The sequence below is a fragment of the Miscanthus floridulus genome, chromosome 2 (assembly GCF_019320115.1).
Source record: "Miscanthus floridulus cultivar M001 chromosome 2, ASM1932011v1, whole genome shotgun sequence".
NCBI lineage: Eukaryota > Viridiplantae > Streptophyta > Magnoliopsida > Poales > Poaceae > Miscanthus > Miscanthus floridulus.
In genome coordinates, this window is record NC_089581.1 from 157943038 (window position 1) to 158014321 (window position 71284).

At 44.4% G+C, this 71284-nt stretch overlaps 4 protein-coding genes across 9 annotated transcripts; all 4 read left to right on the top strand.

Annotated features, from left to right (window-relative positions):
* Positions 1-28215: 28215 nt before the first annotated feature.
* LOC136540278 (pentatricopeptide repeat-containing protein At4g21065-like) lies at positions 28216-32106 on the top strand. Of its 4 annotated transcripts, none has more exons than XM_066532276.1 (3): positions 28216-30278; positions 30878-31025; positions 31123-32106. In XM_066532276.1, exon 1 carries the CDS (start codon positions 28221-28223, stop codon positions 30141-30143), a length of 1923 nt encoding a protein of 640 aa, XP_066388373.1. In that variant the 5' UTR covers positions 28216-28220; the 3' UTR covers positions 30144-30278; positions 30878-31025; positions 31123-32106. The 4 variants fall into 4 exon arrangements, with proteins under 4 accessions (XP_066388373.1, XP_066388372.1, XP_066388374.1 ...); XM_066532275.1 differs by having other exon boundaries at positions 30885-31025; XM_066532277.1 differs by having other exon boundaries at positions 30885-31025; positions 31581-32106.
* A 3532-nt stretch (positions 32107-35638) lies between these two features.
* Positions 35639-37604, top strand: LOC136540279 (IRK-interacting protein-like). The gene is made up of 2 exons (XM_066532279.1): positions 35639-36071; positions 36171-37604. The coding sequence occupies exons 1-2, from the start codon at positions 36036-36038 to the stop codon at positions 37455-37457; spliced, it is 1323 nt and encodes a 440-aa protein (XP_066388376.1). The 5' UTR covers positions 35639-36035; the 3' UTR covers positions 37458-37604.
* Positions 37605-39326: 1722 nt separating this feature from the next.
* Positions 39327-45613, top strand: LOC136540281 (uncharacterized). Of its 3 annotated transcripts, none has more exons than XR_010779917.1 (8): positions 39327-39688; positions 40927-40986; positions 41662-41744; positions 41892-41956; positions 42023-42056; positions 42130-42200; positions 44155-44320; positions 44421-45612. XR_010779917.1 is itself a non-coding variant. In XM_066532281.1 (8 exons), the coding sequence occupies exons 1-7, from the start codon at positions 39409-39411 to the stop codon at positions 44243-44245; spliced, it is 684 nt and encodes a 227-aa protein (XP_066388378.1). In that variant the 5' UTR covers positions 39327-39408; the 3' UTR covers positions 44246-44251; positions 44494-45613. The 3 variants fall into 3 exon arrangements, 2 of the variants coding, with proteins under 2 accessions (XP_066388378.1, XP_066388377.1); XM_066532281.1 differs by having other exon boundaries at positions 44155-44251; positions 44494-45613; XM_066532280.1 differs by having other exon boundaries at positions 44155-44251; positions 44421-45610.
* A 10179-nt stretch (positions 45614-55792) lies between these two features.
* Positions 55793-59577, top strand: LOC136540282 (chloride conductance regulatory protein ICln-like). Its single transcript, XM_066532282.1, has 7 exons — positions 55793-56103; positions 56181-56304; positions 57384-57498; positions 57888-57947; positions 58020-58103; positions 58182-58258; positions 59146-59577. Exons 1-7 carry the CDS (start codon positions 55943-55945, stop codon positions 59212-59214), a joined length of 690 nt encoding a protein of 229 aa, XP_066388379.1. The 5' UTR covers positions 55793-55942; the 3' UTR covers positions 59215-59577.
* Positions 59578-71284: the final 11707 nt, after the last annotated feature.

The following is a 71284-nucleotide window of genomic DNA, read 5'->3' on the forward strand; positions in this document are numbered from 1 at the left end:
GAGCTAGAACTCATGAGCTAGAATTCTATGTAGAAGATTTAGAAGAACATAATACGTATCTACATGAGGAGGTTCATAGGCTTAGCAATCTACTAAATCCGAATCATGAGCCTCAAGCTGATGCCATGGACCCCGGTGTCATCCTTGCCGATGATGATGAATTGGGAGAGGAAGAAGAAGAAGATCCTGAAGAATTAGTAATGATTGATGAAAGTGATGATGAAGGCGGTAATAATTTCGGAATGGATACCGAGCCTGAAGTTTGAAGAAATTGAGGAAAAGAGTAGAGTTGTATACTAGTAGCTTTAGTTTAAGTTATGTAGTTCAATTTTCGTACTCATGGGTTTGTTTGTACATTAGTAAACTCTATGTAATGTGTCTAGAGTAGGCTTTGGTACAATTCAATAAAGACATGTGAATAAAGTTTGGTTTGTTATGAGCAGATGCGTCATACACGGGGTTCGTTTATTCTGGGAACTTCACAAGATGAGGACGGTATTCCAGATCCGCCACCAGTTCCAACCAATTTAGCTGATGCTATAACTGCACTTGTCAATGTGACGGCTGAAAATTCTCGTTTGCTTCATGAGATGGCTCAAAGTAATCAGAATCAGATGTACGAAAACCATGGACGCCACCATAACCGATAGGAGGCTACATATGTTGATTTTACAGACACAAGACCCTCGGTGTTCACCAAGGCAGATGAACCATTGGAGGCTGATGACTGGCTTCGAACCATGGAACAGAAATTTGACCTTATTCCATGCATGGAGTATTAGAAACCTACGTTTGCCGCCCAACAACTTAGAGGAGCAGCAAGTGCTTGGTGGGCAAACTTAGTGGCTATGCAACCAGCTGGCATTCCAATAACTTGGGCTGAGTTCCATACAGCCTTCAGAGCCCATTATATTCCTGAAGGAGTGATGGCTATGAAGCTAGATGAATTCCTTGCTTTGAAACAAGGAGATCAAAGCATGATGCAGTATGTGGGAAGATTTAATCATCTATCCCAATATGCATCTGAACATGTCAATACTGATGCCAAGAAGAAGAGGTGGTTTATGAGAGGCCTGAATACCAAGTTGCAGACTATGATGACCACTTGCACCAATGTCACTTACCATGAGGCAGTAAATATTGCAATTGCTTCAGAATCAAAGTATCGGCAGCATAAGGAGCTCAAAAAGAAAAAGAGTGTGCCGTCTGGATCTTTTGGGGGAAATCCAAAGAGGCAGAGGGTGATTTATCATCCAGTATATCATAATCGTCCTCCTTATCGTCCGCCGTAGTTCCAAGCCAGGCAATAGTCAAATGTTCGTCCTGCTATAACCTATCCGAGTTCATAGTCAACCAATACTCCTGGTGGCAATGCTCCAACATCCCAGGGTCACAACTATCCGTGCTACAATTGTGGAAGGACTGGTCATTTCTCTTGGGAATGTCCATATCCTAGACAGGCTAATCAAAATTATCAGAAGGCCCTTGCTAATCAACAACAGGGTCAGGCATCAAACAAGAACCCCAATCAGAATGCTCAGAAGGGCAAAGATGAGAGGAAGATAGGACGGATGTTCTATATTCAAGCTGGAGAAATTCCGAAAGGGGAGCCAGTGATGATGCGTATGTTTCCTGTTGCCAATCACCCTGCAGTTATACTTTTTGATTCTGGCGCATCGCATTCATTCATCAATAGAACATTTGTCGTGAAGCATGAAATTTCAATTGGGGCAACAAAGGAAAGTTTCTTTATACAGTCGCCCGGGGGACGTCTATGTACTAAGGAAATGGTATACCAGGTACCCGTAAATCTGGGTGGGCATATTTTTCCCACTACCATGATTATCCTTAAGGATCAGGATATAGATGTAATCTTGGAAATAAATTGGATGTATCAGCATAAGGCTGTTATAGATATTTTGAATAGGAATTTAAGAGTAAGTTTGCCTGATAGTAATTCTCAACTTCTTATCCAACTTTCAACCCTAAGAAGATCAGTGGGCAAGATTTGCGCAATTGCTGTCAAAGAGATTAGAGATATTCCGGTAGTGTGTGAATTTTCGGATGTGTTTCCTAAAGATTTACCCGGTCTACCACCTGATAGGGATGTACAGTTCAATATAGAGTTACAACCTAGAACAGCTCCGATTTCTCGGAGAGCTTATAGGATGCCACCTAAGGAATTGGCCGAGTTGAAGACTCAGTTACAAGAATTGATTGAGAAAGGGTTTATCCAACCTAGTTCTTCACCTTGGGGATGTCTGGCAATTTTTGTGAAAAAGAAAGATGAGACTTTGAGGTTATGTGTCGACTATCGTCCATTGAATGAAGTGACCATTAAGAATAAGTATCCCTTACCTTGGATAGATCTGCTTTTTGATCAATTGGCCGGAGCTAAAGTTTTCTCCAAGATAGATTTGAGGTCAGGATATCACCAAATCAAGATAAAGCCTGAAGATATTCCCAAAACGGCATTTACCACAAGATATGGATTATATGAATACTTGGTAATATCTTTTGGTTTGACAAATGCTCCAGCTCATTTCATGTATCTAATGAACTCAGTATTCATGCCTGAGCTAGACAAGTTTGTAGTAGTGTTTATTGATGACATTTTAGTATATTCCAAGAATAAGAAAGAATATGCAGAACATCTCAGAATTGTTCTGACCCGCTTGAGAGAACATCAACTATATGCCAAGTTCAGCAAGTGTGATTTTTGGCTTAAGGAAGTACAATTTCTTGGACATGTCTTGTAAGCCGATGGAGTTGCAGTTGATCCAAGCAAAGTGAAGGATGCGCTTGATTGGAAACCGCCAACCATAGTTCATCAAGTTCGGAGTTTTCTGGGTTTGGCAGGGTATTACCGTCGGTTTATTCCAGATTTCTCAAAAATATCAAAGTCCATAACTGAATTGTTGAAGAACCAAGTTAAGTTTGTCTGGTCATCAGATTGTGAGGAGGCTTTCCAGACTTTGAAGAGACTGTTAACCACTGCACTAGTATTAGCCCAACCTGACATCGAGAAGCCGTTTGATGTTTATTGTGATGCTTTAGGTATTGGTATTGGATGTGTGTTGATGCAAGAAGGCCGAGTCATTGCTTATGCGTCCCGGCAACTTAAGCAACAAGAAGAACACTATCTGACTCATGATTTGGAGTTAGCAGCTGTGGTTCATGCTCTAAAGATTTGGCGGCATTACCTGCTTGGTAATACGTGTCATATGTATACAGACCACAAGAGCTTAAAGTATATCTTTACTCAGTCAGAGTTGAACATGCGACAAAGAAGATGGTTAGAACTGATTAAGGATTATGATTTGGAAGTACATTATCACCCCGGTAAAGCAAATATGGTTGCAGATGTCCTTAGTCACAAAAGTTATTGCAATTGTCTGACAGTAAGAACAATGAGTTTGAATTTATGTCAAGAAATGGAAAAGTTGAATGTAGAAGTAATTCAACAAGAAAGTTTGACCAACATAATTGTTGAAGCCACTATTCAAGATCAAGTTATTGCTGCTCAGAAGGAAAACAAGGGTATAGCCCATATTAAGGAAAGAGTCAAGAATGGAAAAGTAGAATGCTTTAGTATTGATAATGAAGATGTGTTGTGGTTCAAGGATCGCCTGGTGGTACCAAAAGTTCCTGAGTTGCGGCAGTCAATTCTAGATGAGGCACATGCTACTAGGTTATCAATCTATCCGGGAAGTAACAAGATGTACCATGATTTGAAGCAAAGATTCTGGTGGACTAAAATGAAAATAGAGATTGCTAGATACATAGCAAAGTGTGATACTTGTCAAAAGGTGAAAGCTATACATTTGAGGTCTGCTGGTGAGTTACAACCATTACCTATTCCATCTTGGAAGTGGGAGGACATAAGTATGGACTTTATTGTTGGTCTACCCAAGACATCAAAGGGATTTGACTCAGTATGGGTTATTGTAGATCGACTCACTAAGTCAGTACATTTTCTTCCAGTCAAGACAATATATCCTACGATCCAATATGCCAAGATGTATTTAGCAAGAATCATGAGTCTGCATGGAGTACCCAAGACTATTGTGTCAGATAGGGGTACATAGTTTGTCTCCAACTTTTGGAAACAATTGCATTCTTCATTGGGTACCAAACTTCTATATAGTACAGCTTATCATCCGTAGACTGATGGACAGACTGAAAGGGTTAATCAAGTACTTGAAGATATGTTAAGGTGTTGTGTCCTTAACTATTCCAATAAGTGGGACGAATACTTACCTTTGGCCGAGTTCTCATACAGCAATAGTTATTAGGAAAGCATTAGAATGGCTCCATTTGAAGCACTCTATGATCGTAGGTGCAGAACATCATTGAGTTGGTCTGAGCCAGGAGAGAGAAGATTCTTTGGAGTTGACCTTGTGAAAGAAACATAAGACAAGGTTAGGCAAATACAAAGTAATCTGAAGATAGCTCAGTCCTGCCAAAAGAGTTATGCGGATAGACGACGGAGACCATTGGTATTCAACAAAGGAGATTTTGTATATCTGAAAGTATCACCAATGAAGGGAGTTAACCGTTTTGGTGTTAAAGGAAAGTTGGCACCCTGATACATTGGACCATATCAAATTTTGAAGAGGTATAGAAAAGTGGCATATCGCTTGAAATTATCTAAACATCTTGCAGCTGTGCATGATGTGTTCCATGTTTCTCAATTGAAGAAGTGTCTCCGAGTGCCTGAACAGAATGTTGAAGTTGAAGGAGTGGAACTAGAACCGGAATTAACTTATTCCGAATATCCTATCCGAGTGTTAGATCAGAAAGATTGTGTTACTCGAAGACGGACAATCAAGTTCTATAAGATACAATGGAATCAACATTCAGAAGAGGAAGCTACTTGGGAATCAGAAGATTACTTGTTAGAAAAGTTTCCAGAATTTCTAGTGTCAATATAGAATAGGGTAATGTAAGTTGAGTTCGGTAGTACAAATTGTGTTTTGTAAAGGGACCTCAGCTGTTTTATGAACAGAGTTTGTATGTGTTCTCGCGACACATTTCCTTTTCCATTACTTATCCTATGGCTTTGAATCTCGGGGCGAGATTTCTTTTAGGGGGAAGGATTGTAACACCTCAGGTGTTTAAATATTAAAATCTAACATGTCATCATATGCATTGCAAAGCATTTGGCATTTGGTGAAAACTTTGAGATGCATACACTAATACAAGTTTATATTTATGTGGTATGTGTTGCAATGTATTGTTTGACTCAAGTTCAATGTTTGTTTGGATTTTGAATTTTTTCGAGAAAACCCCGCTTTTCAACATTTAAATCCTACCCTGAAAATCCATTTCAAAATCTAAGCATATTTTGGGGTTGGGCCCAAAAGCAAAAGTGTAGAGCTTGGCAAGTTATACAAAGTTTATTTTTGGAGTTTTTTAAGTTGTTTAGAAAATTTTTGAGTAATTCAAAAAGGCGTAATTCGTTAAATTTCCCTATTTTAATTCAAAAGTTCATTTCAAAATCTAGATCGAATTAGGAAATGGTTATAAAAGAAAAGTTGTAGAACTTTTTATTTTGAACAACTTTTATTTTTGGAGATTTTTGAGTTGTTATGAAAATTTGGGAGTAATTTGTGAATTTTGGCGAATGACAAACTTGTAATTTCGATGAACAGTGTTCACCGCTTGCGCTACACCGCTGGCGAGCTTCGGCTTGCTTCCAGTCGTGCGCGTGGCCGTCTGGGCGTCGCGTTGGTGCACTGAAGGCTTCATCGTGGCTTCCTTGAGCTTCCTGGCCATCCTTTTAAGCCTGAGTCGCCATCGTCGTTGCCCTTCTCCCTTGCTCTGTTTTCCCATCGCCGCTGCTCCACTCCGGCGAGCCCATGCCGTCGTTGTCGTGCTCCACCATCGCTGATAAGCTAGTCCTAGCTCCGCATTAGCCTTACGCGCTCAGCCAACCCATCAATTCAGCTTAATTTCGCTAGGAACCACCGCTCGTCGTGTTTCTTCTCCACGGCCAGCAGCCCCACCGTCAAGCCCGCGTCGCCGTGGCCAGCGCGCTACGGTGAGTCCCTACCCTTGCCGAGTCTTGTTTCGGCTTCGCTGCAATGATGTAGTGCTTTGTGACCCATTGGTTTCTCATTTTGACCACCATAGCTACCGGAGCATCGCCGTCGTTGAAGATCGCTCCGCCGTGAACCCTGTCAACGTCGACCCATGTCATCGTAGCTCATCCGGTCCCATTCTTTGCTCCAACGTGTTTGTGGTGAGCTACTGGACCTTCCCATGCCCTCTGTTTCCCCGTTTTTGGCTTCGTTTCGCCGGCGTAGCACTGCCGTGTCACCGCATCCGCCATGGCCGACGATGAGCTAGTGTAGGGCCGTAATCCGTGCTGATAGGGACGTCAATCGATGCGCCTAGACTTGGTGATCATTTTGGTACGTTGGCTGTCGCCGTTGATCTCACCGTCGGCGAGAAATCGCTGGTCAGAGCCGTCGCTGCCGTAGTCAACGTCGGAGGTTGAAGATGACATGTGGGACCCATTGTCAGTGACTCAGCGTTCAAATGGATTTTTTTTCTATTTTCAGATTTGATTAAATAGTATCTATTTTTGTTATTTTTGTATAGATTTATTTAAAGCTCCAAAAATTATGAAAATTTTTGTGTGACTTCTCTGTGATGTATAGTATTTAAGAAAAATATGAAATAATGTTTTTAAGTAATTTTTAAATGTGGTAAAAATTGCTCAATTAATTCATAAATGGATTTCCATGATTTTTCTAGGCTTATTTATTTATCCAAAAATTATGAAATTTGTTTTGCCACTTAGTTAACATGTAATGAACATGTACTAAAATTTTGAGCTCAATTAGAATAAGTTGATTTATTTCATAATTTTGAATTAAATAATTAATTCATAAAAGCAAATAGTGACCTTTAATGATTTAGGTTTTTGTTTGGACTTTTGGATTGAGTGATGACCTTGGGCCCTTAGTTGATGATGATCCTTGGCAATTGATGTATGTGTTATGAAAAAGGATTTAGTTGGTTGACTTACAACTGTACCGCGAAGGAAAGTTGTATTCAAATTATTAATTTTGCATCCATCATCGAGCATCATGTTTCATATTCCAGATCATGTTAAACATGGCATTGTTATTATGTGTAGTGAACGAAGGTGAAAACGTGGTAGTTAATCAAGCTGTTGAGGAGGTTAATCCGTCTGTTGAGGTCGGATCGAATCCTTGTGTAACGTCGCAGGAACCGGACTTTTCCATCAACGAAGGCAAGCCCCGGATGCATACAACCCTACCTTGTGTTTTACAAATTAATTTCGCTTTTGCTTTCCGTTACTGCATTAAGTGATTAGGAGTTAAGTAAGAGCCTAATTGGTGCATTACCATCCTTGTTATTCCATATTTACCATATTACCAGTTTTAAACTCGTATATGCCTAGTTTTGCTTAGCTATGCGTAGAACGATGAAAGTCGGGTGACCCTCTGCCACCTGCAAGTTTTAAATGAGACATTGGTCAATATTGTTAGCATGTGATATGGGAATGTGGAGTAATAAATCTAGACCGGGCGGACTCGGTGTGTGTGAGCCACAAGACATGGAGGTCTTGTGAGCGGGTTCTTTCCGCCTGTGTCGATTAAGGCACGTCCATTGTTGAATTGTATGAGGTGAGAATTTGTAGTACTAACCACATACTCCGGTAAGCCTGAACTTGGAAATTCTATTACGAGAATGGCTACTCGTGCACTAGGAGTGGAGAGATGGCGAGAATAGCGTGTACCCACGTGGCCATGGGCTGGAATGGTGGAGTATTGTATTCTCGGGTGGCGCAGACCCATTCTTGTTTTAGAGGATCCGAGGGTAGGTTGATATATGTGAGTCGGGGACCTGCATATGTCGTGTGGTCTGGAATCCCCAGCTGGGTTTAATCGGTTCGAATCGTCGTTGCTCCTCGGTTAAGGAGACTCAACTCACTGTTCATCATCATAGAATTAATAACCGGAACTTGAATAAGGCTTGTAAAGGTGTTGGATATGAAGTTTCATGATCTCAGTGCGGATCATGTCAGCTTTGTATATAATTCTTGAGAAGTTTTCTATATAAAGAATGTTGTTAAAAGAGCTTTTACGTAAAAGAACTTTGATCATTGTTAAAGCTATACCTTGAATCCCTGAGCCTGTATTACTGAGTTCATCAGTTAATATTTCGGTTAAGTCTTGTTGAGTACTTTTGTACTCAGGGTTTGTTGACCCCTTGTTGCAGGTGAGCTTCATGAGCAGATCTGTTTTGGATCGTGCTGCATGACTATCGTTCGTTCTGACGATGAGAAGTAAATGTGTGATCCTTGGGCAGGATGTTTATTTTGTGTGTTAAGTATATGTTCATTATGCCACTCCACTACTACTATGGTTTGTAATAATTATCGAACTTAGTTTGTAAGGTTTAAAACAACTGGTTTGTGAACTATGTTATCGTAAGACTTCCGCTATTTTTACTCTGGTTTTGATATTTGAATAAATGTTGTAATACTGCAATGACTCTGTAACATGATCCTGCTCAGAAATCGTGGATGATTCGGGGTTCCCCGAGGACACCCGACAATCTTTTTAAGTTATTGGAAACATATGCATAAATGTCAAAAGTCGTCGGACAGTGACAGGTGCATGTGGGCCCTATAACTTAGGAGGTTCTGCCACAACCAGTGCTGGGACAGGCCATGGTCTTGGTGAAGACCAAGTCAAAAATGGTCGTGGCGATGATAACGGCAATGCCAACGGGGAGAGCCATGAGGCCCCACTCTTTTGTCCTCCTCCTCCTCCACCACCACCGCCTCCGATGACCTATGTCAAGATCATGGCTGAGATGATGGCTGTTCATCGTGAGTTAGCCCATGCCCTGGAGATGCTCACGCTCCTGAGAGGCCCCGGTGGCAATGGCGGGAACAGGGGTGGTGCTCATGGTCCTAAGAGGCACTATTCCTATCAAGACTTTTTGGGGACACACCCACCCATGTTCACACCGACTGCTGAGCCTCTGGACACAGAGCATTGGCTTCATATTTTGGAGCAGAAGTTTTAGTTGCTCAATATGACTAACAAGCAGAAGGTGCATTTTGCTGTAGAGCAGCTTCTAGGATCTACCAGTTCTTGGTGGGACACTTTCAATGCCATACAACCTGTAGACCACCATGTGACTTGGTGGGAGTTTACCACTACTTTCCGTTAGTACTATATTCCTGTTGGTTTGCTGAATAGGAAGTTGTCTATGTTTCTAGAGCTAAAGCAAGGAAACATGACTATGATGGAGTATGTGAACAAGTTCAGCCATCTTGCACAATATGCTGGGACTCATGTGGATACCGATGAGAAGAAGATGGACTGTTTCAATCATGGTCTCTCTTGCATCTTGGAAGAGAAGCTATATATAGGGGGCTATCAGACCTTTGGTGCTTTGATGAATGATGCCATTGCTATGGAGGGACTTTAGCGTGACTCTCAGGCTAAGTGGAAGTGCAAGAGGGTTATCACTGGGTCTTCTAGTCACCCATAGTCTCAGAAGGTACAGTTTGTGAGGAGGGTGTCCTATCACTCTCTGGGTGGGTAGTCGTCTCGCCAAACTTAGCAGACTCATCAGACACCTCCCACTCAGTACCATGCACCTACTCAGTAGGTGCAGCAGCCTCAGGGATAGTAGGTTCTACCTCATTAGGGATAGGGGAATAAGTCGGGTGCTTGTTTCAAGTGTGGCAAGGAAGGTCACTATGCTCATGAGTGTCCCCATAGCTAGCTTACTCAGTCTTCTTAGCCTTCAGCCAACTCTCATTTGGTTAAGAGGACTATTATCAGGAAGAAGGTGCCCGTGAGCCACTCGGGACAGGTTAACTTCACTAAGGCTAAGGAGATCCAGCAGGGAGAGCCTGTGATGGCTGGTATGTTCACCATTGATTCTCACCCAGCATATGTATTATTTGATTCTGGTGCATCACATTTATTCATGAGTATGGGGTTTGCACAAAGGCACAATATATTTACTATGGTTATTCCTATTACCAATAGAATCAGAACCTTGGGTGCGCAGTTGTGCGTTAAAACTCAGACGGACACAGTAAGACTAGTGCTAGCAAGTCACTCTTATCGTCTCTAGTTCATGGTGTAGCCTAGGCAAGGCATAGATGCAATTATGGGAATGAACTGGTTGAGAACTCATGGGATGGTCCTAAACCTTAGACAGAGAATTGTTGAGTTGAAGTTTTTTTCTTCTAAGGATAGAATGTCTCTCCTTATGCCTTTAGTCCCCACCCTACCAGTTATTGCTCATACTAAAGCCTCTCTAGGCCTTGCCTCTATTCCTGTGGTCTATGAGTTTTTTGATGTTTTCCCAAAGATCTACCTGGGTTACCATCGAACCAGGATGTGGAGTTTGCCATTGAGTTCGAACCTAGTACTACTCCTATTTTACGATGTCCTTACCGCATGGCTCCAAAAGAATTGGCTGAGATGAAGAAACAGTTAGAGGAATTGTTGGAGAAGGGATTCATCCATCCAAGTTCTTCACCATGGGGTTGTCCAGCTATTTTTGTGAAGAAGAAGGACGACACTCTTTGGATGTGTATGGATTATTGCCCTCTCAACATGGTATCCATTAAGAACAAGTATCCTTTACCTCATATTGATACTTTGTTCGATCAATTGGTTGCTGCCAAGGTGTTTTCAAAGATTGATCTTCGTTCTGGGTATCACCAAATTAAGATCCAGCCATAAGATATATCAAAGACAACTTTCTCTACTAGGTATGGGCTCTATGAATACCTAGTCATGTCTTTTGGTCTCACCAATGCTCCTGCATTCTTCATGTATCTCATGAATTCTGTCATCATGCCAGAGTTAGACAAGTTTGTAGTTGTGTTTATTGATGACATATTGATATATTCTAAGAACAATAAAGAGCATGAACAACATCATCGCATAGTCCTAACCGGATTGTGGGAACATAAGCTGTATGCCAAATTCAGCAAGTGTGAGTTTTGGTTGGATCGAGTGCAATTTTTGGGACATGTCCTAGCACCGAAGGCATCTCTGTGGATCCTAGCAAGCTGTAGGAGGTGTTAAAATGGAAATCTCCAAAGTTATTGCATCAGATTCGTCAGTTCCTTGGTCTTGCTGGTTATTATTGGTGCTTCATCCCTGAGTTTTCTAAAGTAGCTCAACCGATGACCAAGTTGCTCTAGAAGGATGTCAAGTTGTATAGAGTCTGGCTTGTGAAGAAGCTATCCAAGCCTTGAAGAAGTTTCTTACCTCTACTACTATTCTTGCCCAACCAGATATTGATAGGCCGTTTGATGTGTATTGTATGCTTCTAGGACTGGACTAGGATGTGTGCTTATGCAAAATGGACGTGTGATCACTTATGCTTCACGTCAGCTGAAAAAGCATGAGTTGAATTATCCTACCCATGATTTAGAGCTGGCCGTAGTTGTGCACGCTCTAAAAATTTGGAGACATTACCAGTTGGGAAATAAAGTACACATTTTAACAGATCACAAGAGCCTCAAATATATTTTCACTCAATCCAAGTTGAATATGAGGTAATGGAGGTGGCTTGAGTTAATCAAAGATTATAACTTAGAAGTTTATTATCACCCTGGAAAAGCTAATGTGGTAGCTGATGCCTTAAGTCAGAAGTCAGATCAAGTTAAAGAAGAATCTTTGTCTCTCAACCATTCTGAGGTGTTAGCCCATATTGCTCTGGTCTCGGAATTACTTGAGCAAATTATTGTAGAGCAAAGGCAAGATCCTTTGGAAATTTCACATATCAAGAAGTTAATTGCCAAAGGTCGTGGTCCTCATTTCAGTACTAATGATTAAGGTGTCATGAAGTTCAAGAACCTATTGGTGGTTCCCTCAAGCCATGAACTATAACACCCTCAGTGTTACACTATTAATCATCTACTAAAACATGTCAAGAGCATCATACTTATGTGTTAATGCATGTGGTTAAGTGAGTAGATAATGCATTCCAGCTATAACGATCAACAAAAATGCGAAACGAAAGTTGCTCCATGATTCGTACAGTTAACAAGTAGGGGTGTAAACTAAATTTTATTGAACAAAAATGCTATAGAACATATATGTGACGCATAAATAAAGTTTGAAGTACAAACTTTGTAGATGAGAATGAAATACTTGGTATTGAAAAAGAATATTGCTAAGTAATATTTTCAGTAGCTTAGAAATACAATATGAAATTAAGATTAGCTCAAACGCTTAGAAAATTTCTAAGCTTGTGGATAGCTAGACGCTGCTATGTTCAGCAATTTGTTTGGAGAGATTGGGTTAAAAAGGGGTGTCGTGTTGTAGCTCTTGTTGATAGCCTAAGGTGCCCTATTTAGACTAGTGAAGATGGCTTTGGTTCCAAATGGAATTGTTTAGTTTTTATGGGCGCTTTAAAATTCATGCGCATACTCAGTCTCGGGCCGCCGAGCTTATGCACGTGGTCACCACACGTGGCCATTTTGTGTCCCTATGCGGCTGTGCCATGCGCGCGTGTGCGTGGCCGCACACTGACCGACCGAGGCTGCCCTTGGTCAGGCCATGGCCTAGACGTGGCTTGGCCTCTATGGCTGCACCGCTTGCAGTTAGCCGTAGGCCACCGTGCCCCGCTAGCCCTCTCTGCGCCCGACCGCCACTTCCACCACGGCTACCGCTGATGCTACTGCTGCCCTCCATGTCGCGTGTCAGATACAATCGCGGTTGCAGTCACTGCCGCTGCCGTCGTGTCACTTCCGCACTCGCGTCTGCTTGCTACATCGTGCTGCCCCCTCCCTGGCTCGGTTAGGTGTCATCCACACGCCATTTATAGCGCTACGACGCATGGGCCATGGTCGTTCATGGACGCTCACACTCATCCCCTCATACTTGGACGTAGGTCCCTCAGCCACAACAACCGCGCCCTGCCAAGGCATACGCCAGCCGAACCACTAACCGCACCCATAGCCCTTTTTCCCACTGTGCCTCTGTTTTCCACCGCCATCAAGTCGTGGTCACGGTGAGCCAGAGAGCGAGCACCTCTCATCAATTCCTCATGCCCATGTCTTTGGCTTTATGTCCTCTTGCCTACCGCCCCCTCCCCGCCTTGATTGCTACCAGGCTAAGCTCCAATTTGGGAGCTTTGCTTCCGCCACTACGCCATTAAAGCCTAGCCCGCCTCACCATGGATAGCATCCACATCGCCATCTCGAGCTAGACTGACTAGGTTGCTAGCCTCGTCTAGAACCCTTCATCGCCATGCGTACCTAAGCCGCACTCCTACCACCGTCTCCACGATGCTAATGCGGCCGCACCACCATGACCTATCGTTGAACTTGCCACGCGCACGTGGTCAGTCTTGCTTGAGGCATCTCCAGCCAAGCCATCGCCACGAGTAGGTTCGTGGTGAGTCACTAGTGCTCACCAGCTATTTCTACCACTTCCAAAAGGTCATGGCTCACCGCAACTTAGTTATCGCTGCCGTAGGGTGCCCGTCATCATGAGACGCCATTCTACTGCATCTCGACTCGTCCAACCATTGCCCGAAGTTCTGTGTCATCCTGTAGGTGAGGATCGACCACCTAGGTGTGTCAAAGGGGCTCCTGGTTGGTCGGTGTGGCAGCCGTATGCCAGCGGACGCCGCGCTGGTGAGTACGGGGGCATCGGGGACTAGCCTGATGTAAAGATGGTTAGGGCGAGGGCCTATTGGCATAAGGGACGACTATAGGAACAGGGTGCATAAGAGTTGTGCTAATACTAGAAAGTGCAAGGACGTTTTTGCAAAAGCACCACACGCGCCGCTCGCGAGTGGGCCGCGTCTGCGTGGTTGTGGGCCATGCTGGTGAATTCGTTTTTCCTTTAATTAAAAATAGAAATAGCCTTATATTTTAGTTTCTATGCTGAGTTTTGATAATTAACAACAATTCATATAGGTGTCCAAAAATCATGAAACTAATTTTGTTAGGCTCTTAAATTCTTTATATATCTGTTAGTATAATTATTTCATACATATCTATGATGAAACTGAGGTCTATTAAATCAATTAGAAATACTTAATATTATTAGGTTAATAATTGTAGGAATTTTTGTGGCAAAATAGCAATAGTTTTAGCTCTAAAATTTTTATGGTAGTTTTCTTGTATTATTATGTGCTCGTTGTAATTTTTGTAGCCTTAGAATTGTCTAAGCTTTAGGGTAGTTAGATACTCCTTGTTTTAATATATGTTAAATCGCTAGTAGAAGCAAGAATATATTTTAGTTGTTAAGTTAATAACTTAATACGTGTTAGATGAATTTGTACCTTGTTTGATGAAAATACTAGTTAGCTTAGTATCTTAGTCATTTGAGTTAGCTTAGTATGTTAGTAGATGTATTCTTATTTTAAGAGCTGATGTTGCTAAAATACTAAGTGTTGCATTATCGTTGCATGCATGTAGAGAACGAGTTGGTGGAGTTCGTGACCACCAGAGAGCAGGAGTATGAGGAGGTGATCGAGGAGTACGAGGAGAAGGTCCTCGTATAGGAGGAAGCCTCAGAGCCACTAACGACTGACATAGCTGACAATCCACCTGCCCAAGGCAAGCCTCGGTGCATAACCCTTATTTTGAATAATCACTAAATATATATATATATATATATATATTACAGGATTTATATTGAAACTACCTGCATAGATAAACTTACCTATGAGTCCTACTAGCATAGGTCGAGTAGCTGCTATGCTTAGGCTATTGGTAGCGTGAGTAACCTGCCGTTACTCACAATAGGTGATTATTATTATTACTCTCATGATAAAATGGTGAAAGGAAATAGAGACCGAGCAGGGATATGGTACGAGTATTGATGGTGTAATAGGTTGTGTCCCGCAGACAACGAGGCATAGCTTGGTTACACTATTTTTCCTGTCTGTGTCGGTTAAAGACCGTCCGTTGCTGTGGATGATAGTTAGGTCATATACTTATTATCCTGAGCACATACTTGCTTATAGGAGCGGGAAGGCTCGTTGCTCTCTTGTCGTGAATTTTGGCTCTTTCTGGACCGACTGATTGGAGGAAGGGATGGTGGAGGTCTAAGCACCACACTGAGTCCGAAACTCAGGAGTGGGGGCTTGGAGTCCAAGTTTGGACGGGGACCTAGACCCATTGATAGGAGAATGGTGGGTTGGTCTTGCTTGTGCCTAGGGTACAAGTGGAGCATGTGTTTTGGGGTACCCAGCTAGGATACATTGGTTCATGAATCACCGTGTGATATGGTATGACTTGGCTATGGTCTCGCACTGTAGTAAAAACTAGAAGATGAAAAGGGTTGAATGGATCTGATTGCTCAACTCTTGCTTGAAAGTAGAACATGTGCTTACATAGAATGGTTAGCTAATGAACTAATCTTGACTGCTAATAAAACACATACATAAGGATTCACTACTAGTAATGCTTTTCACAAAAAGGAAACCCATCAAACCATAAAGCTTATCATATCCTTTGGAGTTGGGAAATTATTCCCACAAGTTGGGTTAGTCTTGCGAGTACATTGTGTACTTATGGTTTAATTACCCTCGTTGCAGGTGCAGCTATTGTGAGGAGGATTCTTCTAGTGGGCACAGACAAATCCTTGTATCTTATCGTTAGATATTTATTTCAATTTCGCTATTTAAATTCTGTACTCTGAACTTGGTGTTATAATAATGTATTTCTAAGAACTTTTGTTGTATGAAATGGACTAAGTATTGTAAACTTGTTCTCATTATTGGATTCTGGATGAAAAACGTGGATTGTTCGAGTTCTTCCTTGGGGTGTGCTTGATAATACCGCCTGGTGTAGCTTACTTTTAGGGTGCTTAGTGTCTAGTGGAAGACAAGCGCCTTCGAAGGTGTGTTATTTTGGGCGGTTCTGCCACATGAACTTAGGAGGAAAATTTTGGATGAAGCTCACAACTCTAAATTATCCATTCATCCGGGAAGTAACAAGATGTATCATGATTTGTGTCACTTGTATCGGTGGCCAAATATGAAAAAGGATATTACCAAATACATCTCAGAATGTGACATTTGTGGAAGGGTTAAGGCGGACCATATGCGTATGCTAGGATTTCTACAGCCCTTGCCTATTCCTGTTTGGAAATGGGAGGATATTTACATGGACTTTGTTGTGGGTTTGCCCCACACAGCAAAGGGGTATGACTCTATTTGGGTCATTGTGGATTGCCTTACCAAGTTTGCTCATTTTCTCCCGGTGGATACCAGGTATTCAGCCAAGAAGTATGTCAAGTTGTATTTTGATCGGGTTGTGACCCTACATGGAGTTCCTCTTACCATTGTTTCCGATAGAGGGTCAGTCTTTGTCTCTGGTTTCTAGGAGCAACTCTAGAAATTTCTTGGTACTTGTCTCCTTAGAAGTTCAGCTTATCATCCGTAAACTGATAGTCAGATAGAAAGGGTCAATCAAGTAATTGAAGACATGTTGAGAGCTTGTGCCATTTCTTATCCTAAAAAATGGGATGAATGCTTGACTTTAGCTAAGTTTTTCTATAACAATAGTTATCAAGAGAGCATTCAAATGGCACCATTCGAAGCCCAATATGGTAAGAAATGTAGGACACCTCTTAACTGGGTTGAAGTGGGTGACTGTGGGTACTTTAGACCTGATTTTATCAAAGAAGCAAGAGAACATGTCAGTGTTATTCAGAGTCATTTGAAAGCGGCTCAGAACCATCAAAAAGCTTATGCGGACAAGAGGAGAAGACCTTTGTAGTTTGAAGTTGGTGGCTGAAAGGTCCTTGTTTGGTTTTGGTAATTGAGTGATAACTTAGGTGGACTAATTGTGTTTATATGAGATACATAGGTGATTAGTCCACAGGTACATGTGTGTGAGCAACATATGCCATGAAGGTGAAAATGGCTTGGAGATGTTGCAAAGCTCACACATGTGATGATGAAGGAGCTTAAATGCACATGAGACATGACATTGAGTCATGTGATCAAGGTGGAGAAGATCAAGACAAGACTTGGCTTGATGGATCGGTTGCAAGCGTGAAGGGCAAGTCGGAGGCTTTGGAGTGATGGACCGCGTGGCGGTGAAGCTTGAGCAAGACTTGGCGCCGATGGATGATAGCAACGGTGAATAGCAAGTAAAGTCAAGATCGATGAACCAATATGATCACGTGATGATATGAAGTGGATCATATCATTGTTGATCGTGTTGGTGCATGTGTTGCATCGACATTGGAGGAGATGGAATAGAATGCGCAAGGCAAAGGTATAACCTAGGGCATTTCATTTCACCGGTCATTGGTGTATAGAGAAGTTTATGACCGGGTTTAGGATAGATGGCCATACTATTAAGAGGGGCAAACTTGTTTGCATATCGGTCATCTAGTGCCACTCAAGTGATCTAACTTTGCATTATCGCTAGGATCAAGTGGCGTGGCAAGTTGAGTGGCTAACATCCTTTGGGAAATGATTGTGAAATGCTAACACACATACACATGGTGGTGTACACTTGGTAGTGTTGGCACATTTACAAAGGAGTTGGTGTTTGCGTGGCAAGTTGATTCGACACTTTTGGGAAAATGGAATGCCTATTTTCTATTGCACTGGATGCAAATTCTTGTGGTTGGCTCATTGGAGCAAGGGTGAAGAAGTTAGAAGTGAAAACGAGTTGATCATGAAGATGCTGGCGTCGGTCAACTGACCGGATGCTGGATCTGAATGCACCGGACGCTGGCAGGCTACGTCCAGTCTAGCTGACGTATGATGACGCAGAAGCTAGAGTGTGACCAGACGCTGGCTGTGTCCGATCAAGTTTGACCGAACACGTCCGGTCGAGGTCGGTACCTTACTAGAAATGACCGGACACTAGAGGTTCAGCGTCCGGTCAGTTGAAAGCTGCTGCGTCCGGTCAAGTCTAGTGACCATTGGAACCGGGACACGTGGCCATCTGCAGGCGACTGGACGCTGAGGACCAGCGTCCGGTCAACACGACCGGAGCGTCCGGTCAGCCCGATCATTGCCCAGTGAAGGGGTAACGGCTAGTTTAGCCCTTGGGGCTATAAATAGAAGTGGCCTTCGGCCATGGCTGGTGTGGAGCACCTTGGGGGACTTTGTGTCCATACTTGAGAGTGCCTGGGAGCCCTCCATCTCACACATACTTAATAGTGATCATTCGATTGTGTGAGTGAACAATTCTAGTGCGATTGCATCATGAGGTTGCATCGAGTGGCACTAGGTGATCGAGTTGCAAGCCGATGGTGCTTGTTACTCTTGGAGGTTGCCACCTCCTAGACGGCTTGGTGGTGGTCTCCATTGAAGCACGCAAGAAGCTTGTGCGATGCTCCAGAGAAGTGCTTGTGAGGGGCATTGTGCTCGCCTCGTGGGAGCCATGAAGAGCAACTCTAGTAAAGCGTGTCATTGAGCTACCCTCACTCAAGGGGTAGGTTCTTGCGGCGCCCGACGTGCGGGCTTAGCGGGTGATGCTAATTAGCCGCCGAACCACCAAGTGAGCGGTCAACACAACGGGGACTAGTGTGTTGGCAAACACATGAACCTCGGGAGAAAAATCATCGTTTTAACCTTGTTCTTCCTGTTGGTTTGCATCCCCATTACACAAGCTTGCAATTACTTTTATACATATTAAGCTTGTGTAGTTGCTCTTGTAATTAGATAGCTTGTGTAGCTTGCTAATTACCTTCTTGCTTGTGTAGCATAGAAGTAGCTCCCTTGCGTGGCTAATTTGGTTTTAGTAACCTTTTTAGTCACATTGCTTAGTTTGTGTAGCTAAGTATTTGCGCTCTCTAATTAGGCATTGGTTGCCTTGTTATTGAGCATTGCTAGTGAGCTTAGTTAGCTTCGTGCTTTTGCTTACTAGCATGTGTAGGAGCTCCCTTGTTGCTTAAAGTACTAGTGACATAGGTTTGTGTGACCTTGCTTCTAGAATTAATTAGGAGAGCTCTAGCTAGCCCGGCACCTTTTGTTGCTTGATTAGTATCTTTGCAAGGTGCTAGTGAACATATATAGTGGGGTATAGTCTTGGCTAGACCGATAGTTTTAATTCCGCACTTATTTCGGTTAGCCAACGTGATTAAGTTTTAAAAAGGACTATTCACCCCCTCTCTAGTCGCCATCTCGACCCTTCAGTGGCCATATGTACCTAAAGGTATCCCCTATGAGAGGTGTGCATCGGTTTGGAGTTCGTGGAAAGTTAGTTCCTCGTTATGTTGGACCTTATAAAGTTTTGGAATGGTGTGGTTCAATTGCTTACTGTCTCCAACTCCTAGATATTCTGTCAGCAGTCCATAATGTATTCCATGTTTCCCAGTTAAAGAAGTGTCTACGGGTTCCCAATGAAGTGGTGGAAATTGAAGGACTCCCTCTCCAACCTGATCTTTCTTATATTGAGCATCCTGTCAAAATCATTCGGAGGATGAAGTCACTTGGGAACAGGAGAGTTATATTCTAGAGCATTATCCCCATCTTCTCCCCAAAGTATCGATGTAAAGGTTTAAGTAAAAGTTTACTTCTTATCCCTTTTCCCATACTAGGCACACACATGAAATCTCAGGATGAGATTTTATTTAAGGGGGGTAGAGCTATAACACCCTCGGTGTTACGCCCTAAAAAAATTACTAAATCATGTCATGAGCATTATGTTTATGTGATAATGCATGTGATGGAATGTGTAGATAACATTTTTGTAACTTAAGATGATCAATAAAAATGCTAAATGAGAAGCTAATCCATAACTCATGTAATTATCAAGTAGGGTTTTAAACCAATTTTTATTGAACAAAAATACTATAGAACATCTATATGTCACTTAAATAAAGTTCAGAATACGAACTTTGTAGATGACAATGAAATCCTTGCTATGGAAAAATAACATTGCTAGCCAACATTTCTAATAGCCTAGAAATGCAACTTGGAATCAAGTTCAGCTCAAAGACTTAGAATATTTTCAAGTTTATAAACATCAAGACAATGCAATGTTTGGTGACTTATTTTGTGAAATCGAGTTAGGAGGTGGTGTCGTATTTTAGCTTGGGTTGGTAGCCTGATATGCTCTCTTAAGCATGGTGAAGATGCTTTAGGCTTAAGAGCAATCGTTTAGTTGTTATAGGCGCTTTAAATTTCATGCGCGACATGTTCTTGGGTTGGTTGGCCGGGTGGGCGCGGTCACCACATCCCGAAAGCGTGATGTCGCCTCACTGGCTCGCCCCCCACGTGCACGCGCGCTGCCACATGATATTGCTATCACCATGGCGTCGTGTTGCGCTGCTGCTGCTCACACGGCCAAGCGACGCTGCCGCCTGCCTACGGCGCTGCTGACCCACCTCGTGTCGTGACGCTGCCACCTGTCGTGCCCTATCTTTATCTCTCTATTGTCGCCGTTGGAGCCACGCCAACACGTTAGACATCGAGTGATCACCTCCATTTAATTCAGCATGTCTGCAGCTTCACCATCAAGTTCTCCAGTTGCCCAACCCCACCCAGTCATGAAGCACGCACTGCCAAGCTCCAATTTGATGCTTTTCCCACTGCCATGCCGATAAGGCCGTGTCCAATCGTGAACGAGGGCAGCCCCTCTACCGTCCACCCTGATCTAATTCACCTACACCACTAGCTTCGCCTCGCCTCCCTTTTCACCTTACGCACATCAATGGAGCCGCTACCACCTCCCTGTCACTACTGACGTGACCATGCCACCGCGGTGCACCACCACATGGCTTGGTCGCATGTGTCCACCCCTCCTTCGCCATCCTCCACCCCAATTGTCACTTCATCCTAGTCCATGGTAGCCTCCTGATGCTCGTGCGTGAGTCAGTTAGGTCCGTAGCAGCCCTAGCTCACCAGAGCGGGTGCACTGCCACTGTGGATGGCCGCACATCGCTGTAGCTCGCTCCAGCGTGTCCCGCCGCCCGCATTGCTGCTTGCTGTAGGAGGTTGGATCGTAGTTGAAGGTCATCTCGACCAATGGGCCAGCACGAGCCCTAGGTGGCCGACGCAGCCGCGCTGTGCCACCGCTCACCGTGTCGCCCTGCGCTGAGTCGCTGGGTGCACGCAGGTGAATTAGGGAAAGGTCAGGGGGTTAAGTGAGATGTCTTGTGAGAATGAGAAATAGCATTAGGACTTAGTTGTAATTCAAGAGAAGTGTGAGGTCTATTTTGTAAAAGTGCCAACGCGCGCGGGATTCCCCCACCGCGGGTTGTCTCGCGCGTGGGCCGACGTCGCGTGGGCCACTTCAGCGGGCCACTACGCTCGCTGCGTAGCACGGGCCGTGCGTTGTGGGCCACGTGGAGAATCCATTTTCTTTTTCTAGGGGATTAGTAAATAGTTTTCTAATTTAATTTTTGAGCGAATCTTTGGTAATTAATATAAAATCATATAGGTGTCTAAAAATTATGAAACAAATTTTGTTGGGTTCCTAAAATTAAGATCTATCTATTGGTGTAATTAATGTATACATATACAAGTTGATACTAGGAGCTATTAAATTATTTGAGAGTGCTCAATATTATTAGGTTAAATATTGTATGAATTTTTGTGGTAAATTAGTAATAGCTTTAGTCCTGAAATTTTTATGGTAGCTTCATTGTATTATTATGTGCTCACTGTAATTTTTGTAGCCTTAGAATAGATCAAGCATTAGGGTAGTTAAATGCTCTTTGTTTCAATATACATTAAATCATTAGTAGAAATAAAGATATGTCCTTAATTTATAAAGCTAGGTGTTTGTTAGTTGAACCCAATACTTTGCTTGGTAAAGATGATAGTTAGCTTAGTACCTTAGTCATTAGAGCTAGCTTAGTAGCTTGGTATGCGTATTCTTATTTTAAGAGTTGATATTGCCTAAATGCTAAGTGTTGCATCATCATCGCATGCATGTAGAGAACGAGTTAGTGGAGATAATGACCATAGATGATTGTGAGTTCAAAGAGATCGTCATGGAGTACGAGGAGGAGATTCTCATGCAGGAGGAGGTCCTGGAGCCACCGACGACTGACTCAGCTGACACCAGTGCATAACCCTTATTTTTTATAATCACTGAATATATATATATATATATATATATATATATATATGTGTGATGTGCATTTATGCTATAGGAATTTTATAAAAACTACATGCATAGATATATCTGTCTCATGAGTATTACTAGTGCAGGTTCGAGTAGCTGCTATGCTTAGGTTTTTGATAGCGTGAGTAACCTATCGTTGCTCATAATAGGTGATTATTATAATTACTCTCATGATAAAATGACAAAAGGAAAATGGAGGCTAGGTAGGGAAATGGTATGGGTTTTGGTGGGTGTAACAAGTTATGTCCTACGGTTAGGTATTGGGTTAGGTATCGGATGTTGGATATCCGGACTTGGATACGGATAGATCTCAACCCTTCTAAATGGATTCGGTTTCGAATACGGTTGAAAAATATCCGTACCGTTTTCATCCCTACCTACGGCCACGGGGCTTAGCTTGGTTACACTGTTTTCCCTGTCCGTGTTGATTGAGGACCGTCTGTTACTGTGGATGGTAGTCAGGTCATAGATTTATTATACTAAGCACATACTTGCTTATGGGAGCAGGAAGGCTCGTTATGCTCTTATCGTGGGTTCTGGCTCTTTCTGGACCGACTGATTAGAGGCGGAGAAAGGTGGAGGTCTAAGCACCATATTGAGATGGGGTCTCCAGTGTGGGGGCTTGGAGTCCAAGTTTGGACGGAGATCTTGACCCCATGTCGACAAAAGATGCTCGACAGTCCACCGAGAGGTTTCCCACGATCGTAGATTTGTCGTAGAGGTGAGCGAGATCAGGAGCGAGATGGTAATACAAGCACCAAGACACAAGATTTAGACATATTCGGCTGTCAGTATGACGTAATACCTACATCTTGTATTCTGATGTATTGCATTGAGATGTATCGATCTATCCACTAGGGGACCCTTGCCTCTCCTTATATACTCTGGAGGGGTAGGGTTATACGGAAAATATCCTATTTGGTACTATCAATAGCTTGCGGTGCACGCCGAGCAGCACCGTGCACGTATTGATCTTGTGGGCTGGGCCACCTCTGATGGTGCGGCACATGTCTTGTCTTGTGGATATCAGAGGCCATACCCCCACACCCCGTGACAGAAGTGGAATAGGTTGGTCTTGTTTATGCTTGGGGTACAAACGGGGCGTGTGTTTTGAGGTATCTAGTTGGGATACATTGGTTCACGAATCACCATTTCTGTGAGACGGTACGACTTGGCTATGGTCTAGCACCGTAGTAAGAACTGGAATATGAAAGATGGTAAAATGGTTATCATTGCTCAACCCTTGCTTGAAGGTAGTACATGTGCTTACCTAGAATGGCTAGCTAATGAAGTAATCATGACTGCTAATTAAACTTGATCTTAAAGACGTACTTCTAGTAATGCTTTTCGTAAACAAAAAGAAAATAGCAAACCCATATTGCCTATCATACCCCTTAAAGTCGGAAAACTATTTCCACTAGTTGGGGAAGTCCTGCGAGTACATTGTGTACTCTGTGTTTATTTTACCCTGTTGCAGGTGTAGCTTGAGGAGTAACTCTTGTGTGGAGGATTCTTCTGGTGGACACAGAAGGATCCTTGTATCATTTCCGCTAGATATTTATTTTCATTCCGTTGTTTAATTATCGCACTCTGAACCCTAGTATTGTAATAAATAATTTCAAGAACTCTTGTTGTATGAAATAGACTAAGTATTGCAAGCTCGTACTCATTATTGGATTCTAGAGGTAAACGTGGATTGATTCGAGTTCTCCCATAGGGTGTGCTCGACAGAACTGTCCGATGTAGCTAACTTTTGGGGTGCTTAGTGTCTAGTGGAAGACGAGCGTATCCGAAAGCATGTTATTTTAGGTGGTTCTACCACAGGAGGCCTAGATCTAGGCCTAGTTGGGATGTGGCTTTTTTCTTTTTTCTGTTTTTTAAATTTGATTTACTGAGACGGGCATTTCAACCACCTCGGTAAATACTTGATTTACCGTGACCTTTTGACCGTGGCGGTTGTGATGCCTGCCTCAGAAAATCAGTTTTGCCCACCTCGGTTAAGATTTCTGTAGTAGTGCACTGCGCTATGATGCGATGGGGTGGCATGGCACCCTTGTGCGTGTGGATCTAGACGGTCACGGTTTGACCAAGTGTGCAACTCTTCCGGTGCCCTTAACGATCGAGAAGAGCGACGTGCATAGAAGATTAATTGTTCCATCAGTGTATGAGATGACGCAGCAGTTGGTAGAGGTTAGCATGACAAGGAGTAGTTGGATCACGTGATGGTCAATTGATTGCTCCACTATCGGTCTTTCCAACACTTGATCCTCATAATTTCAGTATGCTTGATGTATCTTCTGTCTTGCCTCATCGTTATCGTTCTCCTACGCCCTCGATCTTAAGGCCTTCCATTCTTATAGAGTCATAGGTATATGACAATCCATTGCGCACGTGCTAATGAGACTTTAGAGGTGGAACAGGTTAGGACCTGAGACAGGGAGCCGAACGAAGTTACCTTTGCGTCCCACACAAAGACAAAATCGATGACAAAAAACATTAATTACGAAGCAAATACACGAATGTAACTCGAGCAAAAGATTTAATGAAAGCGACAAATTAGTAGGGAAGATATTTGTTCAAAACAAAGATACTCATTAAAAAAGAAATACGACCAGGTATTTTAGTATTCGAGATAAAATCATAGGTAAAAAATCCAAATGAGAGGTACACTTTAAAAAAACATAACTATGGAAAGAGAACTCGAAGAGACAGAAACTTTGCGAGAAAAGAAGGCGAAGAACATGGAAAGAAAATAAATGATGGAACAAAAAAACATACGCAAAAACAGGAAAAGAAAAGACAAACGACAATAGAAAACAAAATCAAGTGGAAAACGGAATCAGAAAGGAAAAAACTAAAAGAAACAAAAAGACATCTGACGACCGATCAAACAATGGAACGAGCGAAAACGGAAACGGACACTATTAAAAAAAGCATTTGATGTTTATTTATTAGGAAATCAGAAGGATTTATTATTTGATTAGGATTCATAATTAACTATCTGCGTTATCTCAAGGACTTGTATCCAAGCTGAACTCCACGTTCACTGTGTTAGTTAGGAAAAGACTGGAAAAAAAGGATGGAGTGAAATTTTGATATAGATATAGATTTATTAGTAGTAGTATAAATCTTTTTTACGACGTTAATAATTTATTCCTCTTCCCCTAGCATCTCCAGTGCCTTGGAACGTTGTGGCTGCATAAGCTGGTTGGACAGAGGAGAGCACGTGACTGTACATGTTGTCATTTTTTTTATCTAAAAACTAACCGAGCCGAGGAACATGTGGAAAGAAATCAAGACTTCTGTACATAGAAACCGAAAGAACATAGAAGAACAAAGAAGAAATTTGAAACGGACATGTATGGATCAGAAGACAAACCAGAATTTGAAATGGCAAATGCAGATTGTACCGAGGCACAAAACCAACGTATAAAAAGATATGGGAGGGCAGAAAAAATAATACTCTTCATTAGATTTCTAATTTCTATTCTTATATTTTTGCATTTGGATTAAGATTCCTATTTCGGTTACTTGAGTTGGAGAGATCCAATTGAATTTAGATTCCTGGTTGTCCATATTATTATATTTTACCTATTTGGATTAAGATTTCTATTTCTATTCATCCGAAATCGGAGAGACCTAATTGAATTAGGATTCCTAGTTATATAAAGAGAAGGGCTATAGGCGGTTTTCCATATTTACAAAGTTAGTTAAGGGATGGCTGGATCAAAAAATAGGTGAAGAGAAATTTTATCTTTTTATTATTAGGTATAAATAGATATTCTGACTACTAAATAATATAAATATACTCTAACATCATTTCTCCCTATATAGCAATTCTTCCATTTTAGAAATGGTGAATTGTGCCCATGTGTGATGTGTGCAACAATCCAGTAGTCTTTGAGACGTAAAGCCAATGTAAAAAAAATGGAAGGAGTAGGTATGTGTGCTTATTAGTTGGCAAATGTGAACTAATATAGATTAAAAGGTGCAGATGACTACATAATTAAGTCCTTGTTAGAAGGTCCTTATTTTTAGTTCACTTTTAATCAAGAGTTAAATGCATGAGAGGTATTTGAACTTGTCACGGGTGTCACCTAGGTAAGCAAATTTGAAAAATAATTTTTTAAATACATAAACTTGCTAAATGATTTACTGTATGTCCATACTTGGCATGTGGCAGGAAAATATGCACCCAACCCAACCCAGCACATAAACAGATCAGCCCGCGACGGAGGAGATGAAGACGCCGCTGCTGCTCATGTGCGCGCCGCCTCCCTCTGCTATGTCCTCGCCAAGGCCATCGCCGTGTTCTGCGTCGCCGGCGCAGGACTCGAGTGGCAGGGGAGGGGCCACCTCGTCGCCGTTGAGGCCATGTTCCTCATGTCGGTCAAGCTCGTCGTCGCCCACCTCGCCATCGCGTAACGCGCCTCCTGCCGCAAGCGCCGACGCCTACTCGTCTACAGAATCGACGTCAAGGGAAGAGAACATACAGCGACGCGTGCGGCGCTCTGGATCGGAAGCCCAGGGTCCCTGTCCTTGCGCTCTGCTGACCACGGTCCTGTCGCGTCGAGGCGCTGCACTCGCCTGTTGCGGCCAATGGCCTCGCTGCCCTCCACGACCGAGCGCCCTCTGCCTGTGCTGCTGCCTCGCTCCGTCCCAACGCCTTGGCACTCGACTGCCCTGCCGCGGTTTGAACCTTAACGCAATCGTGACAGCACGTCTGCACGCCATGCCCGTCGTCCACGCCGAGCACCTCTGTTCCTCGCCTCGTTCCGAGGCTGTGTGCCATCAATGCCTGCGCAAGTCGGTGCCCCAGCCACGACATAGACGCCAGCCCAAGCCCAGCCGAGCCTCTGCCTGCCCTGCCTCGCCGGCAATAAAAGCCGTGTTCCAGCTTCACGGTCGCCCTTTATTCCTCTTCCAAATTCGCCCACTATAGTGAACGTCGGCCCAATTACTTGCACCCACGGCTTCTTTAGGAAGTTAGCAAGCCATAGGACGAGACATCGATGCGAGCCATCGATGGTACAGGACAGATGGATTTCCATAACTTGCACTCTCTGCACGCCATGGCCGCAGGAGCTCAGCTCGGCCTGGTGTCGTTTCTTCCACTCCCTTCCATCCTTGCTGTGTTTTAGCACGACCAACAGCGGCGGCACGCACACGAGCAGCAGCGGTAGCTTCATCTTCTCCGTCGTGGGCTGATCTGTTTAGGGGCATATTTTTCAGGGGGTTGGGTACATATTTTCCTGCCACGTGACAAGTATGGACCTACAATGTATCATTTAACAAGTTTACGTACTCAAAAATACATTTTCTAAATTTATGGACCTAAGTGACACCCCATAACAAGTTCAAGGATCTCTCGTACATTTAACTCTTTAATCCATGCATCCAAAGGTCCAGACAACACCGGATGACCGGACTATACATTAGTCCACCTAAACTTTAGTTCTACATCTACATATTAGGCTCTGTCACACGTGTATGTTACACATCTCAATCATACGTGCATGTTACACGTCTACGCAGATCTAATTGTAAGATATCCATAGTTCTATACGCATGTATTATCTAAAGTTCTATTGAATGGTGCACGATCACTTCGGAGTTAAGGACTTTGGACATTTGTAGTAGGGTAGCAAAACCCTACGCACAAGAGATACCTGGGCACTCACAAGAGATACTCATATAGCTCATACATTAAGCAACACATCCATCTATCTATATACATAGTTATTACATACACACGGTTGACACTCAAGAGTCAAGAACTCAACCACGTGATGCTCTAGAATTCTAGATATATTGCCCATTCATCGTGTACGCGTTCTTAGTGTATTTAGCTCAACTAAATCATTTTGTCAGTGGTTACCTCATATTTTTTATTTGAAACTCAGTGGTTACCTCATATTAGTGAGATCATAAAAAACCATGCATCGGGTCATATTGAATTGAGCTTAGTTCAATATAATTCCTCGCGCGTTTTCTCTCTCAGCTGTTTTTTTTTTTACCTTTTCTGGGCCGTTAGATTTTCCATCCAACGACTAGCAACCATCCATCAAAACTAGACCCTAAAGCCCATTCTGGGACAACGTTTACACCACACGAGCGCCGTCTGCGCGGCCGGAAGATGCTGCCATCCATGCTCTCAAAATCAACAGCCTCGCCGTCTCCGGCACGCCTCTACCGCCTCCTCCCCGTCTCGTCCCTCCAAACGACCAGCCATCTCCGGCCTGCACCCAATGCCGCATCTCCTCCACCTTCACCTCCTACCCGAAGCCCAGCCTTCCTCTCCCCGTGCCCATCTCCGTACAGCCACAACAACTACGCCACCATCCTCCGATCCTGCGTCCTCTCCAGAGCCGTTCGGCCCGGTCGGCAGCTCCACGCCAGGCTCCTCGTGTCGGGCCTTGGCCTCGACGCGGTTCTCGCCACCAGGCTCGTCGATCTCTACGCGTCCTGCGGCCATGTGTCTCTCGCCCGTCGCTTGTTCGACGAAATGCCCAAACAGGGCAACGTCTTCCTGTGGAACGTGCTCATCCGTGCCTACGCTCGCGACGGTCCACGCGAGGCGGCAATAGAGCTGTACCGCGCGATGCTGGCATATGGCAGCATGGAACCAGACAACTTCACGTATCCGCCGGTTCTCAAGGCGTGCGCTGCACTCCTGGACCTGGGCGCTGGCCGGGAGGTGCACGATCGTGTCATGCGCACGAGTTGGGCCGCAGATGTGTTTGTGTGTGCAGGCCTCATCGACATGTACGCCAAGTGTGGTTGCGTGAACGAGGCTTGGGCAGTGTTTGATGGCACCACAGTTAGGGACGCCGTGGTGTGGAATTCAATGATTACAGCATGTGGGCAAAATGGGCGACCAGCAGAGGCGCTCGCTCTGTGCCGTAACATGGAGGCTGAAGGCATTGCGCCAACGATCGTCACTCTGGTGAGTGCGATATCAGCTGCAGCTGATGCGGCTGCGCTGCCTAGAGGGAGGGAGCTGCATGGGTACGGTTGGAGGAGAGGGTTTGGGTCACAGGACAAGCTGAAGACTTCCCTTCTGGACATGTATGCCAAGAGTGGTTGGGTTACGGTGGCGCATGTTCTCTTTGAGCAGCTCTTGCACAGGGACCTTATTTCTTGGAATGCCATGATCTGCGGATTTGGGATGCATGGCCATGCTGATCATGCATTTGAGCTCTTTAGCAGAATGCGGAGTGAGGCTCAAGTGATACCTGACCATATTACTTTTGTTGGGGTCCTATCTGCTTGTAACCATGGAGGAATGGTACAAGAAGCAAAAGAAGTATTTGATCTGATGGTGACTGTATATTCCATCAAGCCAACAGTGCAGCATTACACCTGCCTTGTAGATGTTCTTGGTCACTCTGGTAGGTTCAAAGAAGCTTCTGATGTTATTAAAGGAATGTTGGTGAAGCCAGATTCAGGGATATGGGGTGCACTGCTAAATGGTTGTAAGATTCACAAAAATGTTGAGCTAGCTGAACTAGCCCTGCATAAGTTGATTGAATTGGAGCCTGAAGATGCTGGTAATTATGTGCTTCTATCAAATATATATGCTCAGTCTGGGAAATGGGAAGAAGCTGCAAGGGTGAGGAAGCTGATGACCAATAGAGGCTTGAAAAAGATAATTGCTTGTAGCTGGATCGAATTGAAAGGGAAGTCCCATGGGTTTCTTGTGGGTGATGCTTCTCATCCTAGATCAGATGAAATATATGAAGAGTTGGAGCGATTGGAAGGTCTCATCAGTCAAACTGGCTATGTGCCTGACACCACGCCAGTTTTCCATAATGTGGAAGCTGATGAAAAGAGGAACATGGTATGGGGACACAGCGAGAGGCTGGCCATTGCATTTGGACTCATTAGTACACCCCCTGGGACAAAGCTGCTTGTGACAAAGAATCTTCGAGTTTGTGAGGACTGCCATGTTGTCATCAAGCTGATTTCACAGATTGAGCAGCGTGAAATTATCATAAGAGATGTTAACCGCTTCCATCACTTTGTAAATGGTGAATGCTCATGCAAAGACCATTGGTAACTTACACAAGCAAGAGGCTTGTTGAACACTATCTATTCCATGGAAGGTAAAAATGTCACAATGGTAATCTTATGTGAAACAAGACTGTTGAGCCTTGGGAACATGAACTTCAATTTTTCTCTAGGGAACAATAAGGTATATTTATCATCCTCCATAAAAGCAAGCTTTTGTGTTGAATTCATGGCAAGTTTGCAAGCATCCTTTTGGATTGCTACTTATTAGATGGCTTAGAGAAAGCTTTAGGCAATGTACATTACTTTCCCTGTGGAATTTTTAGTCTCATCTTACATACATATAAGGGCTCATGGTGGCAGACAATTGTGCTTTTCATGAATGCACCACATGATATTAAAGGTTGAGTAACCCATTTTGTTGTTAGTGTTTTTGTATTTCTTTTTCTAGTATAGGCATATATTAAACACAAAATATCGTTAAAGGACATTATAAAGGGGCCAGTTGAGAGAGATGCATTTACCGGGAGCACTGAATAATGCATTGTGAACTAAACTTTTTCTCTGTTTTGTCTGAAATCACCTTTAACTCTTTCAGTTCAATTTCTAGCTGGATCATTATAAGGGATCACAAAAATGATATAGCTTGACGCCTTCTCTTTTTACCACCTTGCCTTCATTTGTTTGTTATATCATGATATTGTTCTTAGTGATGCTGTAAACACTTTCTGGTACCAATTTATCATGTTGATGGGTTGATGTTGACATACTTCCAACTCTAAGTGTCCAGAAATCACAGAGGCAATTCGATTTGAAGAAGGCCAAAAGTCTACTGGTAGGTCAGATGTGGTAGTTCGTGTTTTCCATATCAAACTTGAAGAATACCTTGCTGATATAAAGGAAGGCCACGTTTTTGGTCCTGTTCGTGCAGGTACATAATGTCTCATTACTCTGCTATGTTATTTCGTTCAGCATTTTTTAGACTATTTATTGCGTAGTACCTGACATTTACATGTTCACATATGCAGTCGCCTATACAAATTAGTTCCAGAAACATGGGCTACCTCCTTCACACATTGTAGTTTGGCAGTGTGTTATGGATCGTGAGCCTTCCATTGCTGACGTTGATAGATATATATCTGCCGAGTTACCTGATCCTAGTGCTGATCCGTTAGGATTCTCCCTGGTTCAAGAGTTTATGGTATATGGTCCGTGTGGTTCAGCTAATCTAAATAGTCCTTGCATGAGAGATGGCAAGTGTTCAAAAACGTATCCTAAGTCATTTAGATCTGAAACAGCTTTTGATGAAGCTGGCTACCCACTATACAGGCACAGAAAAAATGGTATTGTTGCCTGGAAAGGGAATGTACAAGTAGACAATCAATGGGTTGTGCCACATAATCTGTCAATACTCAAGAAATACCAGGCACATATTAATGTCGAGGCCTGTAACCAAACCTATCTGATCAAGTATCTATTCAAATAGGTAAACAAAGGATTTGACTGTGCTTCAAGAATCGTCAGTCATCTGCTTCAGAATCTACAAAGGGTGATGGTACAGTAGATCAAGAAAAGACTAGCTCTGATGGTATGGATGAAATTGCTGAATATATCAAATCTAGATATGTTTCTTGCTGTGACGCCACATGGAGGCTGTCCGGGTTTGAAATTCATGGTAAATTTTCCCCCAGAGCGTCTTTTCGTGCATCTACCAGGATTAAACTTTGTTATAGTACAAGAGGAAACTGATCTGCAGAGTGTTGTCAATGATCCAGAGGCAATTGTATTGGAGAAAACAAGAATCTCATGAATTTTAAGGATTTGAAGAATATATTGTAAAAGACATTAATGGTTAGACATGAGAGAATTCCTTGTGAGCCATTAAAAAGATCACAATTCCATGTGAGCCACTAAAAAAGTTTGTCAGACCTCAGTGTCACTGTTCTTTTTTTTTTTTTTGCCCTACATGTCACTGCCGTCAAATTAGGCTCTAATGATGTCAAACTGTAGTTGTGAAAAGTCGAAAATACCCTTAGGTCTAAATATGTCATTAATTTTTTAAGTATCTTAACGACTTCAAATAGAAAAACTTAAAACTAGAAAGTTATAGATCTCGTTGAGATCTACAATTCTCATATAAAATTATCTTAATTTAATACCGTAAAAAAGATATGATTTTTCTATGATATATTAAATATCAAATCATATATTTTTTTAATTAAATGAAGATAATTTTTATATAAAAATTATAAATCTCGATGAGATCTATAATTTTCTAGTTTTGAGCTTTTTTATTTAAAGTCGTTAAGATGCTAAAAAAATTAATAACATATTTAGACTTAAGGGTATTTTTGACTTTTCTAACCTGCAGTTTGACACCATTAGAGCCCAATTGACGGTAGTGGCATGGAGTGCAAAAAAAAAATTAGAGCAGTGACGCTGAAGTATGCCGAACTTTTTCAGTGGTTCACAGGAAATTACAATCTTTTATAATGGCTCACAGGGAATTCCTTTCTGACACCTAAACAGTAAAATATGACAATTATTTTTTACTGGAGGATGTTTAATCTTTTGAGTGTGTGCTTTGAGAATTGTGCTGATTTAATAAAAGGGTTACCCATGCACAACTTGTTCGGCTGGGCCTGAAACGATCATATGCGATTATGGATTATTACTACTGACTGGTTTGGTATGAGAAAAAAATACTAGTCTCTCTAAAAATTTACGATAGTTTAAGACCATACGAATAGGCGGGCAGTTCTCATATTTCTTTCTCATTTTTTCCCTGACAAGATCGTACAGTTGATATTCAAGAACCGACTGTCCGACTACCTACTTGCATAGTCGATGTCACAGGATTTTCCCTGTGGACGTGCTACGGCATCTATTACATCAGGTCCGTTGTCCTAGCTTCCATGTTGGTGCAAATGTAGTGCGTGGAACTCTCTAAGGCCTTCCACAGTGTGTAGAGATGCTTCAAAATATATGAGCCTTACAATTAGAATTGAGCACCGATGTCAAATAAGCTATAGTGTGAAAAATATTTGGCACCGGAGCCATTTAGGATCGTTGGGACCCACATCGAATAAAATAGTATTCACTATTTTCTCTCTCTGGTTCAGTCGCAGGCACGCAGGCTACTGCTGCTATCCTGCTACAATAAATTAACCTATTTTATGCCCACTTGGCATCGCCTACTCCTATTTCCTCCTGTTATTTTATTGATTGGGCATCGCTTGGCATCGGTGAACGTACTTGCGCCGCTCCCCATTTTGCAGACATCACTTTGAGTTAGCTTCGCTGCTTGCAATGTGAGGAGCGAAGCCAAAATCTTTTCTTTCTTCTCTTGGCATCACTCGAGTGCAACGCTGCGAAAGGCCTAACACAAGCTTCTGCATCCATTTTCACAAGCTTCTCTTCGATGACCCTATTCCGCAGCCGCCGTTTCCATTTCCCTTTAGGGCATGTTCGGTTGCAAGGGAACGACTCCCTGGAAAGATTCCTAGCTGGATCGGTTATCTAATTTGTATAAGCTTCATGAGCCGGAATTGTTCCTGGCCTCGTTCCAGCTAAACCGAACGAGCCTTTAGGGTTTGTGTTAAAAAAAATCCCTTTAGCGTTCCCCATCTCTGCCTAACTCTGGTACTTAGCAGCCCGAAATGTGGAACATGGTCATGTTTTTTGGTAAGTTCTCACAGTAAAAAAAATATTATAAACCATTTACTTTTAGGAGCATGACTGCTCCTAAATAAAGCAGAAGAATTCTCTATTGCATCGTGGACGTGAACAAGATATGCTTAGTCGCAAGATGGCTCGCGGTCGCGGCATTCATCAGTGGGGATTGGGGAGGAGCCGAGGACCAAGGCACAAGGCAATGCCATGCCATCTTCTTCAACATTATGAAGAACTTGAATCATTTCACCTGTGTCTTGTACTCGTGTTTGTGCCACGACGTCTAGAGTGTCAAATGCACGCAATAATTGCGAAGATATCGTCGCCATGTTTGTTTGGGCTTGTTTGGCTGATAAGCCATGATTAAAAGTACTGTTGGTTGATTTGGTGTGAGAGAAAAATATTGTTTGTTGGCTGAAAAAAACACGACTTATAAACTAAACAAACCCAAATGAACAGGACGCAGATCCAGCAGTTCGGGACTCGCAAATGTCATATAGTACAAGTTTCAGAAAATTAAGAACCTTTCAATTCATATGGTGCCACAGTACTAGTAGCAGCCACTGGAACATGACTGTCTTGTTCGCTTGGCTAATAAGCTATGGTCGAAAGTACTGATAGCTAATTTGTTATAAGATAAAAATACTGTTTGTGCGCTGAAAAAGGGGCGCTGGCCGCTGGTTCATTAACTTAACTCACGGTCACAGGTACAGAACTCGAAGAAGTCGTCAGGTCATGCTGGTATAGTGGAACGTACCTAAGGTTAAGCATCACTACAATGACATTACTATCATGTACTAGTTTTTTAATATAATGAAATATATCAATTTCATCTGCTACGTCATGAGATGTACTATGCATCTGTTGATTCTCATCTGACACATCAACTATAAAATTGCCTACTCAGCGATCAGCATTGTACACTATTTTTTAATTATAAAATATTATTTTTTTCTTATAATAAATTAATATCGATAATATTTTTTTTTAGCCAGCCGAACAGGCGCTGTGGGTTGTCGTCCTTGTCGAGTGTCTCCCTGATCGAACGCTGCGGCCCCTGGCCCTCTGGCCTCTGCCGAAGTGTGAACTGTGAACTGTGCGCTTTGGCTGGTGGAATCAGCCTGCAATCAGCCTGCGTGCGCCATTCGCGGACATCGTCCCCGCGCGCTGCAAGTCTGCTGCGAGTGACAGGGGAGAGCCGGGCGGTCGGCGTCGTGCGAGTGCGACTGGCATGGCATCGCCGTCGCGAGGACGTTCGGTTGTACTATTAACACATTAAAAATATTTTCTCTCTCACAATAAACTAACGTACCGTATTTTTCAGCCGTATCCAACAGGACCAAAGGTGGCATTCACTTCGCCGCTCGGACTACGGATCGTGTCTCCACCCCACCACACTCGGCTCCGAATACATTCAAGCCAGGCGGGCGATGCCGGTCCAGATCGAGCTCCGGGCCCGGACTCCTCCTGCCAAGTGCTGGCTTCTCTTCTTCTTGTCTTGCGCTTCGTTTCGTTACTCACCGAGCCCCATAACTCGCATGATAGACATGAACAGGATCTGTAAATGCAGTAGAAGTATGTGACCGTAGCACGTATGTGCTTCGAGTACTCGTGTCTCGACAGACGCTTTGGCGTGACACGCTGCGACGGGCGGTACGAGGGAGCACCGGAACAGGAAGCGTACGTAGGACGTACGTACTAGCAACAGTTTTCTATAGTTTCGTTTGCCCCTGCCTGATGCTCTCCAAGAATGCAGGAGCTACGGAGATCCGGATTAAAGGGCAAGAGAATACTCCTAAAAACCAGATTACTGTGGCTCTACTTGGAGACAGTACTTTGAGATGCTAATAAAGATTCAGGGAGGACGAGAGGAGGGGAAGACGGGAGCAGGGCATTAACCACGCACCAACGACCCGACCTGACCGGCGTTCAAGTCCCGGCGTCCCGCGCCGCGGCCCATCCCCCTCATCCCGACCCCGTGAGCGAGAAGCCAACCCCCAAAAAACGACCTGTCCCACGCGGACGCGGGAGCACACCACCATCACCACCACAGCGAGCGCCCCACAGGCCACAGCGCTATCGCGACCTCGCCACCGCCACAAGGCACACGGGGACGACGGGACGGGCGCCCGCTCCACTACCGACCGCCGGCCTCACACAGCAGGCTACAAGTGAGAACCCCTAAAGTCAGTCAGATCCCAATCAAAAGAGGAGAGCATCGCAGAGCTGTACGTATCACGCAGGAGGTAGCGCTCCATCCGCGGTGGCCATGGTCTCGTCTCCTTCTCCACCCTTGCCCACCGCTGTAAGTATGCCTCCCTCCTCTCCTCGTCCTCTGTTACGACGGTTCTGCCGTGCCTGCCTGAGCAGCTGAGTCGTTCACTGCACAATGGTGCGCCGTCAGGCCTCGGAGCCGAAGCAGCAGCAGCAGCGAGGCGGCACCAAGGCGGCGCCGGAGAAGGCCGACAAGAAGTACGCGCAAGTCCCGACGCCGCTCCACCACGGCCACGGCGGCGCCAGCAAGAAAACACCCCGCGGGGCCAAGGGCAGCGGCGACGCGGCCGCCGACCCGGCGGCGTACGTCGCGGCGGTGTCCTGCTCCGACTGCCGCTTCAAGCAGCGCGCCCTCGCGCCGGCGTCGCCCGGCGCCGTCATCCGCTCGCTGTTCGTCTCCCTCACCCGCCGCTCCACCCCGCGCTCGTCGCCGTCGGCCACGTCGGCCTCTCCCGCCGGGGACGTCGAGCAGTGGCGCCTCGCCGCGGCCGACCTCTCCCGCCGGCTCGCCGCGGCCACGCGCACGCGGGACGAGGCGCTGGAGGAGACCACGCGCCTGAAGCACTCCCTCGCCGAGCTGGAGCTCAAGCTCGCGCGCCTCGAGTCGCGCGTGCTCCCGACCCCCGCGGCCGCCGCCGCCTTCCCCGTCGACTCCTTCCTCCACGCCGTCTCCACCGCGCGCGCCGCCGTGCGGAACCTCGCGAGCGCGCTGTCCACCCACCTTCGCAGCCCCTCCAGCCCCGGCCCGAGCCTCCAGAGCTTCCTCAACCGCGCTTTCCACGCCGACTTCGAGCTCGACACCGACGCCGACGTCCACACCCCGGACCCGGCGGGCCGGTGCCAGGCCAACCTCGCGGCGTACCACGCCATCGCGGTGCTCACGTGGGAGGAGGTCCTGCTCCACGGCACCAAGCACTACAGCGACGGGCTCAGCCGCTTCTGCGACGCCAAGATGAGCGAGGTGGTGTCCTCGCTCGGGTGGGCGCGCGCGCGGGCGTGGCCCGAGCCGCTGCTGCAGGCCTTCTTCCTTGCCGCCAAGGGCGTGTGGGGCGTTCGCCTCCTGGCGCGGTCCGTCCACCCGCCGCTCCCCGTTGTGCGCGCGGAGCGAGGAGCGCGCTTCGACCCGCGGTTCATGGAGGACGCCACGACCAGCCGGGCGGGGAGGCTGGAACCGGCCAGCGTGAAGATGATGGTGGCGCCAGGGTTCCACGTCTACCTGGCCGGCGCGGGCGTGGTGAAGTGCAGGGTCGTGTGCTTCTACAGCAGCAGTAACGGCCGCACCGGCGGCCACAGAGATGGCGGGAGCAGCGCCAACGGCAGCGTGGGGTTGGGGAGTAGCTGTAGTGACATGAATGGGAGTGCTACAGACGTGGTTGGTAGCTGTAAGAGCAGTAGGGTAGGGTTGTTGCACAGGTAGAAAGAACACGGGGATTTTACTTGTGTTCGTTAAAAACACGATGATCTGCGTTTAGCCGTTTACTGCTGCTTGTGTGAATATGGGGTTGGATTATTGGTCCTGTTCGCTTATTCTGAAATTTGACTTATGCTGATGTTTATGCTAAAATGTTGTGAGAGAAAAATACTATTCTACGTCTGAAAAGTAGCTCAAGCGAACATGGCCATTAATCACGAACAGTTTATGTTAATTTTGATTTATATGTAAGTTTGAGTCCCACCGCACATCAGATTCTTTTGTTTGGCCGAAGCTGCATTTGCGTTGCGGCATGAGATGACCAACCTTGGAAGCTTGAAACTTTCCCATCACAGATCCCAATGGAATAGGTTGATTGGACCCTCCAGCTATCATCGTACTGTTTGTTTGGGCTAGTTTGACTTATAAGCCATGACTGAAAGTACTGTTGGCTGGTTTGATGTGAGAGAAAAATAATGTTCGTTATCATGGCTTATAAGTCAAATACAACCAAGCGAACACGCTGCATAACCGTCAGGCACGTGTCTTTGGCCTTTTGGTTGTGCATTTTTCTTTAGCCATCACGCTTGCCAATTTCTTATCTTCTTAATAATTGGTTTTACAGAAGAAATTTGACATATAAGAAAATATTGTGTACATAACTTATGAAGAGACGGGAATGATATTTTTTTTAAAAAAACATATAATAAAACCTATGAGTTTAGCTATTAATTATTGGATTTTCTTGTCATGAGCTAGTGATTTGTGTTTTATGGGGAAAATGGTCTAGAGAGGTGGTAAATCACCATCAGAAAGTTCCTATTATGCGCTGAGGGATTCTCATCTATGTTGAATATAGCGGAGGTGGAAGGCAGGCTGCAGGGAATTACTATATGTGCTAATGCACACATCATTACTCACTTGCTGTTTGCAAATGATGCTTCACTTCTCTTAAAAGCAAATAGAGAGAATGCAACTTATCTGCACATGTGCTCCAAGTGTATCAGGAGTGTTCAGGTCAGATGATCAACAAAGACAAGTCATCAGTGCTTTTTAGTCAATGCGAGTCAGCATGCTGCTGTGGAAACTGTGGGATGCAAGGAACAAGTTGAATGCCGGTGAACCACCTCTGAGCACGGATATGATCTGTCAAGCTACTCTTAAGGTGGCTGGCTTGCTAAAGAAACAAGGAACTACACAGAAGCCTGCTGTCATGCCGAAGCCGAAATGGTCGAGGCCTCCCCTAGGTATTCTGAAGATCAACACTGATGGTGCTTATGTGAAAGCAACTGGGAATGGTGCTTGGGGTTTTATCATTAGAGACCATGCCGGTGATCATGTGGTGGTCGGAGCGGGGAATGCTGGGGTTGTTCTAGATGCACTGATGGCAGAAGTTGTGGGTTGTTTGAAAAGCCCTGAAGACGGCGGAAATGTTTGGCATATCTCGTGTTCAGGTGGAGGTGGACCCAAGCATCTTGAAGGAAGCGATCACGTTGGACTCCCTAGACCGAGCGCCCATCGGTATGGGTCTTTAGGGACATTCGTAGATTGCTGATCATTTTGTAAGCCCAAATGTAACTCTTATTCCATGCTGCGCACGAGATTGCGAAGTTGAGTTTAAGTTGGGACCCGAGACAGTCACATATATGGACTGGCCCCCCTCCTAGACCGTGTAAGTGTCAAAGTGACTCACGATTTGGCTGAGTCAGGCGATTGGTAATGAAAGGCCATAGAGCCAACAAAGTTTTTTAAAAAAGAAAGTAAGTTCGGCCCAATTAGTAGAAGTCCTCCAGATGGGCTAGATCTCAAGTCAGCCCAGGCAGCAAAACAAACGAAACTATAGAAAAGCCCAAGCAATTGGTTGCTGTTGCTGCCTCCTTTCGCTTCGCCTTCACCCGTTCGCCGTGCGGCCGAGCTCTCTGGTTCCGCCGCTCCGCCTTCCTCCACACGCTGACTAATGGCGACCGCCATGCGGGGCGGCAGCCTCCTGCGGTTCGGTTTCCGCCACGTTTCCTCCCTCCTGTTCCAGGCTCCTCCATGCCCTGTCCCGAGCCTGGGCCTGAACCTGGCCGTTGGCCGGACCGGGCTCGTACGCCTCCGGTGCTCGGCGGCTGGGGCCGGCGAAGACGGGGGCAAGAAGGTGTCGGCTCGGCTGGCTCTGACGCGGCAGGTGCTACGGGACGCCGAGGAGCGCGCCGCGTCGGCGGGCTCCGACCCTGCCCCCAAGATCACCCTGGGTAATTAACTACAGCTGGCCTCAATCCTCATTCTGCCTTCCAATCGGTCCCAGAACCCTTATTGATTTCAGAATGTCAATGTCACGCCCTAGCATCAAACCTGGTGTAGTCTGCAGCTTATGTACCACAGTTCATAGTCGAGAATCCGGCGTTAATACTTATTATGATCACAAGGGGCGCTGTATGCAACTGTTATAGGAGCTTTGCACTGGGTCTCCTCAGGGCTCAAGCCTGTAGAAATCCTATTTGCATAATAACTTATGGGCGTATGTGGTAAGTTCATTTGACCGAAATGGTTACCCCCAGGGAGTTGTCTGTGTGATTTAAATGTATCTGCTACTAATTCATTAATTCCATGCTAAGTTCATTTCACTTTACAAACAATCTGTGAACATGATTGGTATGATCTTTTATCAGCGTGCCGTTCTTTGATTAGAAACTGCCGGTGCTGTAGAATGCAAGTTAATGAACCTTACAAAAGCAGATGAGGGTACAAGTTACTTCATGAAACTGGCCTTTTGCCATGGTGTTTACATATTCTGTTCAATGGTGTTGAACTGTCCAGGGAGCTTGTAGCTGCTTTTGTTCTGGATGTTGTGCTCTTTAAACTGTGTTTGCATGGGTTATAGTGCTAGGCTAGTTGCTTGAATCAAGTAGGTTAGTCCTAGTACATCTGCCCGGCGCTGTTTTCTCCCTTCTTTTTCTGGTTATCAGACCGCTTGTATTTCTGTTAGTACAGTAATGGAAATGGGGTCTTTACTCACTTCCAAAAAAGGATAGAGTACAAGAGAAAACATGGAAAGCGTGGGATGGTTGAGGTGATAATGAGTTTTGGCTTGTAAATCAATGTCTCGAACTGTATTTTGTGTTCATAAGACAGTATAAACACAACATCTTCTGCGATGTTCTGGGTTAGTTGCAATTGAGAATGCATTTTCTTGTCACATATTGTTGAAGATGAAGATGTTACCTGTGCAACAGAGGACGATTGAGAGCTCTTTCTATGAACCTGAGTGGATTTGGTATGCCATCAACTGCAATATCTGTAGAACTGTAGATGGGACTGGAAGACGATAATATCCATGTAATTAGAACTTATGGTGGTTTCCTGTCTCGATAATTATATGGGTCCAACATGAAATATTTTCAGTGTTATGAAATGATTTTTGAAATTTGATGACCATGTCTAATTAGTGCTTGAATTGCCAAAATTTGTTCTAACTCCATTTTATCTGCAGATCATGTTACTGTTAATTTTGCAAGAAGTGGTGGTCCTGGTGGTCAGAATGTTAATAAAGGTTTCATCTTTTCCACATTCTTTTTTTTTTCATTGCATATAGACCATTGGTGCCAGTTTCTCATGTGTTTAATCATCGTATTGACATTTATTTACATTTGTATTCTCTTCCTCCTGTTTCTGCATTCAGAATTTAATGAGTGGCATGCTTCATTCAGATCTCAATCACTCAATAGCATGTATTTTTCTCTTTTTCTAATTTTCATTCTTATTTATTAGATTAGAATATTAGATAGTTGTTTTTTTAAAGAACATTCATTAGATAATTGTTGTTGCCCATACTTTGATGTGCTTAAACTCTTTTGGCTGATGAATATGGCAAAATAAGGGCTGACCACCCTCTAGGCGACGGCTTCTCCTGTTGAGAAGAGTTTTTTTATCATAACCTAGTTTGGGTAGGCAAAGCTCATTGCTATGTTGCTTCTTGATTGTTCGATCTCCCTTGCAGGCATGTCCTGCCTATATAGTGTATAGTATTTGGGCACCAGCCAGCCAACAGATCATATCCAATTTATATTCCTAAGCATAAGGTTCCTAATACTAGTAAATTTCCTAATTGATGCATGGTTTCCTCTAACAAACTCAGAGATATCTGAGTAATAATCAGTCAATTACTTAAATAAGTCACAGCTTAATTTTTGCCTCTTTGTTCTAAAGTCCCACTACCATCTTACAGTTAACACAAAGGTTGACATGCGATTCAATGTTAAGCAAGCTCTCTGGCTTGGGGAGAGAATCAAGGAACGAATATTACAAGCGGTAAAAGAAACCTCCTTATGTAACTACTGTTTCCTTACACTCTTTTATAATCATCTAGTCTTATATGCATTTTATTAATTCCTTTCATATCTCTTTTCTAAATCCTGTGAACAGATTGTTTATATTTTGAGTTCTCTTTATGTACAGGAGAAGAACAGGATAAATAAAGATGGAGAGCTTGTTATATCTTCTACAAAAACTAGAACACAGAAGTAATTATAGTTCTATTATCCTTTTAGTCATTTTTTATTGCAATTGATACGATTTTGTCATCTTAGGGGCAACATTGAAGATGCATTGCAGAAAATACAGGTATGCTTCTTCCATTTCATTTTTTTTCTAGGGCTAGATCACTTGCCTTACTCCACAAATCTATCTTGAACAGGCAATCATTGATGCTGCATCATATGTTCCTCCACCCCCAACAGAAGACCAGAAGAAAAAGATTGAAAAAATGTAAGCTGTTTATTTCACCAGTTGCTTCCTCCTAAGTCATGTGTCAATTAGTAGTTCTTATATGAGATAGACTGCACCAAAGTGCTCAATAATTTCTCCAGAATTGAATTAAAGGAACACCGTATATGATTTTCTTAAACTTCTCATACTCTAAAGTTCCTGGTAGTTCTGCATTATTGACGATCATATCTTTCAGATATTTCATGGACTTACTTTGAGATGCTTCAATATTGCACTTTTTTTTAGAGTTCAATGGCTGATGCCCCCCATCTTTTAACTTTCATTAAAAGACAGCAAAATCCTTACAGCTCTGAAAGTATCATCCACCAAATCCTCACACTCCAGATAGACCTGATGCACCTCAACCTACTGATTGACCCTAAAAACTGAAAACAGCAAAATCTCCCACAGTTCTGGACAATTCACCCGTCGGCTGCACCACAGGCTAACCAACAGAACGACTTACAGACGCTGCACCACACCCATACAAGACTGACAGACAGAAACTCAAACCAGCCTGCAGGCGCCCCAGTCTTGGATTGCACCCGGAGGAGGAACCAGATCCGGCTTCATCTTGAGATAACTCTGCATCCTGTCCCATCACTTGCAACTTCTCCAGAGACACGTTCAGACCCACCATGTTCTTCAGGGAGGAAGCCACAGAGTTATAGAAGCTTTCCTCTTGATCTCCAGAACAATTCTTGACAGAGCATCCCTTTTGTTCTCCGGGCACAAATTAGCCAATTCTGTGCCATAAAAGCAATCTTGTTCAGCAGGATATCCATCCCTTTCCAGCCTACATTCTGAGAATAAAGGTCATCTCTTAGCTTCCATAAGCTCCAAAGAGCAGCAGAGGTGACTAAGTTCAACACCACATGCCTTCTATTGCTAAGCCAAAATTATCCAATAGACTCAAAGGAACCCCCTAAATTTACTTGAAAAATATCAGAGAGCACACACCAGAGTGTGCAGCAACGGCACACTCAAAAAACAAATGCAAAACAGATTCCAATTCACAACAGAAAAGACACGAGACATCATCTAACTTTCTTCTCTTACTCAGGTTGTCTCTAGTAAGAACCTTGTTTTTGGATAGCAACCACAAGAAAAAGTGAACTCTAGGAGGGACTTTGATATCCCACACAGCGGACACAAACACAGGCTGGACTCCTCTAAAGTTAATAATTTTATAAAGGGACTGTGTTGAGTAGATGCCATTTGAATTATACTGCCAAATCATAGCATCTTCCTCCTGACTGAAAACTATAGTAGAAGCCAAATTCAAGATCTCTAACCACTGCTGTTCCAAAACACCATCAAAAGTCCTCCTAAAGGTGCATTTAAGATTTAAACCATCCCAAGCATCACAAACAGTGATATTATGCTCATTGACCAACCTGTACAGTCTATAATACTGAATAACTATGCTTGAGGTACCCAGCCAGTTATCTTCCCAAAAGCGAATTTTCTTTCCATCACCAATCTTCCACCTAAAGCCCATTCTGGTCGCTTGAGCAGCCCGCATGAACCCTTTAAAAAAATTAGAGGCGCCACTAGTTCTCGATTGAAAAATGTTCTTATTGTTAGTATCATACTTAAAGTCTATTAACTCTCTCCAGAGTTCAATATTGCACTTTCCAATGTCAAATGCATAAATTGTGTAGATTAGTGTTTTTGTTTTAAGTGTATCATATCACTACTAGTAGTTACAGTTAAGAATGGCACTGCAGTTGCTTAAGAATGGCACTGCAGTTGCTAGTAATTTATTGTTCAGAACGTTTGGGTTGTTTCTTCAGGAGATCATAGAAACCGTCTGTAGTTGTAATGGCTAAATCTTTACTATTTCACTTGTACTCAAAATTTGATATAGGATGTTTCTTGACTGCAAAGATTAAACGTTCCATTTTTGGGGCAAATCACAGTGGTAATTTTATTGTTCCGTTGGTAATTACAGTGCTGCAGCCGCTGAAAGGAAGAGACTTCAGAATAAGAAGGTGATTTCACAGAAGAAGGAATTTAGACGTAACAGAACTAGCTGGGATTGATGCAAGGTATCTTGCACAGACCCGTCTTTCTGTTTTGTGTCATTCCCCGGTGGGCATTAACAATATTTCAGCGGGGTAACTACCGCTGTTTCTTATTCTCTAATCTCTCTTTGTCGTCCGTTTAAAAGTTAATTCTAACGCTTTATTGATTGAGATGCACCTGAGTCTTTGACAGGTGCGATTTGCTCAGCTTGTTCTTGGGGTAGCAAAAGCATTCTGCTGATCCTTACTGCACTTGGTGTACACAGACCGACGAAAAACAAGGGTCGGACTTGCTGAAGGCATTTTTTTTTTCTCGAATACGCAAAAGATTTGCGTATCATTGTAATTAAGAAGAAGAAGAGTTTAACCATGCATATGACACGCTTCTAATGAGCATCCTAGGAGGTCTTACCGTTGTGGCTGGACCATTCTAGTAGACTGTTTTAAACTTCGATATTACATAAAAGTAACAACTGAACTACGAGCAGCGCAGTAACTTACGGAGCTGGGCGTCTCCGCTAGCGACCGCGCGACTCTGCTCCGTCATCCAAGAAGAGTCTTGTACCGGTCGTAGCATTGCTCGCCGGGAACAGCACGTCCAGTGCTTCCACTTCGCTCAACGTAAGTTCCTTGCGAAAAAGTCATCGTAAACTCTCTTGGACGTGGATGAGATTGGACCTGTCGGCGGTGCAAAGCCCATCCTCCGCATGAGGAGCATGTCGCCCCGCTTGGAGATCGGAATGTGCACCAGCGGCTGAGCGGCAATTCGTCTGCTCCGTTTTGGCATGGGTTGCCTTATGGTCGCCACCTTCTGCCTGGGTGGGCTGGCGATTAATGGCGGCATTTGCTCGAGCTGCACCTCATCAGTGAACTGTGCGAGACGTCGGGCAGCTTCGTGTGGTGTGGGCGTCGCGTCGCTGGGGTGGTGCAACCCTCTGCGGCGTCGGGTGCTCCCGCTCGTGGCGGCGTGAGTTGTGGCGGCCCCTGTACGGGCTGTTGGTGAAGAATTTCCTAGGCATCTCCAGTTTTTGTTTCGTCCATTGGGGACCGGCCTCTGACGGGAAACACTGCTTTGGTCCTAACACTTGCCATCAGTTGTCCTGGTCCTGAACTTGATCAGAATATCAGATAGTTAGTATTCATGTGTAACTGAGGGTTCATCTGTAAAACTGTAAACAATTATTAGCAAAATTTGGGGTCAGCGACGCCCGTTGAAGAGCGCCATTGTGTGACTAGCTGAACATTGGACATGTTTTTTGGCGTCCACTGGTAGCTGAGTTATGCAGTGACGAGAGACAGCGTCATACAGTATCAATGAGCATGGGGTATGCCTGAAGTTCTGACTTTTGAGTATTGAAAATAAGGCTCCACTGTACCAGGCCATGGGGCATCGGAGGTCACCAGTTCATCACTGCTCACGGAGCCACGGACTCACGGGCTAGGACCTACTCCCTCCGTCCAATTTTAGGCCCCGTTTAGTTGAAGCAAAAAACCAAAATTTTTTGTATAGTATCCGTCACATCAAATCTTGCGGTACATGCATGTAGTATTAAATGTAGACAAAAAAAAACTAATTGCACAGTTAACCGAGAAATCGTGAGACGAATCTTTTAAGCCTAATTAGTCCATAATTGGACAATTTTTGCCAAATAAAAACGAAAGTGCTACAATAATCAAAAGCCAAAAAATTTTTGAACTAAATGGGGCCTTATTTGCCCGTCTGCGGTTTGAATTTTTTCCCATATTATTTGCACACATAGCCAGCTAGGGTAGGGTGTCAGGTCTCTGTGGAACCCTCTATGGTTTGAATTTTATGTACTCGTTAGTACTATTGCATGCAACAATGCATTAGTCTCCCGATTAAAAAAATACACGCGGCAACCCTCTCTGGCTCTCTCCTCCACTTGTTTCCTCCCGCATCTCCCCATACCCAATCGAAGCTGCGAGCAAAATCCGGATCCAGGAGGGCTGGTTGGCTGGAGCCTGGAGGGGTCGAGCCCCACTTCCGGTGGCCCGTGGCCGTCGACGCGGGAGGCGCTCAGTGATAGCGAGGGCGGCGCACTGGGTGATTGTGCGCAATCGGCGGCCTGCCGGGCCGTGGCTTGGAGCATGCACCTGGCGGTGGCCCGGCGCAGTAGGTGAGCACGCGGCGGCGGCCCGGTGTGGAGGTCGAGTGCAAGCGGCAGCGGTCCTGTGCGCATCGAGTGAGCGCAGCGGCGGCGGCCCAGCGTGGAGGTCGAGTGCAAGCAGCAGCGGTCCTGTGCGCATCGAGCGAGCACAACGGCGGCCTAGCGTGAGCAGTGTGCGAGCACACGTAGCAATGGCATCACGACGTGTTGTGATGGCGGATCGTTTGGGCTCGAATGAAGCAAGCGCCCAGCGGCGTCAACGGGTGGGCGGCGGCGGCGGCCCTGAGCAGTGGGGAACGCTGAGCGACAGGTGTCTTGCCGTCTGGGATGCTCTAGAAACTTCTGCAGTGAGGTTTTTTTATTGTTTTATTACACAGGAGCGCGTGGGCCACCTGAACACCAGCCGCACACTGCTGCAGATACTACGGTTTTATAGGAGTATTTTTGTCATTTTCTATTGGTATTGGTTTGTGTGTCCAATTCTAGAAATGCAATTATTCTTGGACGGAGGGAGTAGGAGCCTAGGACTATACTGGAATTACTGATCCACCGTTGGTTGCCAGTCCGCCAGTTCGAACTGCCATCAGAATTGCACCATCTAGGCACCTATAGGGTAATAGCCATCGCCCGTTCATCAATACAGTAAAAACCCCCCTATGATAAAAAAAAAAACACCCCCAACACAGAGAGATTGTAACGCAACAATAGCAGATGACCTACTTTAGAATTAGATGTTTCAAAAATGTATGGCACTTGGCCTTGTGCTGGTCACTAAAATGAATTGTTTACATTTCTTGCAACAAATATGTTGAGTTTTGTGGATCAAATCAAATAATAATTCACTTGTTGGTTTCAGCCAGCTCAAACCAGTCAGCCAACAGTATTTTCCTCTCACAACAAATCAGCCCAGAATTCAACCAGCGAACAGACCGAATAAGAGAAGTTATTTTTTAAAAGGCTAGACAAGTACATTGAAAACAAGGTTCCTTCGGACGAGGCATATTCCTTTATCACGATAATCGCTACCAACCTTAGCCAAAGCATGTCTAATAATATAACTCACTGCTACTTGGAAGGACATTTACAGCTTATCTTAGCTCACTCATCTGAATAGTTGGTTACAAAGACACACACTATCAATAATACACGGTCACTTTCTTCTCTCACAAACTATCTTAGAGCACATGCATCAGCTGTGTATAATCTTACATATCACTTCTTTTCTCTCTCTTCTTCTCTTCTCTCCCTCGCCTTAACATAAATCTTTGTTATACTTGTCGGCTTATCCCTTTTTCCACTCTCACAAACTATCTTGGAGCACGTGCATCAGCTTTGTGTAAACTTACATATCATTTATTTTCTCTATTTTCTTCTATCTCCTTCACCTTAACATAAATCTTTGTTAGGTTTATCCCTTTTTCCACCACCTCGTGTTCCATCTACGGAGGGACGAGTGATTGAAGGGTTTGAGGAACCCAATGTGTCCTTGCTTGTTTCTAACAACCTAGTTAAGATATCTTTTCTTGTTTCTTTATGTAACCATACATCCCTTGTTTTTGTTTTGGTGATTAACATATGCATGATATGAGCGATAATTAGCGGTCTAGCATCTTATGTTCGTAGAGCAGACTCCTATCTATTGGTCAGTGTCATTTCATTGATTGTAGTAAAAAGGTGTAGCATGGTCTAGGGCTCCTTGCTGTGGTGCCAACCAAAGGTGTCGAGACAAAAACCACTTAGGCTCAGTTTAGTTCCAAAATTTTTGATAAAATTGGCACGGTAGCGTTTTCGTTGTTATTTAGCAATTAGTGTTTAATCATAGTCTAATTAGGCTTAAAAGATTCGTCTCGTGGATTTCGTCTAAACTGTGTAATTAGTTTTATTTTTTATTTATATTTAATACTTCATGCATGCGTCCAAAGATTCGATGTGACGGGAAATCTTGAAAAATTTAGCGTTTTGGGATAGAACTAAACAGGCCCTTAGTCACGCTAAAGAGCAGGACATAAAAATGCTCCTACTCATTAGATCATTGATGTTAACATTAGTGCATATGACGTGACAGCATGATTTGGTCATTGGTGCGATCAAACAAGTTACTCCTCCATCTTAAAAAAATATGTGTAATTTTAATGTTCAAATTTTGTCTCAAAAAATATGTAATTATAGAATTAGAGATCACATTTTTCAATGAGATTCACCAATTAAAAATATCTCTACATGACTAAAAACTACTCAGACTAGGGGGCCCGTAGATCTAAAAATAAATATTTTTAGATTATTAGTATTGATTTAAAATAAGTACATTAAAATAAAAAGGGGGGAAAACCATTCAGCGCATGCGTAGCCTAGACAGACCGACTGGCAGAACCTCAAACTAGGGGCCCTGTGAGTCGTGTCCCCTGGCAGGCAGGAAGGCGTCATGCGGTCACAGTGACGCTACTGGCACACCGTGCACGCGAGACAGACGCCCGGACGCACGCTGGTCAGTTGGCAACCCCCGAGGCCGCCTGCCATCGCCATTCCCTCGTCGTCCGCGCCGGCCGCGTCAGGGTCTCAGGGAGTGCCCGTCACGCTGCCAGGCTTTGACTGCCGTCTGCCGGGCACGGGCACGACGACGTGCTGTGACGGACGACGGACGGACCAGCGGCCCAGCACTGAGTTTGCTAGATATCTCGTCCAATGTTTAGATACATATATAAAATATTAAATATAAACTAAATAATGATTAATTACATAGTTTACTATTAATTTATAAAGATGAATTTTTTAAACCTAATTAATTTATAATTTGTCAATGTGATGCTATATGTTAATGATGAATTAATTAGACTTAATAAATTTATCTTATAGCATAGGGATACACCCAATATAATAACCGACGTAACACCCAAACTTTAAAACAAGGCCTAACCGGACGGTTGGACGTCCTGTCGCAGTGGACGACAACCGGGAAGAGCGGAGAACCCGCGGGCACGGCAGAGGCGACCGCGGTGTGCTGCCACGGACGCGACCGGCGCCTGTGGACTCGCTTCGCTGTGCTGGGTCTGCAGCTGGCCTAGCTGCTGCTGGGTGTCGCCGTGTCGGTGTCGCGCGCACGGGCGTGTGCATCCGGACATGGGTTCTGTTCTCTCGTCGGGTGCACGGGCCACGGGGCGAGGTGGGGCGGGGCATTGAGCTCGCGGGCCGACGGGGCGGGGCGTCAGCGCGGTTACTGTCACTGCTGTGGTCACGGCCGGGAAGGCAACAACAGTTTCCTGGGAGGCTGGGACCGTGGGTATCTCACACTTTTTTCATGGGTTCGTGACTTGGTGTACGCTGATACTGTAGATGCCTCGCCGTGCACAGGGGCTCCGGTCTTGCTCGTGACGGTGCATCGAACCCAACGGTATGCATTGCGGATTCTCGGTGACTGCTGTGGGTATGTACGAATGTACGGTCTATTTGGTTTTGTCCCGTGACAAAATGGAGAAAACTGAGAAAATTTTTAGGCGCACATGCTCCAAAAAATAGTTCATAGTTGATCTGGTCAGAAATAATTGATCGAGGGGGGGGGGGGGGGGGGGGGGGGGGGTGGGGGAAGAGTCACACACATTATATGGTGTTTTCAGGGAAGCGAAATCATTCCATCTCTTTCTATCAAGTTTTTGCTCCATTGTTCGTGAAAAAAAGAAACTCTTTGCGCCTTTGGCATCCTTGTCTGCCAGAGGGAAAAAGTCTACTTAACCCCCCACCTATCAACCATGGTCTACTTCACTCCCAAACTATAAAACCGTCTATTTGACCTCCTGAACTTTTCAAAACCGTCTATTTTACCCCCTAGGCGGTTTTCGACGGTATTTTTGCTACAGTAACAGTGGTTTTGCTATAGTGATGGTGGTTTTGTCTTTTTTTTATATTTATTTCTGGTGAATCTTTAAAAAATCATAGTAAATCACAGAAAAATTATAAAATAGAAAATCTAATTTTGTTGGACTCCACATGAGTAGATCTACACAATGAACATATAATATGATATGCTTTAGTACAAAATTTTTGCTGTAGTTTTAGATTAATTGGAAAATCTAATTTTGTCTGTAATTAATTGAAACAATTCATAGCTGCAGCTTCTGTGGTCCAATTATGGTGAAATTTTTATGGTAGGCTAATTATTGTATGCTTGAACTATAGTAAAAATTTCGTACTCATTAGACCATGTATAACTTAGTTATAGATAAATTCCAATTAATTACAGATAAAATTAGATTTTCTAATTAATCTAAAGGTACAGCAAAACCTTTGTACTAAAGCATACAACATTATATGTTAACTATGTAGATCTACTCATATGGAGTCCAACAAAATTGGATTTTCCATTTTATGATTTTCTATGATTTACTATGATTTTTCAAAGATTCAGCGAAAATAAATAAAAAAAGAAAAGGTGAAACCGTAGTTACTGTAGCAAAACCACGGTTACTCTAGCAAAACCACCGTCGAAAACCGCCCAGGGGTAAAATAGACGGTTTTGAAAAGTTTAGGGGGTAAAATAGACGGTTTTATAGTTTGGGGGTGAAGTAGACCATGGTTGATAGGTGGGAGGTTAAGTAGACTTTTTCCTCTACCAGAGTGGCAACAAAACAATGCTTCTTGATAGGCACGGAGCCAGCGGTGGGGCTAGGGGGGCTCTAGCCCCCCTACCGCTCGCGAGCAAGCGAAGTCCCGTGGAGCCGTCGTCTGAAATTTCAGCTGTAGATGTACAGGTAGGAGGGGCTAAGATTTGTTGAACCTCTTTTCTTACTAATTGCCGTTGTTTAGCCCCTCCTAAATTTTTTCCTAGCTTCGTCCCTGCTTCTTGATTTACGTGGTAATGTATCTATTATATGTTTACGTGTTTTCTCGATTTATGTTTGTTCCCTCTTGAAAGCTCTAGTTTGGTTTTGGTTAATTGATGAAACCCTAAGTGCTAACCTAGTTTATCAAAGTGATTATGAGATAGGTAGCACTACTCCAAGTGATGAAGCAATGTCGAAGATCATGACAATGGTGATAGCATGGTGATAATCAAATGCTTGAACTTGGAAAAGAAGAAAGAGAAAAACAAAAGGCTCAAGGCAAAGGTATAAAATGTAGGAGCCATTTTGTTTTAGTGATCAAGACACTTAGTAAGTGTGATCACATTTAGGATAGATAGCCGTACTATTAAGAGGAGTGAAACTCGTATCGGAATGCGGTTATTAAAGTGCCACTAGATGCTCTAACTCATTGCATATGCATTTAGGATCTAGTGGAGTGCTAACACCCTTGAAAATATTTGTGAAAAAAGGCTAACACATGTGCGCAAGGTGGCGGGATTCGACGCTTTTAGGAAAATGAAATGTCTATTTTCTATTGCGCCGGATGCAAAATTCTTGGTGGTTGGCACATTTGAGTAAGGGTGAAGTAGTTAGAGTTGAAATGGAGTTGGTCGAAATGATGCTGGCGTCGATCTACTGACCAGACGCTGGGTCACTCAGCGACCGGACGCTGAAGGGCTGCGTCCGGTCGAGCTGTCAGATGGCACAGTCGCTAGGGTTGAGCACCGGACGCTGGTCTGCGTCCGGTCAAGGTGGACCGAACGCGTCCGGTCGAAAAAATATGCCTCGGGGAGCTTACTGGAAACGACCGGACGCTGGAGCTTCAGCGTCCGGTCAGTTTTGACCGGAGCGTCCGGTCAACTTCGTAGCCGTTGAAATCTGACGAACAGCGTTTGAAGACGGTGACGCGTGGCGTCCATCGGGCGACCGGACGCTGAGGGCCAGCGTCCGGTCAGTATGACCGGAGCGTCCGGTCAGAGCGCGTTTTGCCCAGTGAAGAGGTATAACGGCTCTATTTGATGGGGGCTCTATATATAGCCCCATGGCCGGCTCAAAGGAGAATTCTTGCACATTTTTATTGACATAACAACCTTGTGAGCTTAGCCAAAGCCCTCCCACTCATCTCCATCATTGATCCATCATTATTGTGAGATTGGGAGAGAATCCAAGTGTATTGCTTGAGTGATTGTATCTAGTGGCACTTGGTATTCATGTTGCGCTGCGGATTTCGCTTGTTTCTCTTGGCGGTTGCCACCACCTAGATGGTTGGAGCAGCGGTGAAGGATCGGCACGAGTTGGTGATCGTTCGTGGCCGCCTTCGGTGATTGTGAGGGGAGTTGTACCTTCCCCGACGGAGCGCCGAAAGGTAACTCTAGTGAATTGCTCGTGTCATTGAGTTACCTCACTTGTGGGTCGGTTCTTGCGGTGTCCAATCGTGTGGACGAGGTTTGTGAAACACCTCTTAGCCGCCGAACCACCAAGTGTTGGTCGACATAATGGGGACGTAGCGTGTTGGCAAGCACGTGAACCTCGGGAGAAAATCGATTGTCTCTTGTCTTTGGCATTTTCCCGGTGATTGGCTATATATTCATCTTGTGATTGGTTCATCCCCTACACGTCGGTATAATCACTCTACTCATTTATTTATATTCTTGCAAACTAGTTGACACAAGCTCTTTAGTGTAATTAGAATTGAGAGCTTGCTTTATTATTTATATTCATCTAGTTGAGCTCTTTAGAATAGCAAGGTTGAGAGCTCTTAGTGAGTAATTACATAGCAAGTTTGTGTGCCTAAGTAATCATTGTAACTAGAATTGTTGGATAGGTAGCTTGCAACCCTTGTAGAGCTAGAGCAAGTTTGCATTACGCTATTTGTCATACTAATCAAATTGCTCTAGTTGATTTGTAGATTTTTAAATAGGCTATTCACCCCCCCTCTAGCCATATTAGGACCTTTCACCTCTTTCAAGGAATCTAAAGCATGCAAGGCCTTGTTTAGTTCGCGAAAAAATTTGAGAAATGGTACTGTAGCACTTTTGTTGTTATTTGGCAATTAGTGTCCAATCATAGTCTAATTAGGCTTAAAAGATTCGTCTCGTGAATTTTGTCTAAACTGTGTATTTAGTTTTATTTTTTATTTATATTTAATGCTTAATGCATGAGTCCAAAGATTCGATGTGACGGAGAACCTTAAAAAAATTTGCAAAATGAAGTGCAACTAAACAACACCCAAAGAGGAAAAATATAGGGCTAGAGTTACATGTCACTTATAATTCTACAAGAATTTAAAATGCAGAAAAGTTTCTCATGAAACATCTGGATATAACGCAAAAACACATGAATTAGAGAAATAGAGAGAGATACACACAGAGAAAAGTTTCCAAGAGGTTAGACCATATGCCAGATTTTCTACAAAATTTCTATTGATCGAGCCTTTCCATAGGAATTTGGTAGGATTTGAAAATGTGAATTCTTTGTTTGAAAGGGCCGCATAGAAAAAAAAATCCTATAGGTTACAATCTTACAAAAAATTCCTCCATGAATCCTAGTACTATAGTATGGTCCAAAGGAGGTCCAAGACCATATTTCATGACAAAAATGTACATAGTTATAAGAGGTTTATATAGATCCAAAAGACAGTACGACATTTTTTTGTGAAATTATACTAACATAATTGAAAATAGTATAGAAGTATTTTGAATTGCGAAATACATGGTAGTAGTAGGGCTAGTTTAGAGGGGCTCTGGATCCTCTCGTGGAGCAGTTTGTCTGGTGGAGCTGAAGTCGTTTCGAAAAATGCTTGAAAAATGGGTCTAGTTGTAGTTTTGTAAGCCCGTATTTGGGAAGGCTCTGCTCGCGTGTGCTACGGCACCGGAGTCAGCGCCTCTCGACAGAGCCCCATTTTGTGGCTTCACCTCTATACGACGAAAATGGTTCTAGCTTCTCACATCATCGACGAAAATGTCTCCTCATGTGTACATTTGGTGCTGCTCCGCCAACTCCGGTGACGGAGGCAGAGGCGGAGCCGGAGCTCATGTTGGAGCGCTAAATAAGGCCTAATACTCTGTGTCAAGTTCGTGAGGATGAATCGCAAGAAGACACATTTTTGGGCTCTAGCTTCGGTTACTGCTTCAACGGTAGCTTTGGCTCCTTCAGGCTTCTTACCAGAAGATTTTTAAGTGCCGTTTGGTAGGCCCTGGCTCCAAATGTGGAGCATGCCGAAAAATGTTTGGCAAAAACAGTTTCAACTACAGTTTTGTAAAAAAAAGCGGAGGCCGCAAACCATCGGGTCTCGCGTCTCGACTCGCCGCTGCCGCCGTCCTCCGTCTCCACCACCGTTGGTCCCCCTCCCTCTCCTCCGGCATATCGCCGGAGGTCCAAGGGAGTGGGGATCCATCGTTTTTAGTAAGTTTTTTTTTTCAATAAATCGAGTCTTTAGGGGTAAGGTCTCTCCATATCAAGTTTCTTAGTTTTTGGGATTTATCTCTTTCTCCTCCTCTCTGGCGACGGCGAGAGGGCAGGGTGGAATTGTTTCTCCATGGCGGCTCTGTTGAAGATGAGGGCGACAACTATGACGTCAGCATCCTCACCAGTATGACATGGAGACTTTTATTTCTGGACGACGATTTCAAGGCGGAGATGGTGTCGCCGCCATAGAATAATTTTATCTGGTCTCTTCTCCATTTTATTATGGTTAGATCTAGCCACGATGAAGGACTATGAAGAATAAGTTTCAGATTGAGAATAAGTTTTAAATTGGTCTTCCTTATTCTTCTGTGACAGAAAGAAAAAGGAATACACCAGAAAAAAAAAGTTTCTCAACTCCACCTATATGAATGTTGGCCATTGCTCGTTGTGCTCTTCTTGTGCCTTTTACCGATTGTTTGCATGTGCGGTCATCCATACTGCAAAGCGTCATACATGTTTGGTTTTGAGATATAGAGATATTCACAGCGTGGGTATAATTTAGATGAAAATCAGTTTTTGAATATTTGTATAATCTATAGTGCTTGTAACGTGTTGATTTACCCACTTATTATCTAATATAATTCTTTTTTATCGTAAAAAATACAGTTTTGTAAAAAAAAATATATTAGATTTATGAGAAAGAGGCGTATTTGTGCGGCTGCTTCTCTTAAAAAACAGTTCCGACTTAAAAAAACTGTTAGCAAGACTTTTTGCAAGCAGACGTCAAAAGCGGAGGCAAACCCTACCGGAGCTACTGCTTGTACCGTTCTCGACTTAAGGCCTTCTTTAAATAGGAGGGTAAATTTTGGCTATTATATATGGATGTCGTATGAGGTGTTTTGATATTAATAAAAAAATAATTACAGAATCCGTCGGTAATCCGCGAGACAAATTTATTAAGCCTAATTAATCTGGCATTAGCGCATGCGTTACTGTAGCACTATATTATCAAATTATAGACTAATTAGGCTTAAAAATTCATCTCACAAATTAGTCATAAACCGTGTAATTAATTATTTTTTAAGTCTATATTTAATATTTTATATATGTGTCTAAATAAGTAAATATTTAACGGGACCGAAGTAAACTTCAGGGAGGAACTAAACGGCCGTTGGTCGACTTCTCGGCACAATACGTTTCCCAACACATAGCGCCGTACGCACGGCACAGGCACGGGCCTCCACCACCGCTAAACCCTTCCGAAAGAATCCCCAAATCTCGCACACCCCGAAGCCTTCGAGGCCCGAAACCCTAGCTCCTCGTCCTCCCCGCCGCTTCCACGCATGGCTCCAGGACTGCAGCTCTTCAGTGACATTGCCGACGACGGCACGCCCCGGCTCGACGCCGCCTCCGGCGAGGAGCTGGTCCGCATGGACCGCGCCGTCGCTGTCGCCCTTGGCCCCCGTTCGCCGGAGTCCCCGGGCACTCTGTTCGTCACCACCAGGTATGAGCTCTCAGATTATGGCTGCAACAGTTCTTCGGATGCCTATCGTTTCGTTAACTGTTGGCTGGTTCAACCAGGAGGGTGATTTGGCTTAGCGAGGCGGAGAAGGGCAAGGGCTACGCGGTGGACTTCCTCGACATCACGCTTCACGCCGTGTCGCGCTACGTGGAGGCGTATCCCTCGCCCTGCATCTACACGCAGGTGATTGGAGCAGCAAGCACTACGTTTGCTGATACTTGCTCGTTGTAGATACTGCCCTTTGAGGTCCAATAGGATCAGGATCAGAGATTGATCAGGCGTAGCTCTGATGTTCTAACTGTTGAGCTATATGTTCCTGAAGTGTGGGCCTACCTCATTGAACTGACTTGGACCGTGGTCTAGGATCTACAGAGTGTTCTTAGCTATAAGCTTGTACTAGTTGGTAGTGGCCTAGTGGGTTAGGCCGTGCATTTCAGCTTGAGATGGCTCTTACTGGGAGACCCCTTTGCTTACGGAATTACAGAAAACGTTCTTCTGCTCTTTGCTGGATGTTTTGATAATACCTCAGCTTTTGGAGAACAAGGAGCTCTGATTCACAGATCATAGAACTATCATGGATTACTCGGTGTAGGATCTTTGTCACACGGCGCTTAGTTGTAATTTTGTTTCCTGGCTGTTGCAGTTGAGTTGTAGTCAAAGTTGCAGCTGGTACGTTTGTGGATTTGGTGTTTATAGCTTTGCACTGTTTGGTGTTCTGATTGGTACTCTGGGGACATTTGTGCTCAGATGTTCTCTTGTGGATATACTCAAGGTCCATCAGATAGGTTCTTATGGACTGTTTGCCTGTTTGGAACTCGTGCATTTTCACTGATGAACAAAAGCTCTCTATTTGCATGAGAGGAGGTGGCTGTTAACTTTTTGTCTCATTTTTTTATTGCTGGGAGTACCTCTCCTATTTCGTATGAGGTTTCCCCATTGCTTCTTCATTGATATGTGATCAGTGACGTTGCTAGAGTTTATGACAAAGCTAACCCTCATTTGCATACAGATGTATGGTACTCCTGCTGTGTTGGGTTTTTTTCGCGAACGTGCATTTTGCACCCTGCTGCGTTGGTTAAAAGTTTGCGAATAAGAACCCTGTTTACTTTATTTAATAGCTGCATAACGGCATAACCTGATTATGAGAAGTCTAGATCTGTTTTTGGTGTTTAATAGACCATTATTTGTCTGTTTATTTCTGTTGTTTGGTTTTTAATATTCTCTGGTGTAAATGTCTGACTTTTTGTACGTTTAATTTGAAGATTGAGGCAGCAGTTGGTACAGATGAGGAGGCTGGTGAATCAAATCCTGAAGCAAATGAACTAGAGCTATCTAGAGTATCTGAAATGCGGCTCATACTAGCGGACCCTGGTCAATGTATCCTTTTGAATTAACTTGTCTAATTAAAATATTTCCTTAGATGCTGGAGTTCAAGTGCTTGCTGATTTAGTCTCCAGGACTTGTGATCTAGTGAACTGATTCAAGGCACTACTAATTATGTTATGCAAATAATTCTCACAGATAAGCCTTGTGAATTTAATTGTAAAACTGATATCAGCGAACTACTAAATTTTCTTGTTTCTTGAGTTCTTGGAAAAAAATCCTCGGTCCCTTCGTTATCCTAGGGGTATACTTTACCAATTTGATACTGGTCATAAATAAGATTATTACCTGTCTACCTTTACTTTATTTGATTATTTGAATCGTACAAACTTTTTTATATAGTTCGTGGCATTGCATGACTTGTATCCTTGACAGAGCTTCAGTGGATGCACTTTTCGATGTCTTCTGTCATTGTGCTGAACTGAATCCTGACCCTAATGCTGGTAAGCCATGAATTTACAGTTGATACTTAAAAAGGTTCTGTCGCAGAGCTATGTAATCTTTTGAATTCACAGAGTGCGACGAGGAGAATGGTTGGTTCCATGGTGAAGATATGTCTGATGGTGGCTGGGTTCATGATGATGAGGACATGGTTGATGGTAAGTATTGTGTTTCTCTTGTTCTACATGTTTGCTCTAATGTGATAGCAGCACTTAGATGTCTTACCTTGCATGCAGAAAATGGCCCCCAGTTTTTCAGTGCTAATCCGATAGGTCAAAATGGTGGACATGACCTCATTCGTTCAGTAATTGAGGTATCCAATGAATTTCTTTATATCTTATAAGTTTTATTTTCATTACTATTGTATAAGCATATGATGGAACAAATGCCCATCTGACAACAACAACAACAACAACAAAGCCTTTAAGTCCCAAACAAGTTGGGGTAGGCTAGAGTTGAAACCTAGCAGAAGCAATCAAGGTTCAGGCACGTGAATAGCTGTTTTCCAAGCACTCCTATCTAAGGCTAAGTCTTTGGGTATATTCCATCCTTTCAAGTCTTCTTTTATTGGCTCTATCCAAGTCAACTTCGGTCTTCCTCTGCCTCGCTTCACGTTACTATCCTGGCTTAGGATTCCACTATGCACCGGTGCCTCTGGAGGTCTCCGTTGGACATGTCCAAACCATCTCAACCGATGTTGGACAAGCTTTTCTTCAACTGGTGCTACCCCTAATCTACCACGTATATCATTGTTCCGAACTCGATCCCTTCTTGTATGGCCGCAAATCCAACGCAACATACACATTTCCGCGACACTTATTTGTTGAACATGTCGTCTCTTCGTAGGCCAACATTCTGCACCATACAACATAGCAGGTCTAATGCCCATCTGAGATAAGCCTTATTTATCCTCTGTGTTGATTATTGGCGTCTTCTATTAAAGCTGAACGCTGAAAACAATAATGTAACACAAATATGTGTGTTTGTCTGAATTATATGGCTCTTAGAATTTGTTCCCATGGATTTATTGTGATATTAATTTTGAATTAAACTTAATTCTGGGCTACTTTTTGCTGTGGTGAATCAATTGTTGTTTGAAAAAATGGAATACACTATCTGTCCCGACGTATTTTTTTTTTCTAATTATGATAAAAAAAAAATAAGACTCTCCGTTAACATTACTGGCATTTTGGCTTGCAGCTTCAAATCAATGACCAGCGTTTTGAGGATGCAGAGGAGGAACAGGAGAGCCATGAAAATGGACATTAGAAACAGGAACATGTTCCTCGAGAGCATCGTGTGATTTATTTTGTTGTAAATCACTACCGATGCAGCTTGGTTTGCCTACTGTTTCATCTACACTTTCTCTTCCTTTTCCCTTCCTCGATGTTATAGGATTAACATCTCTGGGTGACTTTCTGGAGTTGCATCGATGGTTTCTTTTGGTGAGAAAAGGTCTTGCTGCTGGTCAAGAATGTAACTTGTAGAGCATGATGCTGAATCGTGTGGAATTAGTTCGGTACTTTTGATCTAACAAATAGAAGGTCGAATTGGGAAAGGAAATATATTATCGTTTCCCTTGCATATCATGGCACAGTTATTTACGTCTGTTTAGAATGAAGTTCAGTTTGGGTGTTGCATGGGCCCCGTATTCAGTCACAATTTCATATACATATTTGTTTACCCAGCATGTATTGATTAGCGATGTTTGCTACACGGAATTCGGGAACGTATAATTAGCGCTTATGGGCTACCAGCCTACCATGTGTTCTTTGTTGAAAAAATAAAAGTCATGTACCTGCCACTTGCCTTGCTACCCATCGTCCCATCCCAGGAATTAAGATGGTGGGAGTTGGGCCTCAAATATCCCACTCTCGTTTTCCACCTAAACTCAGACAAGCGAAACACATTAGAAATAGTCTCCATTTTTGTAGAGCATCTAAATTCCGTGGAAGCCTTGCGAAGATACCCTTTTCCCCGAGCGCAAGAGCACCATGACGACAAACAGTACAGCCCAAGCATGAACACGTCTAATATTTGAAAATAGCATCAGTTCCTGAAATCACGCACAGTTTCTGAAAATAGGCGCTATACATATGGCAACAGATTGGTTCTGGATGTTGTCAACCCATAACAGGTCCATCGAATAAAGTATATGGAAACAACAGTTTAACATGTTAGAAAAGAAGGTGCTTCTACCCCTGCAATGATGTCACAACAGCACGTACTGGGGTCTTGTTCTATAAATCTCTAATTCAAGTCTTGCCAAATCTTCAGGACGCCACCACCGTGGCAAGGTCGCAGGCCATCTGTTTATATGGACACAAGAAATATTTAACTAGAGAATGCCGTGCCATGTATTAGAATACCTGTTACAAAACTTGCTGGGATCCCCAGGAAGAGTCCAGTCTAGGCAACGAGATGGATTAACATCATAGCCACCTTCAGCAACAGTCCTGAATGTAAAAACACACCAAGGAATGTAATATCTAATTAAAAATTATGCATGCTTCACTGAATCTGCTTCAATAATAAACATTTTAAAATTCTCGCACAAGTTTTACATGTCCACGTACTTGGAATCTAAATACACTACATGACAAGCAATTGAATATATACCTAAAAGGAAATTTAGACATATCTTTGTCCCTTAAAATATTCCAAGACATCGTGAATCTCGTCCCATGGTATGGGGTTCCAACTAAGTACTTGTCATAGAAGTTCATGCCAACAAATTTGCCATCAAAATCAAGAAGGGGCCCTCCAATGCCAGCCTAACCAGGTGAAGTTGTCATTGGTAATGTCAAACAGATATGCAGCCTGTTCGTTTGGCTGTGGCTTGTCGTATACGATCGTAAATTTCCAGCCGGAACAGTATTTTTCTCTCACACAAACCAGGCAGCAGTACTTCTTCACGAACCAGCAACGATACGAACCAGCCAACCGAACAGGCTGATGGTACTTAACTCATTCAGATGCAACTATTTACTTCAACTGTATGATATCACATAAGAAAAAATAACAGCTGTACCTTACTGATGTTACATGTGCAACATCGAAGAAATTCGCAATCATCTGAGACCATCATAGGAGACAGTTCCCCTCTTTTAGCCATCAATCTACCAGATTTGAAGATACATCCCACAGCTAGTAATTCAAAAGAGCCAGACCCCCGACATTGAACCTTTACCGGTTCGGTAGGACAAAAATCCTTGACACTGATTAGAGCAATATTGTAATGCAAATTATAATGTTGTAATGTCCCATCTGCATGCTGTTCGTTTGGAAGTAATACTTGAATCTGCCATGAAAAACAGTTGAGACTTAGGCAATGAGCTAAAAGAACAGGGACAACAGATTAACTAGAATTACCAACCCTCAAGTTTTCAACGATCTTGTATTCACAAGAAGAATCTCTAATCAAGCTCGCTGAAGTCAGGATAGTGGTACGTCCATTCCATTCAATAAAGAGTCCTGTGCATGCAAAAAAACTTTTTTTCTCCTGCGGACCACAATTTATATCATAAGTTTGTTGATCATATAGAAACATAAAACAGCAAACAACACAGCATTGTAAACTTACCATTGAATGAAGCAAGTGCGACGATATTATCATGTATGTTAGAGGCAACTGGTTTACTTATTTCACTCCAGACACCTGTACCATATATGTCACCGAAAGGCTCCTCGAAAGTATTAACCAAAATAATATCATCTGGTTAATGATGATAAAAAGCACAATAGTCATAAGTGGTGCAGTATATCCGTAAAAAAACACAATGCATAAGAAGTCAAGATATTTGCTGGCACTGACTCACCATTTAACATTGATTCTGGCGGCTTAGGATGGCCCAAAGATTCTAGATCCTGAGACTGATCCTTGTTAACCACTGCAACAACAGCAAGAGGTCATGTGATTAGCACTAACACATGCTAATATTGGGTAGGATAAGTAACATTCACACAAAATTCTCAATATAACATTATATTAGTATACATAATTATATATTATGACGACCTGAGTAACAAAACACACTATAAGTGATTGTTCTTAAAACACCCATGAACAGATTAAGTGATTAAATGATTATCACAAACTCTATGAAAATACAACGGTATAAAGCTAAGCTTGTCAATAACTATTATGAGAGTACAAATGTGCTATAAATTTGCACCATTTATGACGACTTTACAAAATAGATATTATTGTAGATGAAGATGAACTACGTAATACGAAAATGTTAGAGGCTTAAAGTGAAGCTGTGTGCTCACCTTCTTTACAAGAGTAAGACATCTCAGCAAAGGATGTTAGAATAAACTACTGCTTTCCTTGTGTGAACACAGCAAGGGAAGGCAGCGTCGAAAGGCCTCCTGCTGTGATACTGTAGCCACATGCAGAGGCCAACGCAGAGTCAGCCCTGTATGTTATCTAGTTACTGTTACAGCATGTGCGTTGTACTAGAACTAGATGGATAGAGTTATATAAATAGACTACCACGGCAACTCAGTAAAGAGAGTTCAGATTTGCCATCTCCCATACAGGGCTTCGACCAATGCTGGTGTCTTATACTGTGTGTGTATGCTCTGTTCTCCCTCTTATTCAACCTCGAGCCATAGTGAGTGGAGACGTACAACACTTGTTCGTGGTCGCCTTAGCTAGTGGATGCTTGACAACACTAGCGGGTGCTCGGCAAGACTGGTGATTAGTTCACTCACCTGAGCCAATGATCCTGTGGGCCAACAAGTGATATCGGAGCCGTACAAGCGTCGTCGCTAGACTAACCGCTGGCGATGATGGGCGGATCGAAGATAGGCGACAGCAATGACACTGCTGTGGTTGTCTAGCCACGACTGGAGGTCGTTGTTCGCACGGTGCGGGAGGTCAGCGGCACCAGTTGGCCAACGCTGACTCGCACCAACTATGGAGAGTGGTCGGTGACCATGAAGGTCAAGCTTAGAGCCCGACGGCTCTAAAATACTATTGACAAGGGCACCGACAATGAGGAAGATGACATGTCAGCATTGAAGGCTATCCTTGCTGCTGTACCGGTGGAGTACAGGGAGCCGTTGGGGGCGAAGAGCTCGGCTAAGGAGGCGTGGGAGGCTATTGCGGCGATGCGCGTCGGTTCCGACCACGCAAAGAAGGAGATGGCCCAGCTTCTGAAGCAGGAGTACGCCAACCTTAAGTTCAAGGATGGTGAAATGGTGGAGGACTTCTCCCTCTGCCTGTAAACACTCATCAGCAAGCTGAAGAGCCATGGCGTCACCATCGACAAAGAGGAGACGGTCTCCAAGTACCTCCACTCCGTGCCGACAAAGTACATCCAGATCGCTCTCTCCATAGAGACGATGTTAGACTTGTCCACCCTCACCGTTGAGGATGTGACAGGCTGTCTGCGGGTGGTGGACGAGCACCTAGAGCAGGCGACAGCAACGAAGGACAGTGGTAAATTGCTGCTGATGGAAGAGGAGTGGGCTGCTCGGAGGAACTCTGGGAAGGCAGCCTCCTCCAACCACGGTGGCGATGGCAAGCGCCACGGCAGAGCTTCTTTGAAGAAGAAGAAGCAAGTCAACCCCAACGCCTGTCGGCGCTGCGGGAAGATGGGCCATTGGGCACGGGAGTGCCCAAATCGTAACTAGGAGAAGAAGGTTGAGGCTCATCTGGCGTAAGCTGATGATGAGGATGAGGCCACTATCCTGATGGCGACGTTTTGTGCACTACACGACATCGAGGTCGAGGAGAGGGAAGAGGCGACGATGGTGGAAGGACCTGTGAAGGCCCTAAAGACTGTCAACCTCGACGAACCACACACCTAAGTCCACCTTAGATGTGTGGGCGCCGACTAGGAGCAGCGGTGGTATCTGGACTCTGGTGCTAGCAACCACATGACGGGCTCTAAGGCATCCTTCTCTGAGCTCGACGACGATGTTACCGATACGGTGAAGTTTGGTGACGGCTCAAGGGTGTCTATCCAAGGGCGCGACACCATCATCTTCAGGTGCCAGAATGGGGAGCACCGCGCACTAACAGATGTATATTACATCCCGCAGCTGCGTTCTAGTATCATCAGCATTGGTCAGCTAGATGAGCATGGTAGCGAGGTACTGATCAAGGACAGAGTCCTTAGGATCAGGGGCTAGGAGCAGCGACTTCTTTCCAAGGTGAAGAGGTCCCTGAATAGGTTATACCTGCTTGACCTAAAGGTAGAGCAGCCGGTGTGCCTGGCGGCAAGGCACTCTGAGGAATAGTGGATGTGGCATACCCGGTTCGAACATCTTAGTTTCGACACGCTTGGTCGGCTAGAGAAGATGGTCCGAGGGCTACCCCACATCAAGCACAAAGGTGAGCCATGTGACAGTTGCCTGGCCAGGAAGTAGAGGAGACTACCATTCCCAAAGGCGGCCAAGTATCGCGCGAAGGACGCTCTCGAGCCCATCCACGGTGACCTCTGTGGGCCGATCACGCCAGCTACAAACGGTGGTTGGTGGTACTTCCTCCTACTCATGGATGACTATAGTCACTACATGTGGCTGCAACTCCTAACGAGCAAGGATGAAGCGGCAGCAATGATCAAGAAGTTCAAGATGCGCGCGGAGGCCAAGAGCGGCAAGAAGCTCCGAGTGCTGAGGACTGATCGCGGCGATGAATTCACTTCGTTGGAGTTCACTGCGTACTGCGTAGATCAGGGTGTGGAGCGACACCACATCGCGCCGTACTCGCCACAATAGAATGGTGTGGTGGAGCGATGAAACCAGACGGTGGTCGGCATGGCCTGATCCATGATGAAAGCCAAGGGCATGCCAGCAAGGTTCTAGGGGGGAGGCGGTGACCACGGCGGTGTTTATCCTCAACCGCGCTCCGACCAAAGCCTTGGCAGGCAAGACACCGTTCGAAGCTTGGTATGGGCGCAAGCCGAGCATGTCCTTCCTCTAGACATTCGGCTGCATCAGCCATGTCAGGAAGATGAAGCCGAACCTCACCAAGATGGAGGACAAGAGCACACCGATGGTGTTCCTAGGCTATGCGGAGGGTACCAAGGCATACCGGCTCTATGACCCACGTGGAGATAAGGTGCTTGTCTCGTACGATGTTGTGTTCAACAAGAAGGCGGCTTGGGACTAGAGTAGTCTGAGCATGGGGGAAGCTAGTGGCTTCACCAACACCTTCGTCGTCAAGCACTTAGTCATCCACGGTGGTGGAGACGCTGGGGAAGAGGTGTCAAGCACTCTAGGAGGAGTGCCGAGCACTCCAGCGGTAGAGCCGAGCACTCCTAGAGCAATGTCGAGCACTTCAGGAGGGACGTCGAACACTCTAGGAGGAGTACCGAGCACTCCTAGAGGGATGCCGATCACGCTAGGAGTGGTGCCAAGAGGTTCTACAGTGGTGGCGACCACTCTAGGACGGGTGCTGAGCACTCCCATGGCAAAGCCAAGACATCTTACAGTGGTGCCAACCACTCCAAGACTAAGGCTGAGCACTCCTACAGTAGGGCCGAACACTACAGGAGTTATGACGAGCTGTCTAGAAGTAGTGCTGAGCACTACAACCAGGGTGCCGAGCACTCAAGGTGCTATGCCAAGCACTCTAGTGGAACATGGAACTCCATCAACGCTGATCAAGTTTGCCTCACCTCCAAGTGACATCACTGAGTTCGTGGATGCCTACCACGAAGGTGAGGAGGTGCGGTTCCACAGGCTAGACGACATCGTCGGTGGCATAGGACCCTCAAAACTGGCTAGTCGGCTGCTCAATAATGCAGAGCTGCTGCTCGTCAGTGCAGAGGAACCACCCATGTTCATGCTGGCCAAGCGGGACAGAAACTGGCGACTAGCGATGCTAGAGGAGATGAAGGCGATCGAGAAAAACGAGACATGGTAGCTCATCGATCCACCTCCAGGATGCCATCCGATTAGCCTAAAGTGGGTGTAAAAGGTCAAGCGGGATGAGCTTAGTGCCATTATCAAGCACAAGGCGTGCCTCATCGCCCGAGGCTTTGCTCAGTGGGAGGGCATCGACTTCAAGGAGGTCTTTGCGCTAGTAGCGCGCATGGAGTCGATTCATTTGCTACTAGCCTTAGCAGCAGCAAAGGACTGGCGTGTCCATCACTTGGACATTAAATCGGCCTTCCTCAACGGTGAACTAGTGGAGATGGTCTTCGTCAGGCAACCTCCAAGTTTTGCCATCAAGGGAGAGGAGCACAGGGTGCTCTGACTGCGCAAGGCGCTCTATGGGCCGTGGTAGGCCCTATGAGCATGGAACGCCAAGCTTGATGCCACACTGGGTGAGGTTGGGTTTCAGCGGTGCGCAATCGAGCATGCACTCTACACGTGGTGATAGGGGAAGGAGGAGCTCATTGTTGGCATATATGTGGACGACCTGATCATCACCGACGCGCGCATGGAGAACATCAATGGCTTCAAGCATGAGATGGCGGCTTGTTTTTGAATGAGCGATCTCGGCACACTCTCCTACTACCTCAGTATCGAGGTGAGACAGGGGAAGGAGGAACTCACACTCGTTTCGAGCGTGTATGCCTCCAAGCTATTGGAGAGGAGCGGCATGGCTAAGTGCAAGCCATGCGTGACTTTGATGGAGGAGCGGCTGAAGTTGACGAAGGCTAGCACCACGGCGAAGGTGGATGAAACACTCTAGTAGAGCATTATCGGTGGTCTGCGCTACCTAGTCCACATGAGGCTAGATATTGCGTTCGCCGTGGGCTATGTTAGTCGCTTCATGGAGGATCCTAGAGAGGATCACTGGGCTGCGGTAAAGCGGCTACTGTGCTATGTCAAGGGGACGATGGATCATGGGATCATCTTCCCAAAGATCGGCGGAAGTAGGCTGTAGCTCACTATGTTCAGCGATGTAGACATGGCAGGGGACATCGATGGACGACGGAGCACCTCTGGCGTGCTCATCTTCCTCGGGTCGGCCCTAATCTCATGGTTGTTGCTCAAACAAAAGGTGGTGCTACTATCTATGTGCGAGGCAGAGTATGTAGCGACGACCACAGTGGCGTGCCAAGTTGTGTGGCTGCGTCGATTGCTGGGCGAGCTGACCGGCGTGGAAGCTCACCCACCAGCACTGATGGTGGACAACCAGCCCATCATTGCCCTCATAAAGAATCCAGTTCTACACGACCAAAGCAAACACATTGACGTAAAGTTCCACTTTCTCAGGGACTCTGTCGATGGAGGGAAGATCGTCATCGAGTTTGTCGAAACTGGTCGGCAACTCGTAGATGTCCTCACCAAGCCACTCGAACATCTTTGACTTACGAAGCTGAAGGAGATGATCGGCATAGAGGGGGTACAAGAGATAGCAGTAGGTTTAGGGGAAGAATTGTTAGAATAAACTACTACTTTTCTTGTGTGAACACAGCAAGGGAAGGCAGCGCCGAAAGGCCCCCTGCTGTGATACTGTAGCCGCTGCAGGTGCAGGCGCCGCACAACTCACCTGCATCACTATAGCCACATGAAAAGGCTAGCGCAGAGTCAGCTCTATATATTATCTAGTTACTGTTACAACATATGCGCTGTAACAAAACCGACCAATTATACAAGATTAAGTAAGAAAATCTTCCGCCGAAGCAGATAATTTAGCAAACTTAAGCCCGTATAACCCGGTAGTCCGTGAAACCACGAAGGATTTCAAACCAATCGACATACAAACCAAGATCGTACAAGTTTAGCAAGTACCATCACATGTTACATAAAGTTCGCAATGATAGTTGGATACATCAGAGTTTAGAATATAAAGTTATTACAAACTAAGTTCAATCTAAAATAGCGGAAGCAAATAGTTTTAAAGCTACACACACTTTTAGTTCAGATACAATGCCAGTAGGTAGTCATCTCCAACAAAAGCATCAGATGAGAGATACGGAGTGACCATTGCCCTTGGTCCTAGTTGTCACCCATCATCGGGTATAGGCAGTTAATGCAATAGACGTAGTATATTTGACCATCTGCAACAACAATGGGAACAACGTCCTAAGTACGAGAAGGTACTCAGCTAGACTTACTCGTCTTAAACCAAAATAAAGCGACATCAAGGATTATGCAAGGCTTTCTTTAGTGGGCTAGCTGACTTATTTGCGAAAAACATAAGCTATCATGAATAAACCATTTTAAGTACTTTGCATCATCTTTATTATGACCTATCCATCTAGGTAAGCACCTGTACTATAGCAATCACTTGATTAACATATAACATCTAGTTGCCAATTTTGATTTAGCATATCCCATACTATCCAGATAACCATCATTGTTCCATCATAATTACTACGATGCCGTATCTTGAGTCAAGTGTTCACTATCCAGGAGCGATGCTGATTCGAATCAATTCCTAACCAGCTGGTGATTTATTCCTCACACAAACCACACTCACTGATCAAGTGAGCTACAGATCACCATTGACACTTTCCAAGTAGCCATGGGATAACAATCGGGACCGCACTACCTAGGGACCGCCCAACTGCGAGGACACACCTTGGGCTCACTCTTCGCGTCCCCGTCATACCCCCTTCAGTACCAGTCTGCCAAATTGGGTTTATCCCAGCTCGAATAGTGTCACTAGCTTCACGGTCGAAAGGTACTTTATTCAGCCAGCTAAATGTGAGGCATGCGTTCAATATGACAAAGAAGGACGAGCAACAATCGGTCCTTAATCAACACAGACGAAAACTAACATCACCCTAGAACCCTGTCTGGTTGCCTCCAACTTTTTCCGTCCGATCTCCAATTATCCATCACACATGGTTAATTCCAGGATTTCATTCTTTCTATAGCTAAATTCTTCTAGTAACCACCTATAATGTAGGTGACCAGATATCACCGATCACTACCGATCTAAGCAAGGCTAAGCAATTATTCGATCCTGACCTAACAGGGTAAAAGGTAATAAGGTAGGCAAGGATAGTAATAAATGCATCAACGGTTTCAATCAACTTCGACAACTTAATGCAACAATATATAAACTCGTATATATAGAAAGAATTACTTTTATAAATTAGGAGACTTATAATGCTTCGAGGCTTACCTCGTTCGAACGAACTAGGTTGATGATCCACGTACTCGGGCAAGTCCTCTCCCGGCTCCTCTTCCTCTGGCACCTCCTGTGCCTGGACTTCTTATGGATCTATCCCGCTCTGCTCTTCCTGGATTGCTACTAGCAACTCCTCCTATGATCCTGTATGATGTGGATGTATGAGTGCTAATACATAGGTGCATCGAAGAGATGACATGTAATGATCATAATGCATGGAATGTCGATGAACATGTTTAACTTTATTGGACATAGTAGAAGTAAAGCTCTTCTACAAGGTAGCCAAAATCATCCAAGAACATGTACTACTATACTACTACAACCATTGTACTAACATGCCAAGTCACCACAGCAATCTAAGATGCTTCAAAGATACACCAAAGCAAACATCATTAACTAAACATGCATCAAAGAAGATTATTTTATTTCATTTTAAACTAGGGCTACAATAGCAACATATATTTCTGATGCTCATAAAAATCTGAGAAAATTTCAGTAGCATAGTACTACTCTAAGTAGACTACCATAAAATTTTCATGGCATTTGGATAAGTAAAATGGCCTACACAAAAATGACAAGCTAGGGTTGATAATTAAGCATGAAAATACTTTGTACTATAAAAAGTGTCAAACAATAGATGTAATATTTTTCCTATGTTCTACACAATAAATAATCACTGCACAAAAATTATCATACACATGTTTTATACAAATTTTTCTCTCTATATAAAATAACAAAAATCATCAATTAATGGCACTTGAACTACACATCAATATTTCTCTACAGAACATGCATGACATATATTTTTCCTACAAAGTACATCTCAAGAATAGATCAAGCAACTTCGAATCATATTTTTCTGATGTATATCCAATTTATTAGACATTTTCTAAGAAATCAGCATTTATTCAATTTAAATAAAGCTACACAGAAAAGTATCACAAATTTGACATGCAAAATTTTTAACAGATAGATCTAGTCATAAGAAACCTAGCAAAACTTATTTCAACAAATTTGGAGCCATTTTGAGCAAGTTATAAATTTCCCAAGCATTTAAATAGAAATCTAAAAATTATTTATTAAATTCTTTCTAAAAATCCACGTTCAAAACTGCTAGATCCACCCGGATCTCCACCTAGGCTTGCACCCCTGCGGCTAACAGTGGCCCCCATGGGTCAGCCGGCCCCAGCTGCCAGCCTCACGGGACAGGGGAGGCGGCGGACCGCCGAGATCTCACCGATGGCGAGGTCTTAGGCTCGGTGAAGGTGACCAGCGTGCTCCCCACCCTCGTGCGAACCCAGCGGTGCTCATGGCATGGGCCAAAGAGCACGAGAAGCCGGCCGCTACCATGCATGGTGGAGCGTGCGGCATGGGTCATCGCCGGTGAGGCGTCCCTGGCCATGGCACGGTGAGAGGAGGTGCTCGGGGTACTCGGCGACGCAGTGCGGTGCTCGTGCACGAGAAAGGAAGGCGGGAGAGGAAGCAGAGCGGGGCTGTCTGCGTGGAGCCAAGCTTCGGTGAAGAGGAGCTCACTCCGGTAAGGAATTCTCGGCCGAAGAAGACTTACCACTATGAACTGACGCGAGCACCGGTTGCGTGAGGTGGAGGCGGTGCTCAGGGCAAGATGGAGCTAGCCCTAGCAAACTGGGGCGGCCGGAACGGCCAACGCCGGTGAGGAAGCTGGTGCGGGCGGTGGTGGATGCGAGCACTGCTGCGGCTGCTCTCTGAGCAGGAGAGGCAGGGGGTTTGGAGTGCAGCGCCAGGGTGCGGTCGGCCGAGCCTTGAAGGCAGCGCGGCTGGTCGGGACGGGCAGGCCGGTGGTGTTGCGCGACGAACTCGTCGACACATGGCCGCCACGCGACGTGCGCGCTCTGACGCCAGTCGGAGCGTGGGCGCCGTGAATGGACAGTGGCGTGGAGGCAGGCCAGGCCGGCCTGTGCGGCTGGGCCGAAAAGGAGGCGTCGGCCCATTCAAGGTAAAAATGATCTTTTTCAATTTCTTTTCTCTCCCAATTTCATTCAAACAAATTTTTGAACTTTTTTAAAGCAGTTTCAAACTTTGGCCCAAAAATAAAAGTTGCTCAAAAATTTATTCTCTACAACTTTGCTTTTATGACCAAAGTCAAATTCCAAATAGATTTTGAATTACAAAATTAAAATCAATATTGATTCAAAACCCTAATTTTTAAGAATTATTTTTAAAAGCCAAATTTGGCCAAAATTTAAATATAAACTTTACTCCAAATTGTATCCTAAATATTTATATGCTATCTTAGTGATCAAACCAAGAAAT

Coding starts and splice junctions, on each gene's coding strand:
- LOC136540278 (XM_066532276.1), top strand. CDS start 28,221: ATGCTGCCATCCATGCTCTCAAAATCAACAGCCTCGCCGTCTCCGGCA.
- LOC136540279 (XM_066532279.1), top strand. CDS start 36,036: ATGGTCTCGTCTCCTTCTCCACCCTTGCCCACCGCT. Junction 36,072..36,170: donor CTCCACCCTTGCCCACCGCT/GTAAGTATGCCT, acceptor GTGCGCCGTCAG/GCCTCGGAGCCGAAGCAGCA.
- LOC136540281 (XM_066532281.1), top strand. CDS start 39,409: ATGGCGACCGCCATGCGGGGCGGCAGCCTCCTGCGGTTCGGTTTCCGC. Junction 39,689..40,926: donor TGCCCCCAAGATCACCCTGG/GTAATTAACTAC, acceptor TTTTATCTGCAG/ATCATGTTACTGTTAATTTT. Junction 41,957..42,022: donor ACAAAAACTAGAACACAGAA/GTAATTATAGTT, acceptor TTGTCATCTTAG/GGGCAACATTGAAGATGCAT.
- LOC136540282 (XM_066532282.1), top strand. CDS start 55,943: ATGGCTCCAGGACTGCAGCTCTTCAGTGACATTGCCGACGACGGCACG. Junction 56,305..57,383: donor CGCCCTGCATCTACACGCAG/GTGATTGGAGCA, acceptor TTTAATTTGAAG/ATTGAGGCAGCAGTTGGTAC. Junction 57,948..58,019: donor GAATCCTGACCCTAATGCTG/GTAAGCCATGAA, acceptor TTGAATTCACAG/AGTGCGACGAGGAGAATGGT.